The 72089-nt window shown below is 37.7% G+C and overlaps 1 protein-coding gene and 1 pseudogene across 8 annotated transcripts; one reads left to right on the top strand and one right to left on the bottom strand.

The window, feature by feature from the left end:
• Positions 1-21143: 21143 nt before the first annotated feature.
• On the bottom strand, positions 21144-48381 carry LOC129903692 (pre-mRNA-processing protein 40A-like). Of its 8 annotated transcripts, none has more exons than XM_055979239.1 (30): positions 48073-48381; positions 47506-47566; positions 44894-44953; positions 44519-44800; positions 44241-44402; positions 44056-44132; positions 39606-39675; positions 36730-36782; positions 36565-36622; positions 36167-36353; positions 36037-36067; positions 35890-35959; positions 35590-35688; positions 35362-35430; positions 35212-35289; positions 34941-35027; positions 34774-34808; positions 34522-34627; positions 33442-33522; positions 33254-33346; positions 33101-33154; positions 32886-33002; positions 32678-32776; positions 25225-25272; positions 25051-25143; positions 23858-23965; positions 23712-23762; positions 22844-22948; positions 21694-21981; positions 21144-21598 (listed from the first exon to the last, which is right to left on the bottom strand). In XM_055979239.1, the coding sequence occupies exons 2-30, from the start codon at positions 47536-47538 to the stop codon at positions 21569-21571; spliced, it is 2724 nt and encodes a 907-aa protein (XP_055835214.1). In that variant the 5' UTR covers positions 47539-47566; positions 48073-48381; the 3' UTR covers positions 21144-21568. The 8 variants fall into 8 exon arrangements, with proteins under 8 accessions (XP_055835214.1, XP_055835215.1, XP_055835208.1 ...); XM_055979240.1 differs by having other exon boundaries at positions 35890-35956; XM_055979233.1 differs by having other exon boundaries at positions 36037-36353.
• Positions 48382-66338: 17957 nt separating this feature from the next.
• On the top strand, positions 66339-66458 carry LOC129904760 (5S ribosomal RNA; annotated as a pseudogene).
• The last annotated feature ends 5631 nt before the right edge of the window (positions 66459-72089 follow it).

Below are 72089 nucleotides of genomic sequence, written 5' to 3'. Positions count from 1 at the left end.
CAGATCACCTTTATATTATTCTAGGTATCCTGGGGAAACAGAAACTATGTGCTAAGTTTTGAAAGTATGAATTATGGATATATTCAGCTACTTTTTTAGGGCATATGGTCTCAAAAAAAAGGGTGATGGTAGATCCCCAAAATATTGAGGCAGTTAAGAATTGAGTCCGGCCTAGCTCTGTGATAGAGATTAGGAGCTTTGTGGGTCTTGATAGTTACTACTGCAAGTTTGTCAAGAACTTTTCTCTTCTATTGCTATGAATATGGCTAGACTGACCAAAACGAGGTACCCATTGTATGGTCTGACAAGTACGAGAAAAGCTTTCAAAACCTCAATACACTCTTGACCACTGCTCTTATCTTAAAATTATTGGTGAAAGGTAAGGACTTTATTGTTTATTGTGATGTTTCACATTCGGGTTTGGGTGATGTATTGATGTAGGATAGGAATGTCATAGCATATGGTTTGAGGAAATTGAATCTTCGTGATAAGAACAACCCAAAACACGATTTGGAGTTGGCAGTGGTAGTGTTTTACCTTAAGATCTTGCGGTACTACCTCTATGGTGTCAAGTCACAGATTATTGCAATCTACAGCATGTGTTTACTCAGAAGGATTTGAATTTCAGGTAGAGTATATAGATGTAGTTTCTCAAGGATAATGATGTAACAATTTAGTACCATCCGGGTAAGATCAATATGGTGGCAGGTGCATTGAACTAAAAAGTTTAGCATGGGAAGTTTGGCTTGTTTAGGGGTGTTTAAGTGTGATATTCCAGGCGTTTTAAGGTTGAAATATGATATAATAAGGTTAAGCATTCAAAAAATGGTTTTGGTAGATTTTTAGGTCAAGTATCCCGGAAGATAAATTTTTCAAAAAATTGCACTTCTAGAAGGGAACGTGACAGGTCTGCGTCGCAGACCTGCTCCCGCACAGTTCATTTTATCTTCCTAATCAAAATCTAGATAAATTCTCATTAGCTCAAAATTGTCCTATCAGAGACCATCTCCGAGTCGCAGACTTGGGGTAGTTTTCTCATCCGATTTCAGTTTTTAAGTAGGGGTACTTTAGACTTTTTCCTAATTGTTAGTTAATAAATCTGAATATTTTTAGAAATTAATTCGACCCTATAAACTATTCTAAACCCCTATTCTCATTCATTCTTTCACAATTCATCTATTTCAAATAATTCTCTTTCTACAAAAGTTCTCAAATCACAATTGAAGACATTCAAGCAATTCTCTCAAGATCTTCATCAACTACTCAAATTTTTTCAACTTTCTCCTAGATTCTCATTCATTCAAGGTATGTAGGCATTCATCAAAGGGTACCTTCTACCCATGGAGGCCAACAAATTCTCATCTTTTTCAATCAATTCAAGTATGTATTTTTATGGGTTTGATGATCTTAATTTAATTACATGAATTATAATTTAAATTATAATTATGAACCTATTTCAATATGAATCGATGATTATTGCATGGAATTGAAGAGTTTTCTATGAATTCCCTACATTTTTCTTTAGGGTTCATGACATGGATGATGGGTATTTTCAATTATACTTCCAATTGATATTATTTTCATGAATAATGTATGGGTGGATATGAATTGTATCAATATGTATGCTTTCAATTCAATTTCATGATTTCTAAGTCAATAAATTTTAAATCTATGGTTTTACCTTATTTTCAAGTATAAGTCAAGGTCAGGGAATTTCAAGTGTTTAAGCAAGTTTAATGAAAGTGTGACTTAATATCCTTACAAGGTGACTTGAGACCCTAAATAAAAGGGTTACTTAAGACCTAAATGAAAGTGTGACTCAAGATCCTTAAAGTTGACTTAAGACCTTAATGAAAGGGTGACTCAAGATCCGTAAAGGTGACTTGAGACCTTAAAGAAAGGGTTTCTTGAGATACTTAATAAGCTATTCTTATGAACAAGTTTTATGAATTATGATTTATGAAAATCTTATGATTTCTGACAAGTATGATTTTTGATAATGATATGTATTCCATGGGATGGTGACTAAGAACCGAGAGGACTTTGAGGTGGGGGCTCGACAAAAGAGGTCCTTAGTAGCAACCTCTAGTCCCTTAACTATGTTGCCACCATTATTGCCAATATGGCCTAGCTAGTGGATCCACATAGCATGATGACCCATTTAGCGAGGTAGAGTCTACCTTGAAAAGTAGATTCCCCTTTTTTCATTGTATGGGGAGACACTGAGATTCCATGTTATAGCTCGCATGGTCTTATTATCGGTTATGGTTATATCCCATATATGTATGGTCCCTTATGATGTTTTACATGACTACTCATATCCTTTACTTTTATATGATAATCTTATGGTCCATTATGCATTGACTCTTCTCATGTTTACTTATGATTTTACTATCTCTTTTAACAAGCTACTTGAAATGTTCCATTGCAAAACATGGTTTTATTATGCATTACATTACCTACACACTTAGTACATTCAAACATACTGACGTATACTTTATTGCCTACATTATATCATAATGTAGGGACGGACGCTCCATCCTCTTCTCTTGGCTAGTGGTGATCTAATGAAGATTGTGTGGTGAGTCCTTATGCTTTGAGGGTAAACAGAGTCTATCTTTCTTTTTTTTCATTCTTAGACTATATTGGTACAGTGAGACTATCCCATGTTATGTCATATATCTTCTTTGAGGGTGAGCTAGGAATATATTTTAGTCTCTGCCTATGTTAACTCATGTAGAGGCATGTTGGATATGTGTATGGAGTCTATGTTGTCTTTCTTCATTCTAGCTATGATATGTTCTTGAATTTCTTATGAGTTTTTGCTTATTATCATCTTATGTATGCTTATGATATGCTAAGAGGTTTGGATGTGCTTTCTTTATGAATCCTAATTGTCTTGTCACACATAAAGCTTAGCTAGGATTGTGACAGTAAGAGGCCCTTAGTTAGAGAGATTTATATTCTAGTATCTGTCACGACCCAACCCCGTAGGCTGCGACTAGGGTCCGACCGGGACCCCCATATACATATCAATCAGCTGTCGTCAAACTAAGTTATAGAAATGTAATGCATATACATCAAGTGTAGTCAAACTGGACTACAACAACACAATACGTACATAAGACCCAGCTGAACAAAACTAACATATATAACCCACATATACATGTCTGCAGACCTCTAAAAAGAATAATGATAACATATGGCAGGACAGGGCCCCCGCCATACCCCTGAATAAATAAAACGATGATACACATCAGTGGCTAGTGCCCAAAACTAGGCTCCGATATAATAGAGCCTCTTCCAGCTGAGCTAAGTAGGATCCTAAGCTGTTGGACTCCCAAAACCCGTACCTGTACCTGCGGGCATGAAATGCAGCTCCCCGAAAAAAGGGGGGTCACTACGACATATGTACTGAGTATATAAGTATCACATAATACAACTGGAGGCATATCTGAAAAAGAGAAACAGGGGATAATATATCAAATCCGAAACCTGTACCTGTAACTGTACTCTGTGAATCAGGAAAGCATGCATGCTCAAGTCATACCATATAGCCAGCCCTTTCAGGGGTCCGGTGAATCATATCTATAGGACCATCATAGGTCCGATGCCATCTCCACCTTATTACATCACATCATCATATATCTATACACGTATCCTGGCCCTCTATTGAGGGACTCAATGAATAATGCAGTGAACTGTGCATGAGAACATATTCTCAGGGAAAGAAGTGTTACAATATACACGAGTAGAGTAGTGAGTAACTATATGCAATTTAAATCATTATTAGAGACTTGACCGTATAAGAAGATTAAAATTTTGTCGGAGGACTCGAGTAGTAGTGTAGTCATATCGAGTGACCTCTAAATGCCATTATGGGCAGTATCGATTATAATCTCGGGGCTCCTAGACATGTACTAAAGTAAAGCCAAATCGCTTATGGAACCAGAAACATTTGTTAACATATAGTCTATAAGACTTGGAGCCTGTAAATTTGTTATCTCTTTAGCATAGAGAAGTTTTCAGGGAAATAGTTCAATTATTATAAAAGTCCGATATTCAGATGTAAATAAGAGATGCTAAGAATTGAGTTACCACGGAACTCATATCATGTTTAACCTACAACTAAGACATGCCAGAAGAAGAAAGAGAATAAACTATATATAGTCTGTACTTTCCTTTATGTGGATATTTCGTACCCGTCCCATTCTAGGGCTCGGTGAACAACCATGGAATCATAACCTCATTTTCATTCCAAGTACATATCCATAGAAAGGAGAGATAGCTTTTCATAAACTACACTTTAACAAGTAGAAGCCTTAACAAGCAATACTCAATCTTTATAGGGGTTCCATTATCAAACAATGGATGGGGATTAGGAGGCATACTTGGAGTTATGGGAGTGGAATTATTCCCACATTTCATCCACAAACCACCTAAGGCTATGACATGCCAACAGGAAAGAAAGATAGCTTTACGCACTATGTCAACAACATGCCAAGAGAAAGCTTCACATACCTTGTCTGATTTATTCCTTATCCTGTTCGCCTCGTCGTCCTTTAAACCTATCCAACATAGAAGTAATATGAATATCAACCCTTCTTAACTTTCCAACATCTTAGGTTACACCTTAGTATTAATGGAATCTATTTCCGTAGTCGTTTCCTCGACTAATTCTTTAGTTTGTTAAGGCGTTAGCGAAAATTGGGCAGTACCTCCCCTATAATGTTCCCTATCTAAATTTCCAATTAGGTACCTAATACCTACATCCAACCAACAACAACAACCTGCGGCAATACACACCAACAATATGCAATATAAACTCCAAATGATTCATTCAAAAAGATGATATCAAATAGGGCATCTAGTTTTTATTCTATAACCCCTTTCATTATACGAAACTAGGGGTCGTGTGGCTGCAACCAGCAGAATCCACACCCCTTTTAGAATGCATTTAGTCCCTACAATAATACATTACACCCCTACATCAACAACTCACTCAAAACTATCAAAACGTGAATTCTGGACAGCTTACTGTTTTACCTTGTGGCTTAGTTTCGAAGGGGTAATGGAGGGAAACAGGATTTACATCCTTCATGAAAGTTATATACATGTGTCTTAGGGTCGCATATAATTTCGAATCACCCCTACATATATTCTGTACAAAACGATATGCCCAAAATACCAACAGCAGTCCGTGTAAGATTTCCAAAACCAAAAATCTGGGCAGTACCTCCTCTACACTTCATCATCCTTTTTTGAGAAGATAAAAGCAAAACTGGATTTTAAAGTCTAAATTAAAGTTATAGAACTATGAAATAACTTTCCAAAACATATTTAATCACCCGAAACAAAGCTATACACAAGAAGTTATACCAATATTACTAACAACTGTCCCCTCCAAAAACGGGTTTGTTAACTAGTTCTTAACGTTTTCTCTCTTTGTTCTTTCAACTTTCTCTTATTCTTTCCAAGTGTAAATCTGAAGAATTAAGTCCATAAACATAATAATATACATATATACATCCCCACGTGATTAAGGTACACCGTAGGTAAGTAATTCATGGAGAGAAACTTGGAAACTTACCTTAACTTCTCCAAAACGTGGCTGCCTTTCTCCTTTCTCTTCTTCACATTTCTCTTCTAAGTTCTTGGATGATTTTTGGATATGTAATGAATTACTTAGTCATAATACACACATATATAGGTTGTCTTAGGAGGTGACACGTGTCATCCTCTAAGGGTGACACGTGTCCGACCCTTATTGGACCACCTAACTATGCAACCACTTAGGGGCTGCCACATGGAAGTGGGGTCCACCCCCACCCCCAAGCAGGCAGGTGGGTCACCTCCTTGCTTGAGGTTCTACCATGTGTCACTCTCTTATTGGCTTCCTCGTTTCATCTTGTTCCCTTCCCCGTGGGTTCGTAATCTCGTCCTATTTTAAGAGCCTACGTAATCCATGCTATGCAAGCTTAGTATGTCCTTAAGTAGCTCAAGTGTATACGACTTCTAAATTAGTAGCTTACGTAGGTAAATCAAGTCCTACGACTTATTTCTTGGCCTCCAATTCCTTCCGGATTCTTATGACTCTATTTCCAACCTTCTCTACATAAGGTATCATATTCTCCCCTCCTTAGAGTCGTTTGATAGTGTCGTAATGTATCCGGCTCAAATGATAATTTCTAAGGAACTTATGAAACATTCTGAGTTTTAAAAGCGTGGGGTGTAACAGTATCCAAGTTCATCCACTTGGGCATCTTAGAGAAGGGTGGGGCGTTGGCCAGTATTGAGGTCAAACCCACATTTATTGAGGACATCAAGGCTAAATAGTTTGAGGATGAGAAGTTGAATAAGATTTGAAACAAGGTGGTGACTGGAGAGGCCCCGGACACCACTTTTGATACGTGTGGAGTACTTACTTTCAGAGGACGGATTTTTGTTCCTCAGCTTGATGACTTGATCTAGAATGTGCATACAGAGTCCCGTGGTTTGCAGTATTTGATTCATCTAAGGGTAACCAAGATGTATCGATATTTGAGGCAACTTTATTGGTGGTCTAGAATGAACAGGGACATATCAAAGTATGTATACAAGTGTTTGCATTATCAGCAGGTGATGTATGAGCACCAAAGGTCTGTAGATTTGCTTTAAAGGATGCCCATTCCTGATTAAAAGTGGGAAATGATAGCCATCGATTTTATGGTAGGTCTCCCTAAGAATTTTGGGAAGTATGATTCAATTTGGGTCATCGTGGATCGATTGACTCATCCAACTCACTTAATTTCAGTCTGAGTGGATCAAAGTGCACATTAGTTGGCTAAGATATATGTCAAAGAGATAGTAAGACTGCACGAGGTGCCTCTTTCTATCATTTCAGACAGAGGTAATTCAAGATTCTAGGAAACTTGCATGAAGAGTTGTCCATTCAACTCACTTTCAGCATAGCCTTTCCTCCTTAGATGGATGGACAGTCAAAACAAATAATTTAGGTGTTGGAATACGTGCTAAGTGTCACAGCCCAACCCCGTAGGCTGTGACTAGTGCCTAAATTAGACACTCGTACGTACCCTTAGCCCAAATTAGCATATTAGAGGAATAAATAAATATGGAAGTCACATAAAGTCACTAAACAGATATAGTACACAGAAGCCAGTAAGACCGTCATGGAATACAAAAACCCAGATTATATACAGAACCCATAACAAAGATCTACAGACCTCTACAGAATGATAGCCTAGTAATAGGATGGGATAGGGCCTTGTTGTACCCCTGACCAACACGTACAAATATATACAACAGAAAAGTTAGTACCAAAATATCGGCTCCGGATAAAGGACCACTGCCGAACAGCAGAGTGGATGTCCTAAGAAAGTGGGTCAGCAAATCGAGCGTATGTACCTGTGGGCATTTAACGCAGCCCCCGAAAATAGAGGGTTCAGTACAGAAAATGTACCGAATATGTAATGCATAAACTGTAATAAATGAAGCCATAACCCGAACAGCCTATGCAAAAAATGAGCGAAATGTCCAAAATATCAAAATATTTATCATAAATATAGATAATACATGCAGGAAAATATATGCCATAGCCGGTCCCATTATGAGACTCGGTGAACAAAATATGGTCGCCACCCCATCATTGGCGCCATCGCACAACATACTCCAGAATAGGGAATATCTCTGCAGCAGACCATATCATATCAAATAGTCATATCATATCATATCACCAGATATCAGCATGTATGTACATGGCAAAATATAAATCGCAACCCATGTACCTGTCATATCTGCGCCCTCACGTCGGGGCACAGCAAACAATATAGAGAAGTACGCTTGATAACATATCTTGGTTGGGGCTTAGTGGAGGAAGCCTTGAGACATCCACGAGTGGAGTAGTGAGAAACTAAATGCAATATGAAATACAAAATATTTACAGAGACTCGATAGCATAACTTTGGTGACAAATCATATACGAAACATTGAACAATAATCATAGTGCATGTCTTTCCAATGTCACGATGGTCTATGTCAAAATAGTTTTTCTGAATTCATTTCAATATTTCAAAATATATTATGGGGCTCAATGGAATAATTAAAATAACTTTCTTTAAATATTTAGAAGAGTAGCATAGAGTTTTCTTTGAATTCTATCCAACACAAGTCAAATGAAATAACAAAGAAAAGTTCGGGAATAGTGGGCCCACCTCGGGCCAAATAAGGTGGCATACACAAATTACATGTGTTAAACTTCATGACGTTACTTATAAGAGTTTTAAGGTAGTCGGGTCCTATTTGTGCAAGTTCTAGATGTTTAGACAATATTTTCAAAGTATTCATAACTATTTAATTCAATTCTACTAAATGGAAATGGGGTAAATTTAGGTGTCGATTCCGAAGAGTAGAGTCATCCCCGAGGCTCGTATCCAAACCTATTACACCTAGGATATGCCAAAAGAAGGAAAGGTAAAGCTTTACATACCTTATTGTCCTTTTACGCTTGTCCAAATTCAAATCTCATTTCCTCCAAAACCTACAATTGGCCACATTTATCAAATACTAATTATAAGGCATTAAGAATTCAATCTTAACAAATACTTGTCTACAGAAATTTGGGCAGCATCTCCCCTATACATATAACATTCTCGAGATTTCAACTCAACCAAAATGTCAACAACCATACCAACAATAATACCAATAACGTCAACAATCAATTTGAAATGCATCGTAACATAAGTTATTTTTTTTCTAAATAGTGCAACAACTTCCAATCCAACTTTGAATTTTCAAATCAATATTAACATTTTTATGCTCCTATATTAATTTAAGATCATTCAAGCATAGGCCAAGAATATTTCAAGCAATCTAAACAATATTCACCGATTCTATATTTCACCCGAAATCTCTATATATGCAACAAAACTATCACGACGCATTTTTTACTTTCAAATTCATAATCAATAACAACAATTCACACTTTAACAACTTCATTTCCATAATATCATAAAATCATGCTAAAATGACATAATTCCCTACAATCCATTTCAAGGTCGACTTTATAAGAATCACAACAACCCAACTAACATACTAAACAAAATTAATTCATTTCCACCTCATCACCATACACCACATTTCCAACTTCAATCAAATTCATTCAACTTCCATTTCCAATATAAAATCCACAATAACTACTACTAGAACACCACATAAAATTTAATTTATCTTGCCCATACCATAACACATATATACTGCCATATACATATATGCACCCCCACCATACAAACTTCCATATTTCCATAAATTCTACCCATTTCTACATACTACAACGTAAATAAGCCTTCATAACATATTAAAACGGGATTAATTCTTACCTTTTTCTCCTAACTTCTTCGCTTGACCAAGGTGCTAAATTGATGAAACAAACGCCCTATCTTCCAAAATAACTACACCACATTATAGAGGACCCTTGAATTAGTCGAAATATTGAAGAAAATAACTTTTGGGACAAGATTTCAAAGACCAAAAGTTTCATAGGCTTGACCGATTTTCTCTCTTTTTTGTTTCTCTTCTTTCTTTTGTTCTTCTCCCTTCTCAACTTGTCTTGAAAGTTCTGTGGAACTTTATGATTTAAATGGCCTTTTTATTAATTCATCACATGGATGAATTACTTGGGCTTGGGTTGTTTTTTTTGGACCATGGCCACTCCTTATAGTTGGGCCTCTCTTGTCTTTTTTATCTCCAAAAATTCCAAGCCCAATCATTTTGTCCATATCTTTTTTTTGGGTAATTCATGAACTAAGTTTTTTTTTAAAAAAATCCCATTTTTCCCCTTGGCCTTTTCCAATATTTCCGCATCCAAAATTTCATAACCACTTATGTAAAATTCCTATTTTGTCCTCAACCTTTTCTAATATTTCCACATTCAAAAATTTCATAACCAACTTATTTATCAAACAAGATCAAAACATAGCATTATCCTTAACTTGTTACAATTATTCCAAAATGTCCAAATGTGCAAAATACAGGTTATGATATCCTCCCCCCTTTAGAACATTCGTCCTCGAATGTCAAACTGATCCTATAGGGTTTATGAATATCTTAGGGAGGAGTTTCTTTTTATGGCTATTTCACATAATTTATTGATTAACCAACATAGGTAAATAAGGAATTTAGGTTACTTGTGGGTGCAGAAAATAACTGAGGATACTTCTTCTTTATTTCTTCCCTTGCCTCCCAAGTCGTTTCTTCTCGGTGATTATTGCGCCATAATACTTTAACATAGGGCACATCTTTGGTACGCAATCTCCTTAACTGACGATCTAAGATAGCCACCGGCTGTTTCTTGTAGGACAGCTCTTCAGTCACCTGAATGTCCTGCATGGGAAATACTCTAAAAGGGTCACCAATGAATTTGCGAAGCATAGACACGTGAAATATCAGATGTACTGCTTCTAAACCAGCTGGCAAGTCCAACTCATAGGCAACCTTTCCTACTTTACGGAGGATATGATAAGGTCCGATATTCCTCAGACTGAGCTTCTCTTTTCTGTCGAATCTCATGACTCCCTTCATAGGTGATACTTTCAAGAATACCCAGTAACCCACTTGGAAGTCTAAAGGTCGACGCCGATTATCTGCATACACTTTCTGTCGACTTTGAGCTGCCAATAATCATAAGCTTGTCCTTATCAACTGCCTGCTAAATCAGATCCGGGCTAATTAACTTATTTTCTGCCATATCAAACCAGCCAATAGGTGACCTGCATTTTCTATCATACAATGCCTCATACGGTTCCATCTAGATGCCAATGATAGATGTTATTATAAGCAAATTCAACAAGTGGTAGATGATCATCCCAGCTACCTCTGAAGTCAATAACACAGGCCCACAGCATATCTTCCAGCGTCTGAATAGTGCATTTGGCCTGCCCATCAGACTGAGGATGGAATGTTATACTAAGGCTCACTTGGGTCCCCAATCCTTCCTAAAAAGATCTCCAGAAACTAGCTGTAAAATGGGCATCTCTGTCGGTGATAATGGATACCAAAACTCCGTTGAGCTTTACTATCTCCTTAATATACAACCTGGCGTAATCCTTAGCAGAATAAATGATCCAAACTGGGAGGAAATGGGCCGATTTAGTCAACCTATCAATAATAACCTATATCGAATCATACTTCCATGGAGTGCGCGGTAAACCTGTAATAAAATCCATATTAATGATCTCCCACTTCCACATCGGTATTTCTATCTCCTATAATAATCCACTTGGTTTCTAGTGTTCAACCTTGACCTATTGACAATTTGGACATTGGGCAACGAACTCTACAACATCTCTTTTCATACCATTCCACCAGTATAAACATCTAAGGTCATGGTACATCTATGTTGTCCCCGGATGAATAAAATATCGGGCATAATGTGCCTCGCCCATAACCCGTCGCCGTAGCCCAATAACGTTAGGTACACATAACTTGCCCCTGTGTAATAATACCCCATCAGATGTAATCCTGAACGGGGTCTTTTCTCTCTCAAGACCTGTGTCTCGGTACCGTGCCAAAATAGAATCTTCGTATTGATGTCGCTTTATTTCTTCTATAATAGAGGATTCAGCAAATTCTCAGACCGAAACCCTAATACCTCCATATTCGGCCAAGCGAACTCCAAGACTGGCTAGCTGACCAATTTCACGAACTATTTTTTTTCCTAGTGGAACATCTGCCAAGCTACCCAAGGACATACGACTGAGTGCATCTGCCACGACATTGGCCTTTCTAGGATGATATAAAATATCGACATCATAATCTTTTAGGAACTCCAGCCATCTCTTCTTCCACAAATTCAATTTTTTCTGCTTAAAAATATACTGGAGACTCTTGTGATTTGTATAGATATCCACATGAACTCCATATAAATAGTTCCTCCATATCTTTAGAGCGTGAATCACTATTGCCAGTTCCAAATCATGAGTGGGATAATTTCTTTCATGCTTTTTAAGTTGTCGGGAAGCGTAAGCTATAACTTTGTCGTGTTGCATTAAGACACAACCGATTCCCATGCCTGAAGCATCACAATAGATAATATACCCATATGGTCCCTCGAGAAGAGTTAAAATTGGTGTTGTAGTCAACTTCTCTTTCAATAACTGAAAGCTTCGTTCACAGGCATCAGTCCACTAGAATTTGGCTCCCTTCTAAGTTAATCTTATCAATGGTGCAGACATTGAAGCAAATTTCTCTAGAAATCTCCTGTAATATCCTGCTAATCCTAGAAAGTTGCGTACCTCTGTGGGTGTCGTCGGCCTAGGCTAGTTCTTTATGGCCTGGATCTTCTGCGTATCTACCCGAATACCATCAGCCCCGACAATATGTCCCAGAAATCTCACCGAAGTCAACCATAATTCACATTTACAAAATTTAGCATATGGTTTCTGGTGTCGGAGTACCGCAAGTATCGCTCTTAGATGATTTGCATGCTCTTCTTCTGATCAGGAATAAATCAGAATATCATCAATAAACATAATCACAAATATATCCAAGAATGGTCTGAATACCGCCGGAGCATTCGTCAGCCCAAAAGACATCACTCTGAACTCATAATGGCCATATCGAGTCTAGAATACTATCTTCAGAATATCTAATTCTCTTACTCGCACCTGATGATAACCTGATCGCAAGTCTATTTTTGAGAAACACTTGGCACCCTACAACTTATCAAACAAATCATCAATCTTGGGGAGGGGGTATTTATTCTTTATAGTTACCTTATTCAGCTGCCTGTAATCAATACACATCTGTAGCGACCCATCTTTTTTCTTCATAAATAATATCAGGGCTCCCCAAGGCAAAGTGTTGGGTCTGATAAAGCCTTTTTCCAGTAAGTCTTTTAACTGCTCCTTCAGTTCTTTTAATTCTGCAGGTGCCATTTTGTACGGAGGAATAAATATCGACTGGGTATCCGACAGCACATCTATAGTAAAGTCTATCTCCCGCTCGGGAGGAAGGACTGGAAGCTCATCTAGAAATACATTTGGAATTCATTAACTACTAGAACTGACTAGAGGGTTGGCACTTCTTCCTTCAAGTTCTGTACGCAAACTAGGTGACAAATATAGCCTTTTCTGATCATCTTTCTCGCCTTAAGGTATGAAATAAACTTACCTCTCAACGATGCTGTATTACCTACCCATTCCATCACTGGTTCACCCAAAAATTGGAAATTAACTACTTTCCGTTGATAGTCAACATTAGCATAACAGGAAGATAGCCAATCCATACCCATAATCACATCAAATTCAGTCATCTCCAGCTCTATTAGGTCTGCCTTAGTGCAATAATCACATATAATTACCGAGCAATTTTTATATATTTGTTTTGGTATAATAGAAACCCCTATCGGAGTAGCTACCTCGAATAGTTCTATCGATTTGGGTTTTATCCCAGTTTTATCAGTAATCAATGGAGAATTATATGATAATGTAGAGCCTAGATCTATCAATGCATATACAATTTGGGAAAAGATCAACAATGTACCTGTGATCACGTCTAGAGATGCCTCCTGCTCTTGCTGGGTGACCAACGCATAAGTGCGGTTCAAAGAACCACTAGAACCAGAGATCGCACCACGGCCTCTACCATAGCCTGCTGGTGTAGACGCTCCCTGCCCCATGGGGCACATAGCTACTGAAGAAGACGATGACCCAGCAGCTGATCCGGTAGGTCGAGCTGCACTGCTCGAATTACCCTTATACGGGTAATCTCTCATTGCATGTCCCTGACATCCACAAGAAAAACAAACCCCTATAGCTCGGTAGCACTATCCTAAATTGTATCTGCCATAATAATAACATTGAGGCTTGGGTGGCCTCATCTGACCAGAGCCTCTGTTTGGCTGTGAATTGAAAGCCCTGGAGCTCGGACCTGCTCCCAAATGTCTGGTGCCACTCGGTCTCCGGCCCGAGAACTGCGAAGGTATACTCCGTGCTGGCTGGGTGGGCTATCTGCTACCCTACTGCTGGGATGGCCTATTTCGGAACTCTCCAGAACCCAGATGATTTGTCCCTCTTGGGATGACTCCTGCCAAAATCTCAATCGGACTGGTGTCCTCTATGTGTGTCCTCCATGCTCTAAGCATGTGCCTATACATGGGCGATGTCCATCCCTGGCTGGGCAGCCATCACTAAACAACTATCAACCAGATATCGATCAAGGCCCATCACATATTTGTGCATCCTGTTAGTCATGCAGCTACCAAAGCAGGTGCATATCAGGCCAATAAGTCGAACTCCATACTATACTCACGAACACTGCGGCCTCGTTGCCTCAACAGTAAAAATCTATCCGCTTTGGCTCTCCGCATCTCAAGAGGTAGGAAATGACTGAGAAAAGCCTCTATAATCTCATCCCATACCACTGGAGAAGCAACTCTGCCTCTAGACAACTCCCAAGACTCATACCAGTTAGCAGCTACCTCGTGCAGTCTATACGAGGCCAACTCAATTGACTCCATCGCAGAAGCCTTAATCAGACATAATGTAGGCTGCATCTCCCTAATAAACTCCTGGGGATCCTCCTCAGTCTTTGTCCCAAAGAACTCTAGAGGATTATAGGTTAGAAACTCACGAGCCCTCAAACTATCTGTCCTGTGTACCTGATCTCCGCCTAAACTGCGTTTGTACTCCTGACCTACCACTAATCTGGTCAATAGCTGGACCGCATCTCGTATAGACATATCCTCATCTCCTAGCTATGGATCTAGAGGCTCGGGTATTGGGGCTCCAAAAACTGGTGGTGAAGACACCCTCTGATCTGTAGCTGGGGTTTCCCTAATCTCCTCTGATACCGGCGGTGTCGCAGACCTGGCTGTCAAGGGTACAGTCTCCAGCTCATGCTGAGGTCGGGCCCTGGTAACTCCGTGGGCCTGACTAGCCTCATCGGGCGCTGCTGATTTTTGCTTCTGGCTAGCCGTCGCTCTCTTCGGAGGCATCACTGGAATATAACAATTCATTTCATTAGGGAAAAATCATCCTAATAATACAGCTTTATCGCACGATCTAAGATAAGAAAGAAAGATGACATCCTAAATATCCTGTAGCCTCTTATTTACTAGACGCGGTCTGTAGACATTCCGAGGACCAAACTGCTCTAATACCACTTTTGTCACGATCCAACCCCTTAGGCCATGACTAGTGCCCAAATTGGACACCCGTACATACCCTTATCCCAAATTAGCATATTAGTGGAAAAAACAAATATGGAAGTCACATAAAGTCTATAAACATATATAGTACACGGAAGCCAGTAAGGCCATCACGAAATACAAAAACCCAGATCATATATAGAACCTACAACAAATATCTACAGACCTCTACAGAACGATAGCCTAGTCATAGGATGGGACAGGGCCCCGTCTTACCCCTGACCAACACATACAAATATATACAATAGAAAAGTTAGTACCAAAATATGGGCTCTGGATAAAGAAGCACTGCCAAATAGCAGAGTGGATGTCCTAAGCAAGTGGGTCAGCAAATCAAGCGTTTGTACCTGCGGGCATGTAACGCAGCCCTCGAAGACAAGGGGTCAGTACGGAAAATATACCGAATATGTAAAGCATGAACTGTAATAAATGAAGCCATAACCCGAACAGCCTGTACAGAAAATGAGCGAAATATCCAGAATATTAAAATATTTATCATAAACACAGATAATGCATGTAGGAAAACATATTCCATAGCCGGCATCATTATGGGACTCGATGAACAAAATATGGTCGCCACTCCGTCACTGGCGCCACCACACAACATACTCCAGAATAGGGAATATCTCCATAACAGACCATATCATATCAAATAGTCATATCATATCATATCACCAGATATCAACATGTGTGTATATGGCACAACATACACCACAACCTATGTACCTGTCATACCTTCCTCCTCACGTCGGGGCACGACAAATAATGTAGAGAAGTACGCTTGATAATATATCCTGGACCGGGCTCAGTGGAGGAAGCATTGAGGCATCCATGAGTGGAGTAGTGAGAAACTAAATGCAATATGAAATACAAAATATTTACAGAGACTCGATAGCATAACTCCGGTGACAAATCATATACAAAAAATTGAGCAATAATCATAGTGCATGTCTTTCCAATGTCACGATGGTCTATGTCAAAATACTCTTTCTGAATTCAATTCCATATTTCAAAATATATTATGGGGCTCAATGGAATAATTAAAATAACTGTCGTTTAATATTTAGAAGAGTAGCAAAGAGTTTCCTTTGAATTCTACCCAACATAAGTCAAATGGAATAACAAAGAAAAGTTTGGAAATAGTGGGCCCACCTCGGGCCAAATGAGGTGGCGTACACAAATTACGTGTGTTAAACTTCATGACGTTACTTATAAGAGTTTTAAGGTAGTCGGGTCCTATTTGTGCAAGTTCTAGATGTTTAGATAATTTTTCCAAACTATTCATAACTATTTAATTCAATTCTACTGAATGGAAATGGGGCAAATTTAGGCATCGATTTCGAAGAGTAGACTCATCCACGAGGCACGTATCCAAACCTATTACACCTAGGACATGCCAAGAGAAGGAAAGGTAAAGTTTTACATACCTTATTGGCCTTTTACGCTTGTCCAAAGTCAAATCCCATTTTCTCCAAAACCTACAATTGGACACATTTACCAAATACTAATTATAAGGCTTTAAAAATTCAATCTTAATCAATACTTGTCTACAGAAATTTGGGCAGCATCTCCCCTATACATATAACATCCCCAAAATTTCAACTCGGCCAAAATATCAACAATCATACCAACAACAATATCAATAACGTCAACAATCAATTTGAAACGCATCATAACATAAGTTGTCTTTTTTCTAAATAGTGCAACAACTTCCAATCCAACTTTGCATTTTCAAATCAATATTAACATTTTTATGCTCTTATATTAATTTAAGATAATTCAAGCAAATCCTGAAGTGGATGCAACCTTCCATTGGGACTTACTTGGTATGACAAGACTAAAAAGGGCAAAGATGAAAAGAATTTTCCCACCCCATGCGAGATAGAAGGTTCATATACTTGTTCTTCTTCAATTTAGCTATGTATGGTACGTAGCATAGTTGAATAGGACTAGTGTAGGTTACTTTCTTGTTTTCTCATGGAAGGGGAGAGTCTCCCTCATTTATGCTTTCTTAGTCGATTTGTATCGGGAGGAGTCCTCTCATAGGTTTACTGCTTTCTAGTTATAGTTAGTCTCCTTTTTGTATCGGGGATGAGTTAGCCGACCTTAATAGGTTAGCCGACTTATGAACCACCATAGGATCGGAGGTAAGGTTTATGTCCCCCTCCTTGTATTTTTACTTTATTTATTTATGTTAAGGCTTGGGGGTGATGCTCAACCCCTGACTGTGCACGAGAGGTGGGAGCCTCGTGTAGGGTCTGTTCCCATAAAAAAAAAAAGATAATTCAAGCATAGGCCAAGAATATTCCAAGCAATCTAGACAATATTCACTGATTCCATATTTCATCCGAAATCTCTATATATGCAACAAAACTATCACGACGCATTTTCTACTTTCAAATTCATAATCAACAACAACAACAATCCACACTTTAACAACTTCATTTCCATAATATCATAAAATCATGCTAAAATGACATAATTCCCTACAATCCATTTCAAGGCCGACTTAAACTATTCAACCTTCATTTACATTATAAGAATCACAACAACCCAACTAACATACTAAACAAAATTAATTCATTTCTGTCTCACCACCCTACACCACATTTCCAACTTCAAACAAATTCATTCAACTTTCATTTCCAATATAAAATCCACAATAACTACTATTAGAACACCACATAAAATTTAATTCATCTTGCCCATACCATAACACATATATACGACCATATACATATATGCACCTCCACCAAGCAAACTTCCATATTTCCATAAATTTTACCCATTTCTACATACTACAATGTAAACAAGTCTTCATAACATATTAAAAAGGGATTAATTCTTACCTTTTCCTCCTAACTTCTTCACTTGACCAAGGTGTTAAATTGATTAAACAAGTGCCCTATCTTCCGAAATAACTACACCACATTATAGAGGACCCTTGAATTAGTGGAAATACTAGAAGAAAATAATTTTTGGGACAAGATTTCAAAGACCAAAATTTCTGTAGGCTTGGCCGATTTTCTCTCTTTTTTTTCTCTTCTTTCTTTTGTTCTTCTCCCTTTTCAACTTGTCTAGAAAGTTCCATGGAACTTTATGATTTAAATGGCCCTTTTATTAATTCATCACATGGATGAATTACTTGGGCTTGGGTTATTTTATTTTTTTTGGACCATAGTCACTCTTTGTAGTTGGGCCTCTCTTGTCTTTTTTTTCTCCAAAAATTCCAAGCCCAATCATTTAGTCCATATATCTTCTTTTTTTGGGTAATTCATGAACTAAGTTTTTTTATAAAAAAATCCATTTTTTCCCTTGGCCTTTTTCAATATTTTCACATCCAAAATTTCATAACCACTTATGTGAAATTCTAATTTTGCCCTTAACCTTTTCTAATATTTCCACATTCAAAATTTTTATAACCAACTTATGTATCAAACAAGATCAAAACATAGCATTATCCTTAACTTGTTACAATTATTCCAAAATGTCCAAATGTGAAAAATACGGGTTATAACACTAAGATCATGCGTGATTAACTTTGGTGGCCATTGGGATCAGTTCTTACCCTTGTGCGAGTTCTCTTAAAAGAATATTCATCACTCCAGCATTGATATGGAACCATTTGAGGCATTTTATGGAAAGATATGTAGATCTCTCATAGAATGGTTTGAGACATGTGATGTGAAGCCTTTAGGCATTGATCTGGTAAGGGGTATTCAAACCAAGCTTTTGGCAACCCAAAGCAGGGAAAAGGAGTATGTGGATCGCAAGGTAAGGGACATGATATTTCAGGTTATTGAACAGGTTCTATTAAAGGTCACCTATGAAACGAGCCATGAGGTTTGGTAAAAAGGGTAAGCTTAATCTTGGTTATATTGGCCCATTTGAGGTTCTTAATAGTCCGAGGTTGTGGCTTACAAATTAACCTTGCCTCCTAGTTTGTCTGGAGTCCATCCATTATTTCATGTATCCATGCTAAAGAGGTACCATGGGGACGTGGATAACATTATCAGGTGGGACTCGATATTGTTATACAAGGATCTTCAGTATAAAGATGAGCCGGTTACAATTCTTGATCAGGTTGTTTGAAAATTGAGGACTAAAGAGATCATATCAATGAAGATTCAATGGAAGCATCGTAAAGTTGAGGAAGACAATTGGGAAATCGAGAAGGACATGCCGGACAAGTTCCCTCACTTGTTTGAGGATTCAGGTACTACCTTATTTTTTACTTAGCTTAGTTTTTTCTTGTTTGATCACTCGAAGACGAGTGATGGGTAAATTGGTATCTATTATAATAATCCTTTCGATTGTTATGGGTAGACCAATGGTGAAAGAAATTGGGTAATAAAACCTTTGGAGTAGTGACTTGAAAATTTCAAGCTAGTCTAGTCTCAGACGAAATCTGAGTAAGATGAGGTCTAGAAAAATCCAGAAAAGGATTGGGGTTAATTTTTAAGCTTGGATTGGATTTTCTATTAGCTAAGACGTAAGGAGTCTGTAGGACTTTTCGAAATTTAATTCGAGTAAGTATAACTCCCGATATCAAACTTAGCAGGAAGGAATTAATTTAGAACGTCAAGGTTCGAGGGTGTGTTACAAAATGGGGACTTTTGGGAGGATTTCTGAGTTTCTTTCCCATGAAAGACACTATAAATTGTGGGATCCCTCTATGGCGATGCCTCTATAGAGGGATGGAAGCCGCTATAGCGGGGTTAGTATGTAGAAAAATCTAAAAATCACTCAATATTCTGCAAACTCATTTTTGGGAAGTGCAGAGGCGGCCTAGGGAATTTTTCATCTATTTTCCGTTGTTTTATTTGATAAGTGTAAGTTAATTACTCCCCTAACTTGTAATTCGATTCTTAAGCCTTAGAATCTATGATGGTTAATCTAAGGGGAGGGTTTTGACTTGATTTAATGGTGGAAAAGCTCTGTTTTGGATAGAATGATCATGAAATTGGTTTAGGATTAGGATTGAATTATAATTTGGGCTTAATTAGGCCATTGTTCATTGATTATGCTTTTTGTATTTGTTTTACATCAAGAACAAGCCAGGATTCATAACAAGGGTAAGGCTTAGGTTTAATAGAGCTTCCAAGGCTTTATTCGAGGTAGGTGATGGTTGTTTGTTTTCAATGTTAAATGTTAAATGTTTTATAGTATTACTTGTGAAATACATGTTGGGGAAATCATAAGGGATGAATGTGAAATGACATCATGTTGATAATCTTATGTAAGGAACCTATTTAAATTACTTGCGGTTTCAAATGTGGTTGTTTAATTGTGATTGTAATTGTACATTTTTTTTGTGATTGTTGGTTAACTCGGGTACCATACTTGGTACGAAAATACTAACGGTGGCTCAGGTACCACGCCTGATACGAAAATACTAACGATTGGCTCGGGTTTCACTCTTGATATACGAAATATCATTAGTTGGTTGGGGTTCCACGTTGATACAGGTTTGACATGTTTTCTTTTGTATGTTTATTGGTTCCTTGAGTGAACCAGGTTTGCTTGTTATCATGTGGGACATGCTTCATGTTCTTGTTAAATCAAGATTTGTGACTAGGAGTCTATTTATGTTGATGACTTGTTGATATATGGGTTGACTTGTCTTATTGTAATAGCAATCATACTGCAGAATAAGACACCTATGAATGCCAATATGAGCATAAAGGTACAAGGACATGAACAACTCCTGTCTTTAATATGGCAATTACCGAAGGTGTAAGCTAGAAGGGAAGAAACTGCAAGTGCTCCTACAATACCAGAATCGCATTGCCCAAGTCAGATGGTCTTGCTCAGCCATTGTATATGTGACTCCTTAACTTTCAACTAAGAAAAGTGAACAAAATTATATGACATTAAAACTAATGTTGAGAGGTCTGACAGCTTCCTAAAGATTCATTTATTTGTCAATGTCCATGGCATATAGCTAACTTCTGTTGCATCACTGCGTTGAATTTTTTAACTAGTCAAATATTAGTTCAGTCAATGTATAAATCAGTACCTTCCAAATTATATCCCCAGCAAAAATAATGCTACCAGAACATCTGACTATAAAATATCTAAACCAAAGGATGAGAAGACTGAATTGACTTTGCTGCAACTAGTTGCCAAACAACATTAAGTACTTTTCTGTTTATTTTCTTTAGGGGGGTCGGGGGGAGGGGATAGTAAACCGCGCTACATTATATATACACAATGAAAAGCACATTTGAGAAGTCATTTCGAAAAAAAAGCTACTGAACTTCTCCATCCTCACCAAATTCCCATTCTTTGTGATCCTCATAGTCACCATCTCTATGAGAATCACTCCGATGATCTCGTTTTTGTTTCTTATGCTGGCCCTTCGAATTAGCTTCCAAACTCCGCGTGCTGGTCCATCTGTTACATCAAAGCTCTATACATTAGAAAGATTCAGAGTTACCAAAAGGAACAATGTGTCTAATCTTCAGATATTTTCAATGATGATATCAGACCTGTTTCAGTTTCTTATAATCACTGTCATGTCTGTAAGAACTTCTTGAATGATCTTTCTCATTTTCATCGTCATCAAAGGAACTCATATGGCGCTTCCGATGTTTCTTATCTCTGTCACTTCCTGACCTTTTGATCTCCTCGAAACTGTATGTCTCAGCCTTGTCACTGTCTATACCGTCTTTCTTGGTTCTTGCTCTCTCTTTCCTGCTCTTATCCCCTCTGTCTTTATCCCTTCTATGTCTTTCCTTCTTCTTTTCTCTATCTTTCCTTTCCTTCTCTTTTCTTGCCTGCAGATTAAAACTTTATATTTCAGAGCCAGTGAACTTCAACTGAATACAGACTTTTTTGTTTTTATTTTTAGCTATTCGTTGAGAACAGTGGCTTTCCATGCTCACCAACAAATGTCTCTTTCGGGAATGATGGGAATTTGGAACCTTCACAGGATTCAAGAAAGGAATCGAGTGTGACAGATAGCGCCAAACCCAAAGGTCTTAACCATCATATTAACCTAATTCGGAAACTATAAATTATATTCACTGTTGATACCTCATATTTACCATATTGCCTCACACCATCAGCTATATTAATTTTCCATTTAGTAACTATAGCAAGCCCAAAATCTTACTGTCATATTTAACATTATTGCCTCACACCATCAGCTATAATAATATTCCCTTTAATAACTATAGCAAGCCCAAACATCTTCGAAAATAATGTATTTGCAAATCAAAATAGTCTCATACTCAATACAACCAAGAAACATGAAAGCTTCATTAATTTATACTCATAGGTTGTGAAAAGAAAAATTAAGAGCGAAAACTCTTGGTGCCTGTTTGGAAGGCCAACTTGTAATTGGATTTAGCTGTAATTACACAGTTTGGCATGTTTGTTCAGCAGGGAATTCACATGAAGTGGCTAGAATATCCATGCCCAACCAGTTAAAGATTGCAGCCCCATAAAAGTAGTTTCAGCCACCATAAGTTCGCCTTCACAGAGAGTTCCATAAAATCTTATGGTTCAACAAAGGTGAGTCTAAGCTTCAAGAAAGAAAATAGAAGACAAACCATATCAACCACAATCACACCCATGCCACATCTACTACCCCCACCCCAAAGTAGCAGGAGAAATAAGGGTCTGTAGTTCAAGTACCTTATCCTCTTGACGCTTCCAGTCCTTCTCTTTTGCCTTTTCTTTTAGTTCATTAACAAATTTGTCAAATATTTCCAGCAGCAAGCTCTCGTCGCCCATTATTCTGTAAAATAATAACAGCAAAGAAATCCAAATTCAATGTTACTACATAATGAGAATTGTGAGATTATGAATAAAAAAGTAAATAGCAAGAGCACTTCATTTATAGCAAAAGAGGCTAGACAAAGGAAAACTAAAGATTTAGTATCATACTTCATCAGAAGGTTGAAACAATCACAAATATCTGAAATCAAAAAACTAGCAACTGCTAGCTAGAGCTCTTAAACACTCAGCGGTCGTTGGGTTGGGAACAAGTTATCCCAGGTATCCCAGGATAAGTTATCCCACCATGTATATGGGATAACTTATCCCGTCACTATGGTATAAATGGTGGGATAAGTTATCCAAAACTGGCAACCAAACAAGACTCCAAAATTTTATCCCAAGACTATTTTTTTATCCCAGGACTATTTTTTTTTATCCCTCACACCAAACGACCCCTCAGTGTTGGAACAACTAATAATTGATATCAACCTATTTCTTGAGTGATAAGTTAACATTAGAAGTGACTTAGCGAAACGGTAATTCATGTGTATACTACAAATATAAAAGACACCACCTACTTAAACGTTGAGGAATATAATCACCAAATTATTCATCACATCTATTATTCTAAGGTACTTTCTAGAAGTGTGTGAATTACTCAGTTTAGAATATTGAAGGAACTATTATTCCTCTTCTTGAAAATAATATCAATATCCAAAGATGTGACCTTTGCAGCCATGATTACTTATTCTAGATCAATAAAAACAAAAGTAGGTCCTTTCCTATCTCCGAAGAAGGATTTGCAGTCCTCCCATTTTGATGATGCAGTAATTTCCTGCAACCACAGCAAAACATAAATTATGGTTTAAAGGAAAACATCATGGGATCCCATCCATTGCAATGTGAGAGATTGTAAACTGTTTAATATACCTTTGATGCATGAAGAAGTTCATAGAACTCATCTGCTAGACGTTTACGCCTTTTAGCTTCTTTTTCTTCTCTCTCCCTGGCCCTTTCCAGTAACTCTTCAAAGACAAACTATGCAGATGAAATATGTACATTCAATACTCAATGACCCGGAAAGCCCAAAAGCGTAAAACATAAAGTTTAGAAAGGAAGCATGGTAGAAGATTCAGTATAATCCATGTTTAGAAAAGCAATGTAGAAAATTCAGCACAATCCATGTATGTGTCCCCTCATTCCTCCGTTTGGAAGGCAAGGGGGTATAATGTAAAAGTACTATTACCAACTTTTTGGAGCAACTCCTCACATAATAATCTTTGATAAAATGCCTTACAGAAGTTTTGAGATATTGAAAGTATACTAAAAGCCTAGGAGAACCCAACCAACTGTCTAAGCATAATTCTTCGACAAGGTACCCCTTGCAATTTACATTTCCCACGTACATAGCTCATACGCCATGAACATAAATAACCTCCAAAAGACAAATGATATTTGAAGAATGAGAGAATATCCTCATTACAAAAATAGAAAATGATTTTCATATCCAGTTATGCTTTTTAACCACTTTCATAGAGAAACTCTTATCCACTAACTGTAAAAACAGAAAACTACAAGGCAAATTGTTTTGAATTAAGCAACTTAAGATATGTGCTGTAGGTGTAATATTAAGCACCGCCATCCAGGAAATAAATAAACTAACTAGGGGGAAATGATACCAAAAATGAAGAACGGGAAGCAAAAGCTAACACCAAATATTTGATCAATGTGGTCCTAGTCTTTTTGCTTGAAGGTTTCAGGTTTACTTGCTAAACCGACACAGAAGTCTTATATAAACTCTATTACAAGAAGATCCAAAACTTTATATGGTATGGGTTATGGTTGATACTAAAGGAAAATGCCACTAGCAACAGATGACTACCTAGGAGTTGCCAATTTAGCTTTCACAAACTAACCAACCTCCAATGAAACATAACATGGAAGTTCTACTTATGCTTTAGCACTCAGTCCACTCAGCTTACACAGCACCTGTCTCAAAGACACAAAAAGGGGACAAGTATATAGAAATCCATTTAGTGAATGGTGTTCTTTAATTTCACACAACATTCAATTCTAACAAGGGTCGATGTGAAACAGTATACAGTTCTTAGCCATAATTAGACCTTTAAGTTGGTATCTGATATTGGTGGAGAGCTAATATACTTTGCAATTGCATCCTTAAAATCGTCAAGCGTCCAGGTTGATGTCAGTCCAATCTGAAAGCAGAAACGGCTCAGCAAAAATATTCGGTACTAGCCAAAGCACAAAAGAGGCTAAAAATGAAGAGTGATGATTACCTCGGTCATCCTAACTGCATCTCTAATTCGTGACTTGTCATCATGATACTGAAGCAACATACAACACAAATTCGCAATGTTGTATCAGTAACAAAAATAGGCTATTAAATGTATCCTTGTCCATGCATTTTGAGTTACCATGAAGTCTATTAATTACAGGCAGGGTGATGGGGATGAAATTTCTTTCATGAATACCAACATTTCTCCATTTGTTCAAAGTGAATCATCTACAATATCACAAGGCAGTTGACACATAAACACGATTGCATTGATCAGGTTAAACTGAAGGAAAATCAAGTAACACTCTTTGGATAATAGCAAAAAAAAATTGGAGAGTATCTCTGTTAATAAGAATCATTTATGCACACAAACATTAAAGATAGATGGTAGCATCTTTACCTTAAAAGGGGAAAAAAAGGATGCATCCCACCACAAGATCCCAACACAAGAGAACAATACCAAATTCAATCATTGAAAGAGAGTATGAACAGCTTCATTACTATGCTAGGATACAGAAACTCCCTCTTTCATCAAGCAAAGAGATAAATGCTAATAACAAATGAGCATTCAACTTCAGTTCTTTTTGGAAGGGGCAGCGGATGAAACAATCTATTGTTTAGTCAATCGCAAGAGTCTATTACAGCCAAAAAAAGTCATAGTGAGGGAGATGCAACTTTGTACTTTACTTCAGAGAAGCAGAGATGCTCTCAGGCACTTTTTCCGAGGCTAATTTTTTCGAAGCCTTACTTTCATTTCATTTCAAATACCTCTTCAGGGGGGCATTCTGGCACCAAGTTTATTTAGTCCAGTTAAGAGGGTTGGCAACAAAATATAGTTTGTGTTGGATTTTAAGTCGCACGATATCATCGGAAGTGAAACCAAAGCTGGAGTGTGGTACGAATGGACAGAACGTGGTCGAAACTTGATCAAAAGAAATACTTATATCCAGAAGACAATGGTGTCTGTATGACACTTTAAAGGAGGCCTCGAAAGTTAAAGGAAACTACATGAAAACATGAAAGTTTCGTGATCACTTCTCAGAGTTCTTCTGCTCGAGAAACTATAACAAACAAGGACGTAATATAACCATTATCGGCATTCAAGGAAGGAGAACGTCAGTTATCATTGTCCCTGAAATGGCATTTAAAACGGGTTGGCTAGATTGAAAGAATCATTAGTTACGAAAGACAGAAGACAGCTAATACACAGGCAGGTCTTTTTAGCTCAGCTACTGTCAGAAAAAAGAAATGGACATCCATAGAAATGAATGAAGCTATGGTACAAGAAAAAGGAGGTATTATATGCATCTCTGGACGACCAGTGAGGCTCAAAATGAACTTCCATGCAGGAGCATGGTTGGCAGTCTTCCCAAGGGAATGTATGATTCTTACACTATTGATGCCTTAGACATTCTAAAGGATACCATAATGATGGGATATAGACCTATTGATACTCCTATAGATCTGAATGCTAAACTCTTGCCAGTAAAGGGTGAGCCAATCAATGATCCCAGAAGATATAGGCAGTTGGTTGGTAAGTTGAATTATCTCACGGTGATTAGACTTGACATTTCTTTTCCTGCGAGTGTGGTAAGTCAATTTATGGATTCTTCCTGTGATAGTCATTGCAATGCAATTGTCCGCATTCTGCAATTTATAAAATCAGCTCCAGGTAAAAGGACTACTCTATGAGGATCAAGGCCATGAGCAGATTGTTAAATATATAGACGATGATGAGCCAGGATCATCTTCCGATAGACGTTCTACATCTAGATATTGTGTGTTAGTTGGAGATAATTTGGTGTCCAGGAAGAGTAAGAAACAGAGTGTGGTTGCTCAATCTAGTGCGGAAGCAGAATATCGAGCAATGGTATAGACGATGATGGGTCAGGATCATCTTCCAATAGATGTTCTACATCTAGAGTGTGTTAGTTGGAAGTAATTTGGGGTCCTGGAAGAGTAAGAAACAGAGTGTGGTTGCTCAATCTAGTGCAGAATACTGAGCAATGGTTGTAGCAACTTGTGAGCTAGTATGGATTAAAATGTTGCTTACAAAACTAAGACGAGAAATCTGCCATATGGGAACTTGTGAGTGATAACCAAGAAGCCTTTCATATCGCATCAAATCCGATATTTCACCAGAGGACTAAGCACATTGAGATTGACGGTTGTCAAAATATAGTGTTAGTTGGAAGTAATTTGGTGTCTTGGAAGAGTAAGAAACAGAGTGTGGTTGCTCAATCTAGTGCAGAATACTGAGCAATGGTTGTAGCAACTTGTGAGCTAGTATGGATTAAAATGTTGCTTACAAAACTAAGACGAGAAATCTGCCATATGGGAACTTGTGAGTGATAAACAAGAAGCCTTTCATATCACATCAAATCCGATATTTCACCAGAGGACTAAGCACATTGAGATTGACGGTTGTCAAATAAAAGACACTCTCCGGAAATATTGTTACAAAATTTGTTAAGTCGAGTGATCAGCTTGTAGATATTCTCATCAAGTCCCTCCTCATAGTAGTTACATCTGTAATAAGCTCGGTACATATGACTTGTATGAACCAACTTGAGGAGTAGGAATAGGAATAGGATTTATATATAGTATCTTACATGGAACAAGATTGAAATGTAGTGTCTATAAATAGCGCTCAGTGTAATAATGTAGATACACAATTCAATAATATTTTTTCTCGATAAGATTCATTCCTTAACATGGTTATAGAGCTAGGCTCATCTTAATTCTTTGCTCACTGGTGTTAGGCCCCCACATTATTTTGTCCATGTTCCAGTTAACAAGGTCTAGGCATGTGTGGGAGTGTTCAGAGTCCCACGTTGGATATAGGATGGGCAATTGGTCTCCTTATGTGGATTTGGAGAATTGTCACCCTGAGGGCTAGATTCTGGGATTGAATTAGTCTCAAGATCCATTCTTTAATAGGCATTTATTCCCTTTGGGACTAGGAAAGTAGTTTTGTAAGCCTTTAGAGGAGACTATCATGTGTTTATTTGCACCAGAATCAACAATCCAAAAATTAAGGTGAGCAGTAAAGGCAATATGATTGTGCATAATCAAATGTGGCAGCCGAAGATGAGTCAAGTTTGGTGAGGAGTTGGTGAAGATGTTAAATTGCATCTAAAGATAAAGTTTCTCCTAAAGTCGTTTCATTAGATGTCTCCACATTTTACATAATATTAGCCAAGACCTCTTTATGCACCTACACGCTCTCACTCACAACCTCTTGTTAGTCAAGACTTGGTGAAGATATTGAATTTCATCTGAAGACAGTTTCTCTCAAAGTTGTTTCGCTGGATGCCTCCACATTTTCCGTAATATAGCCAAGACCTCTTTACGGACCTGAACAGTTCCCCCGCGACCTCTTATTGGCCTTTCATGTAGTTCCCTACATGTTTCCGTCCTATGCATTGGCTTTCACAATAATCACAATGCAAGTAATATTTATCAGAAGTGCACATTTGATTTTCATGAGAGACAGTTAACCCAGACTTATCATTGGAGCCTGACAAAGCATGACACATTGTCGGTGCTCTTCCTCTTGAAGATAAGAGTATGTGTCCACAAGAGAAGGAAAAGGAGATTTGCCAAGAACTTGAACCCAAATCTAATCATTCTCTTGGTTCAAACCGGCCAGAAAATCATAGACGCTTTCCTTTTCAACCAACTGTTGAAAGATAACTGCTTATCAATACACTTCACTTGGACATCCTGGTAATACTCAATCTAGTGCCATAACCTAAACTAAGAATAATAATCAGTAATAGTCAACTCACATTGCATAGTGGCATGAATTTTATTCAAATCTCAAAGATCTGGGCATCATTGCCCAAACGAGAATAAGTGCACTTAGTAGAATACCATATCTTTTTAGCAGTATCAAGCAATAAATTGATTATAGCTTCGAGGATGCATAGTACTCAAAAGTCATGTCATAACAAGGAATTATCAAAATCACATTGACCATTGTTAGCATTAGTCAGAGCAAGTGCTTTCTTTCTTTCTTTTTTTTTCTAGATCAAGTAGCAAGTGTTTTCTTTCCTCTAGAAATATAACCAAGTAAGTTTCAACATTTCATGAAAAACAAGCAAGATATGACCATGCAAAGTACGTACCAGCCCTATCCAATTGCACAACATCGATTTGTGAGACAATTCTTATCTACTATATTTGTGTCAAGTTATTTCCGCTCTACCATTAATTGTCATTCCTGCACCCATATCCGATGGTTTGAGAACAACACATTCAGAAACAGAGTTATGGCATTTCAAGGATTATAATATGGTTTTATTGATTCTGTTAGAATAAGATTGTATATAGCGTCCTACATGAAAAAGGATTGTAGTGTATAGTCTATAAATAGGGCTCAGTGTAATAAGAAAGTTTACACAACCAATAACATTTTTTTTATTGGATGTCCCCGAAGGGACACAACCAATAATATGTTTCTCATGCCTTTATTTCTCACATGGTATCATCGCTTTGGTAAGAAATATTCGAGATAGAAAACTAAATCAAATAGTTGTCGTGCTTCAGTTTTCAACAACTACTAAGGCTTTTTTGAATCACTCTCTTTTGGGAGGGTCTTCTGCGAATCTAAGACCACCACAAGGTAGAGAAAACTCCGAATCCATGATTGTCTGTACCTATCCCAAATAAGTAGACATATCCAATTCAAGTTTCACTAAGTTCATCATTCGAGATATTAGATGATAAAAACGAGGTATGTCGACTCATTAGGGTATAAAGGGCGAGCTTTTTCCTAAATTGAATAACATGCCTTAAGTGGATGAATCAAGAGAATCAACTTGGAATCAATAAATCGTCATAGGAGACTACATAATTGAGGGTCAATCTTCTACCACTGTGTTTAGGTCGTTTATCTACAGCCTTTCACATTAAGTGATCTTGAACAACTTGACCCCTGCAACACAACTCAACCAAGGAAAGCCCAAGCTAAGTAGTTGGAACTTTCCACTAAGAGTTATAAAGTAAACATAGGACTTGAATTACTTCCACTTCCATGTGTTTGGAGCCAAAAATATCAAATCCAAAAGACATGGTTGGATTGAAGAGAGTTCCAATTTCTATTCAAAGTTTTAGCAAATAACCACAAATAATATCATATATGCCTGAAAAAGTTGTCGAAAAGGGTCTAACAAGCTGATGGTTGTCTTGAAGGTCAGAAAAGGTCTCCAATAAACTAACAGGAGTGGCCGAATTAGGGTTCCAGTAGTCGGAATCTTCAACTAAATGACATAGGAGCCTTTGAATTCTCGAACGACCCTAAGGAACAACGATCTGCTTCAGAAGTTGGCTGGAAAAGGTCTCACGCACCTGGTGCGTGTAACAAACGCATCGCGAAAAATGCAGGCTTTGTCGGAGCGGACGGCAATTCTGACAAAGCGATTTTTTGGAGTTTTAAGAGGGGTATCATTGCTACTCACGTAATCTTTGTCGGTAACTTATGTTAGCCGATGTCACGTTTTTTGAGTCTCAACCTTACTTTACATTGCCTTCTGATTATCCTGATATTTCTAAGGTCTTACCTAGACCAACTTTTGAGGAATCTATTGTTACTTGTACATCTCCAGCCATAGTGTCTCCACTCCTAACCTATCATCATCGTCCCATCCAACATCAAGCCTAGATGATTCACGCCATGTGTCAAATCCACACCTACTGCAGACTTGTCCCCCTCCTAGTCAATTGATTGCACTTTGAAAAGGTATATGATCCACTCATACTACTAGCCCCTCATTATACCTTTTTAAGTTATTATTGTATGTCATCAACCCATTATGCCTTTGTATCATCTTCGTCATGTATTTACATCCCTAAATCTATCGGTGAAGCACTTTCTCATCCTGGATGGAGACAAGTATCATTGACGAGATATCTTCTTCACATGCGAGTGGTATTTAAGAGCTTTTTCCTCTTCCTTCAGGTATATCTATCGTTGGTTGTTCGGTCTATGCAATCAACGTTGGTGAGGAAGCCAATTTGATCGGCTTAGGGCTCGTCTTGTTCCCAATGGATATACTCAGATATTTGGGCTTGATTACAGTGATACTCCCTCCCATGACTAAAATAGCATGTCCGTCTTTTTCCATCCATGGTTGTTTGTCAGTGACCTCTTCATCATTTGGACATTAAGAATGTTTTTTTCCCGTAGTAACCTTCAAGAAGAAGTTTATATGGAGCAACCACATGATTTTGTTGCTCTGGGAGAATCTAGTAGCCTTGTATGTCAATTTGCCAGTCACTCTACAGTCTAAAATGGTCTCCTTGAACAATGTTTGGCAAGTTCAGCATGATAATTCAAGAGTATAGCATGACTTCTACTGAAGCTAATCGCTCTGTGTTTTATCGGCATTATGCTCCAAATCTGTGTATTTATTTGGTGGTTTATGTTGATAATATCATTATCACCAACAATGATCAGGATGTTATCACTGATTTAAAGCAACATTTCTTTCAACATTTCCGAATTTAAGACCTCGACAAACTGAAGTAGTTTTAAGGTATAGAAATTGATCGGTCCAGATCAGGTACTATTAGTATGTCTTGGACATTTTTGAAGGAGATGGATCTGAATGCTAAACTCTTACCATGACATAGGAACCACTCAGTGATCCCAGAGATATAGGCGTTTGGTTGGCAAGTTGAATTGTCATACAGTGACTAGACCTAAACATTTCTTATCCTGGGAATATTGTAAGCTAGTTTATGGATTCTTCTTGCGATACTCATTGGGATGTAGTTATCTGCATTCTGCGATATAGAAAGTCCGCTTCAGGCAAAGGATGACCCTTCGAAGATCAAGATCATGAGCAGATCGTTGGATATACAGATGTTGATTGTGCAGATCACATTCTAATAGACATTCTCATTCTACATCTTGATATTGTGTTTTAGTTAGAGGTAACTTGGTGTCTCGGAATAGTAAGAAATGGAATGTGGTTGTTTGATCTAGTGTAGAAGTACAATATCGTGCAATGTGGCAACTTGTGAGTTAGTTTGAATCAAACAGTTGCTCAAATTATTAAAATTTGGAGAAGTCAGTTAGATGAACTTGTGTGTGACAGCCAAGCGGCCCTCATATTGCATCAAATTCATATTTCATGAGAGGACTAAGCACATTGAGATTGTCATTTTATCAAAGAAAAGATACTTTCAGAAGATACTTTCACCATATTTGAGAAGAAAAGTGATAAGTTTGCAGATATTTCCACCAAGTCTCTCACTGATCCTCAACTTAGTTACATTAGTAACAAGCTCAGTAAGTATGACATATATGCACAATCTTGAGGGGAAGTGTCAGAATAGGATTGTGTATAGTGTTTTATAAAAAGGATTTAGTGTATAGTCTATAAATAGGGCTCAGTGAAATAATGTAGTTTACACAATTCAATACTCCTATTAGCAACCTATATTACCTGTTTCTCCAGCTCATCCATAACATCTGCAAATAAGTCCTTCGCTGTTGACCCTGAAGTATTTGATGAGACAGACAGATATGCAGCTATATCTTTGATCTGCAAGCACAAAATAAAGAACGAAATTCTTGGATGTGAAATTCAAAAAGACAAAAAGGAAAATCATGAAGGTAATCACTATCACTGAAACTAAGATAGAACAACTGACTTTGACGCAATAATCACGCCAGTTAGTTTTTGCATTAAGTATTCCCACAGCAACATGCTCTTCCATCAGTTTTCGGAACTCATCACGATTTTTACGTTCTGCTTTCCTCAATTCTTCCTATTTGAATCCATGGTGTATGCCCAGTAAGAAAGAGATAAATCAAAGTCTCCAAAGATAAATTTAATTTTAACCGCTGAGTCTGATTAACAATATACCATCCGCAGTTTCCTTTGCTCCTCCTCTTCCCTCTCTAAATCACGTATATATTCCTAATACAGAAATGGTTGCAACATAACTTCAAGGCTGGGGCATACAAATGAGATGTTTGAAAAAAGTTATTTATAATGTATTAGAAAAATGAGAACTACCTGGAAAATCTCCAAGCGATCAATTTTCTCAAGGTGGGGGCATCTTTCATCAGCTTCTAAGCGGTCCTGAACTTTCCGCCACTGGCTACTGGCCTGAACAAAAATCAGTCAGCAACAATGAAAGTTCTGCCTCCTGGAAATAGAAAAACATAACATGGGAACTGATGCTGATTCCCCTGAACTAATACCTTAATAAAGTCACAGGATTTTAAAAATTCTAAATACTCCACTCTACTGCGCTTCTGCTCTTCCAATGCCCTTGCACGCTCCTAATAAAAATCCAGTACAAAGTAATAAAATAAAATTTCTCTTTAAAACAGACCATATCTAAAAAAGAGACTGGAACTACAGTTGCATGAAAGTATTAAAAAGCCTCTTCTATTTTAGGGGGCGGAGGGAGGAGAGGAAGAAGCATATTATAGGTTCAAATTTCAAACAAAATTACATGAAAGACAAAAGAGTGAAGACAAGAAACTGTGTGTAGAAATACCAATAAAGTCGGTTAAAATTGAAATTCAATGGTGAACATATTTAAATGCTGTCCCCCTTGAGAAACCATTAAAAATGTATTCAAAGAACACTAGATTTTAAGTTGACAATTTACAGCACTTCTTGTTTCTGCTCTCTAAACAAAAAACAAATGAACAAACTAAAAGACAGCCGGACCCTTCGGGGTGTCCCAGTGGTTTGGGCTTGGGACTTCCATGTTGGAGGTCTCAAGTTTGAAACCCCTTGCCAGCGAAAGCAAGGGGTTCTGTGTGGTTTGCGAGCTATTGCATAGGACCGGGGGTTTTACCCTGTGCGCACCCAAAGAGTAGCGGCTGCGGGTTTCCTTGTCATAAAAAAAAAACTAAAAGACATCCAACAGAGGGAATGGAATGAATATTGTAAATGAAGTGCACCATGGGCCTAACTCAACTTCGAAAGCAAGGTTAGGTGATGAAGATTGTCCAAGATCATATAAGGTAACTATAGCCCAAACACCTTACCGATGTGGGATTCTAATACATCAATCGCACAGCAAGACTGGACATCTGGAGCATCAGGAAACCTAGGCGGGTAATATCTAATAGTCTAGCATCAGGATAGATCTGCCTTTAATACCATGTTTAAAAAGTTGGACCTTGTGTCTATTTCAAACTGAAAGGCTAACTCAATTAGTGAGAAGCCAAAGATCATACATAAGGAAACTACAGCCCGCACACTTAACCAACGTGAGAGTCTAACAGATACAAGCATATGAGAAAGTTCATTGAAAGGAGCTTCACCTTTTTCTCAAGTTCCTCCACATAATCTTCAAAAAGGTCCTCACGGTCTTTAGCTCGCTCAACAGCTTTAAAACGTTCATCATGTTCGAATATGGAGATTGCCTTACTGTATAATCAATAGCAGATGGTTAGTGGACCAAATGGAACTTACACAAATAATGGAGAAACTTCAAGGTACAAAAGATATACAAACAATGACCAAGAGTAGAAAACAAGAAGCAGATAACTTAGCATTACAAATGAAAGACAAACCTCCATCTTGAGGATGCTAACAGCTCCTTGCAATCCTGTAAGATTGAGAATAACAGAGATTGTTGTGAAAAATATCGATTTTTCTCTTGAACAAGTGGAATATACCAGCCTCTTACACATTATGATATATCAAATGAAAGACACTCGCAAAAGAAAATTCCACTTACTTCTAACATTATCCTGAAATCCTCCCGAGCTTTCTTCTGTTTAATACGTCTCTCTTCAGCTTCCAGTTTTTTCCTTTGGCTCAGATACTGGAACAGAACACAAAACTTACATAATAGCTATAGACCTTATTCTTTTTGGAATGCAGTATGCTGAAATATTGAAGCAGCAATTAACTCATTCCAGATATTTGTTATGTAGCCAAAATAGCAAACTGGAAAGGGAAATTTTCCATCAACTCCATCATCATTGAATGCCTACTCGGAGAGATACCTCATTAAAAGCTTGCTTCCGCTCACCAAGGGATTTTAGAGCACCATATCTTCGGTCATTAATTATTGCCCTCATGGCCTGACAAATACAATTCATGTCAGATGATCTTCCTCGATTGTTCAGTAGGCACAAAACAAGCAAGTTAAAAACCTGATCCCATGTGCAGTCAGACCCAATATTAGCAGATTCCAAAAGAGTTTTGAATGCACTTTTTGCCTCCTAAATTTAGCAGCCAAGAGTTGAAACAATGTAAAAAGGATATCATAACAAGCAAAACAAGCAATAAGCCGTGGCAATAAATCAGATACTTGAAATAGGAGTGAGAGAAATTTTAAGAACATACATTAAAAGGGACAAAAAAACAATAATCAAATATACCACTTTGCTCTCATAAACTAATGGTCCCAGCTCGACTGTTTTCTCTTCTGATGGAGTAGCACTTCCTATTTCAGTCATTGCAGCATCTTGCTTAACTTCCTGCATTTCAGGCACAACATCAAGCACACAGTACAAAAGAGAACCTCATTGGAGCATAATCTTTACCTGTTAGCAGTTGACTAACAACTGCACTACAGAAGTGTTGGATCAACATCCAGCATAACAGCAAAGAAAAGCTTTCTTGGTTTTTAACCGCTAGTAATTAAATAATCACAAAAGTGTTTCATAAGGACAATGTACCTCCCTATTCTCCGGAGAAACTCCATCCTCATATGCTACTGCATCTTGAGCTGAAGTAGTCTCAGAACTACTGCAGAAATTGAAATCCAAATATGATAACAATACAAGCCAGAGGCAAATTTAGAACATATAAATCTGAAAGCATACACTGGTATCGCCGCAGAATTTCCCAAGGTTACTGCTATTCCAATTTTCTCAGAATTAGCAACAGCTGGCGAAGCAGGTTCTGAAGAATTCTGCATTTCGACTGCGTCAATCGTCGGAGAAGAAACCTTACCAGATAAACTTGATGATTCTGAAGCCACAATAGTTGGTAAGTTGGCAACTGGTGACACAGAAATTGGGCTTGACATAGCTCCTTGTGCCGAGACAAATGAACCATCTGCACCCGGGGATGATGTTTTAACACTAGAAATGGATCCAAAATCAGAGGCGTGTGTAATAGTGTCCTTTTCACGAGCAAACTGTGAATGTATAAATAATTAGATTTTATGAGAAATAGAGTATCCAAGAAAACAGAATACTGCCCCTTCTTATAATGCTAGCAACTGTGAATGCATAAATAAATAGATTTAGTGAGAAATAGAGCATCCAAGAAAACAGAATATTGGCCCTTCTTATCATGCCATTTAAAGCAAGGAACAAACCCATATTGGATTTAAAATCTAACATTACCTTGACTTCATCAGGCATTTTCCATTTTGACTTTCTTGTAACCTTGTTGTAGTAATACCTGCAGAAAATAATCAAAGCAATCAGCATTATGCATATATAACACACAAAAGTACCCACTGTAGAAGAACATTGGAAAGAGGATTAGAAAATAAATAAGTTACACACTTTCTTCCCTCAGGACTTGTAACTTCTCTCCAGTCAGTTGATGCATCCGCCCTCTGTCCCCAATGATAACAGCATGAAAGCAGGTCAAGTATAAAACTGAACATAAACAGTATCTCAGGAGTAGAAATCAGTAACTTCCAGCAGTACAATCCTGGATGGAAGTGTTAGAATATTAATCTGTATAATGTCCCACATGGAAAAGGATTACCATGTCCTGTGTAGAATATAACTATAAACATGGCTCAGTGTAATAACGTAGATACACATCTTAATAATACTTTCCGGGGCTTTTTTTAACAGTAACAAATTTTTCCGGTGCTTTCTCACATGGTATCTGTTCCTTGGTGAGAAAATATATCTGTGCAAATACCAGCTTCATTCGGGAAGAAAATTTCAGTCACTGTGCAATTTTCCAATGACCTACGCAGTTGTCCGCATCAATACCACTTTCTACCAGTGTTCTCGAAAAACTAATAATGCCACAAGATTCAGAAAGCTCTGGCGACCAAATCCCAAAAAGCAGTTCCGGCAGAACCCCATCCACATTCCCTCCGGAGCTCCAACGCCGATGATATGTCGCGTGTGAGGCCTGTTCTAATCACTTTTTGAGCTGTTTTTCTCCTTGTGGGGTCCCCCAGTCATTCCGAGCCAAACCCTTCCTTTTTTGCAGATTTCGATCACCGGGCCCTAATCCGGCCAAACAGATTCATCCATTGCAGACATGTTATTCAATTTTAAAAAAGGCCCGCACTTCATACATTAATGACATATCTAATTATTATGATGTGTTATCTCGAGTGACAAACTTAAAGAAACAGAAATTGGATATGTTAACTTACTTGGGACAGTACAAGCAGTCGGGGAAAGTGTTGTCAAAGGCGCACTTTAAGCGCGATTAAGCCCTGAAGCGAGGCTCAAAACATGTTTAGCGTTGCGCCTCGCTTTATGTGTGCTTCAGTGTGGTCATCAAGGTTCTAAGACAAACTTTTCCTTGCCAATGAGCCTCTTTTGAAGAAGTGACACTATACAATTGATATTTCACTTTATTGTACCTTTTTTTCAATTCCTTTGGTCATATATTTGTCATTCATGTTTATAATTATAGGTCTTGGACTAAACATACATATTTGTAGCTTTTCTCCCTTTTCGCCTTTTTTCATTAAAGACCACATTTTATTTGTGCTCTGCGCTTAAAGCCACAATGGACCTTAGAGCTTTTTTGCGCTTTTCGCCTTTGATAACACTGGTCGGGGAGAAATTTGAAAAATTGATGTTAGTTACTACTAGTGTTGAAAAACAACAGGAGCAACAACAGGCGATGTTTCTAGTTCTTACACTTGTTGGACTTCTGAATGTCTTTAATTCGGTGTGTGACCAGATTTTGACCAGTCCCACTATCCCTACAATTTATGAACCATTCTCTCGATTACTTCACCTTGGCGTGTCACCCATTCACACAGTGGTCTCATCACCAATTGTTGACTCCTCCGTTCTCGCATCTCAAATAACAGAAAATCGAACACCTCGTCTATGGAGAATCAACGACGAAGAGGTCATTTTGGAAGATTTCAACCTAAGTGTAGTTATTGTAATAGGCTTGGACACACAACGTGAAGTATGCTATTCTCTGCAGTGCCGACTACCCAAGAATGCTCATGTTGCTTAGATGTCAGTAATCAAGGGTTTTATTTATCTGATGAGGAATATGATGAGTTTCCTCAATATCCGCAAGTAAGTTGACATCACCACAAGTGGCATCGGTTGCTCAGTCTAACATTTATATTGCTAGTAAGTTTTTTGCTTGTATTTCACGGTCTAATACCCTTGGACATTGGATCAAGGACTCGAGCGCTTGTGATCACATTTCTAGTAATAAATCACTTTTGTCAAATATTTATTTATTCACAGTCTCTACCTATTGTTACTTTATCCAATGGGATCCCAACAAAAGCAAAAGGTATTGGACAAGTTAATACCCTATCCTTTGTCACTCTAAACTATGTTCTTTCATATTACTAGTTGTCATTTTAATCTTGCATCTGTCAGTCGTTTGACTCTGCCTTAAATGTCATAATATTTCTCGATGATTCTTTTGTTATGAAGGACTACAAGACAGACGATTGGTGCAAGGCATGAATCACAAGGCTTCTACTACCTTACCTCTACTAATTGTCTAATTCCTTCACAATATGTCCAATTACAGATCCTCGAAACTTAATTCACAAATGTTTGGGACATCCGAGGTTATTCAAGGAAATGGTGAGATTGATGATGATGTTATACCGGGTAACTTTGGCCATCAAGGATTCAAGGCTTGTACAGATGGTAAGAAATCACTTAATGTCTTTATCTCTACTGGAAATTAAACCTGAGACATCATGGTGCTCAGTCCACTTCATTGACACTAGGTCACACTCTTGGGTGCAACCAGCCAAATTATTCTTCTGCAAACCAGAATGAGAAGTGTGAACCTGAATCTTACATCAAGTTTCCTCTCTCCATCTCGCTACAACATTACATTAATCAAAAAGAAGAAAAATCATCTACGAAAAGATGAAGCAAATATAACCATGCCATGTATATACTTACACATCTTTTAGAACAATGGTGTTAAATATAAAATCTTTTAGAACTATATTGGAAATAAAACGTAAATTCAAATCCCAAATGAAGACTACATAGTATAGTAAGCTCAAAGAGATCTACTCTCTCACCAAACTTTAGACAGAAATCACAAATGTTAGAAAAAGTGGTTCTACAAAGCTTCATACAAAAAGAATTGGGTAAAGCTTTTTTATGGATAAGTACAAGAAACTGGACAAAACTAACCATAATTATCTGCAAAAAACTAAAATCTAAATGACAAGTGACCTCACCTCCATTTCTGTCATCAGCTCTAGAGGTTTCTCCCAGCTAGAGATTCTGGTCCTTCTATTATAATAGTATCTAAAAATCAATTCAAGAATTGAAAGAAAGTTATTAATTAGCTGAAGTAATAAAGCCAAAGGAAATATAATATATTAGCGACCATCATTGGCCTGGTGATCATCAAAAGATGTTGAAATTAGCAATACCTACTAGCATGAAGCCACATGTAAAAGATGAATGATGGTAGAGAAATAGGGTAAAAATGAAGTTATTTGATAGAGGTGTATCAAGTTCTTCTGATCAACAGTCAGGTAGAACTTGGTAGCGGTGAATGGCAGCCCATGAGATATCTTTGACAAAGAAGAGAACTGAAACAGAGGGGGCTATCATCTCCAGTGCTAGTGGAAGCAGAATGATGAACAAAGCACAAGAGGTGGATACTTGAGGGACTTCTTGACAGTGATGGGGGCCAACTCACCCACCACTTGTTCATAAACAAGACATTAGAGTTTGTGATGCAGACATTAACCTATTGGAAAACTTGAGACATGTTTCTTATGCCGTCTGAAGATTAACCTCACAAAGCCTGAGATCATCTGAGGGAGCATGCAATGGAGGATATCAATTTGGAGCTCTACCCAATATATACCTTGGTGTGCCTGTGCCATCTGACAAGGACCAAACAAGGTGAAATCTGAAGATTGAATGAGTAGAAAAGCTATTTGTTGGAAGGGAGGAAAGAATACTTTGTCAACCATTCTTACATGCTTCATGTCACCGCCACAAGCGTTGGTTAGTATAACGTGTAAATTAGAGAGACTTCAAAGGAACTTGTGGGTGTCAACAAACAGGCTAGGAAGCTTCACTTAATTAGATGGGAGACAGTTACAGCACTAATGAAATGGGAAGGCCTCACAGATAGATCTTTGTGTTTTCAATAAGATGCTGCTATGAAAATGGATATAGAGATTTGAGATTGAGGAACATGGTCAACGAAGGAGACTGATTGCAGAAAAACATGGAATGGTGGAAGAGGATCAAGGGGATCTAAAACATCTTTTCCTTTTGAATGTTGTCTGCGGAGGAATATTATATAGGAAAGGACGAGTTCAGCGGACAAATCACATTTAGGTTGGTATGGAACTAGTGACAAATATTGGGACACAAATGGTGTGAAAAGAGTGTTTTGAGGCTCATATTCCCAAACATCTATAAAAAGAAATGAAAGAATATGCAGGGATGCATGAGGGGGATACATTGGGACTCAAAAGTATAGGAGGAACACCTTCAAATTAGGAACATAGTTAAACCTAAAAGCCTAGTTGAAAGTTGAAATGCTCTACAAGGTCAACGCATCTCTTGTCAAACAAGACTCGTGGAGATGGGGTTGGGAGCAACAGGAGGTTCCCAGTTAAGTCGTATTACCTGTTACCATAAGCTTTTGGTTAGAAAATAACCAACCTCCACGTACCTATCAGTTTGGATCGCTGGAACAACAAGAAAGGTGTGTTTTTGGCTTTGTTGGCAGCAAGAGTAGTGATCTTGACAGGGGAAAATAGAAAAGAGGACTACATACTTCCATTGGTGTTTTATATATAAAAATTCATGCAAAGACATATCATCTCTTTGTGCATTGTCAGGTAGCATCTTATTTTGCGGTGGTGGACTTTGAAATGGTTCAGCTTGCAATGGAGGATGTCAAGCACAGTGAAGGAGGCACTACTGAGTTGTGCTTTCATAGAAGGAAGAGAAGACAAAGGGTGTAAGATGTTGATCCACCAACTCTTATGTCGTTCCTTTGGAGGGGCAGAAATATGAAAGTTTTTTAACGGATAGAAAGTGATTTCACATATTTGAAGAATAGCGCACCCAAGGGTGTGGCCTAGTGGCCAATAAAGTGGTTGAGAGTCATGAGGTCTTAGGTTCAAATCCCAACGGAGACAAAAAAAAACACTAGGTGATTCTTCCCATCTGTCCTAGCATTGATGGACAGAGTTACCTGGTACTTGTTGCTGATGGAAGGTAATAGGTATCCGTGAAATAAGTCGAGGTGCGCGAAATCTTGCCCAGACACCACGGTCATCAAAGAAAAAAAATTTAAAGAATAGCCTCTTATTTCTAAATTTTTTTGGTGCACCCACAAGACTCCAATTTGTATAGAGATTAGGTGTATCTAAGGAGAATCATATCGTTCTACGGATTTTCTACTTTTTGGTATACAACTTGAATTCCGGAGATGTTATCATTAGTAAAATTATTTTACCTTGAAAAAAACATAGTAAAAAGTGCCCCTATAAGAGCATTCAGGCATAAGACAATTGTAGTACGCATTCTACCAAACACTACTGATTCGTCAAAGTTACACTACAGCAAGGCCAGTGTTTTGAGAAGCGAGAAGCGGAAAAAAGCGACGGGGGCTCGCTTCACAGAAGCGAGAAGCGTGAAGCGAAGCGCATGCTTTTTTCAGAAAAAGCGCTATTTAGTATAAAAATATAAAATATAAAATATAAAATATGCATAGATAAATAATCAAGAACTCAAAAGACTTAGATTAAAAAGTAACTAGATAGTCAATAATCCTCATAAGTAACAACATATAAAGCAAATGCATAACCAAATCACAAAGAGAGCAAAATCCTATTCTTCAACAAGATCCTCAAACTTTTGAAGTGCCATCAACAAGGGTTCTACTTCTACTTGGTCCTCATCTTCTTCCTCATCGGAGGACTCATCAACAAGAGTTCTACTTCTATTTGATTTTGAACATGAACTTGAACCTGTAGCTACTCTTTTTTCCTTGCCCCTTAAAGTACTCCCCCTAAAACCATAAATATTCTCCTCCACACCACTAGCCGTAGCAACTTCACCATAAGTGACTGGCCTGCTGCAGCAGTGTTTTAAGTCAAAAATTGGCCATGAAAGTGGTCTATGGGCTCCACTTTTTGATAAATTCCCTTTATGCAGTTAATTAAACATCCAATAACCATTCTCCACTTCATATCACCAGCCCACTAGCCTTATAAAACAGCTGCAGCAGTATTAAAAAAAAATAAAGCAGCTGCAGTGGGTAATAAAGCAGCCCTTGTTTTGTGTAATAAAGCAGCCCTTGTTTTGTGTAATAAAATCACTATAAAAAATTCAACCAAATTTTTCAGCTCAACAAATTAATTAATATTATATGATAAAATGATTTATGAGAAAGAAAATCATGATACAGATAGAAAAAAACAGAGCATAGCTTAACAAAACAGAGGTCACTGAGAACCCAAATCAAAAATAAAAGGGCCAAAACATACCAGCAGCTGCGCAGAACTGCACTGCTGGCTGGATAGAAACAGAAAAAGAAGATGAGAAGAAGTGATGAAGAGAAAAAGAGAAGAACATCACAGCGGCAGAAGCTGAATAGAAATAAAAATAGAAAGAGAAAGAGAAGAAGAGAAGAAGAGAAGAAGAAGAGAAGAAAATCTAACCTGGTTGAAGTTTGAACTGACGAAGTCTCGAAGAAGTCACAGCAGCGAATAATTAATTGTAAGTTTACAGATTTGTTCTTTTAAAATAAACCCTAGTGCCGCTTTTAACAAATAAGCGCGCTTTTTTCTCGCTTCAACATGAAGCGCGCTTCTCGCTTCTTCCATGAAGCGCACGCTTTTCTGTTTTCGCTTCGCTTCACGGTATTGAAGCGCTAGTGCCTCGCCTCGCTTCGCTTCACGCTTAAAGCGAGCGCTTTAGCGCTTTTTCACAACACTGAGCAAGGCCATGGAATAAGATGTTAAATATGAGAGATATCAGTTGGGGTATGCTAGGCAATGTGAAGAACAATATTTGGAGTCACGGCAGGATCACAAGAAGATTTAGAGACAGAGCTTGGAAAGTGATGTCTAGCAATAATGTGGACAATTTGGAGAGAAATTGAAGTCTTAAAGAGGGACAAAGTGCAGGCTTGTTGTGAACTTGCCTGACGAGCATTCATCTGAGCTAAGTAGCACATTTAATATTTGGGTGGATGGCACATGCCAAGGCGATCTAAAAAGCATGATGAAAGCTCTAAACTCGCATCTTCAGCTTCTATTAGAGGGATATATATTTCCTGGGTACTTATACACCCCCACTTTCTGTCTAGCTGCCCAGATTGAATTCCTAAGGGAACAACTGAACTATTAGCCAATGGTCTAATGACTCTCAATTATACGTGTTCTTGGGAATTGAACGTCTTATTCTTATGAGTAATCTATGTGAATATAATCCAAAAGCAAGGTTTCCGAAAAGCCAAACTCGGCATGCTCTTTTTTTTCATCTGGAGCTCTCAAAGTGGTTTAAAAGATTGGATCTGAGGGAATCTTAATTTGTTTACAAAAACTTGCACCATCATAGAATACAAATGTTGACTCTCTCAGTCAACACACACGCATTAACCTTAGCATGTTACTTTGTGACAAGTTAAAAAGGGGAATCACATACTTTTTCCCATTTCGAGAAGTATGCTCAATCCAATCTGACGGAGTATTCTCAACAGAGTCAACCCTGTAATTTGCTTCCTGAAACCCAAAAAATAAAGAACCTGTCACCTTCAACTTACAGATCCTATAAAAGATCTCAACAATATTTAAGCACAATGGGTACAATAAAACACATTGAATTCTCACTGGAACAACCAACGGAGGTGCTAGTTCTCCAGTATTCTGCATAGTTGTCGCAGAATTCACATTATGATTACTTGTTGGCATCCAGGGTTGTACCCCTGATGGAAACCGGTGATCATGTATCTGTGTCTGATACTGGGAGCTTGAAGAATCTACATTTACCTGCTATTAACCACAAGATGAAGACGGTAAAACACAAATGATGAATTTCATCAATATGATGAATGGAACATCGAAAACTGACATAACAATAACCACAAAAGATCTTCTCCAGGTCTTACATTATATGAAGAAGATAGAGGCAAACTTGGACCACCAGAACCAGGCATGTGGTTATTTGATATCAGAGGGTTTCGCTGAAAATCATGAGGAATAGGTGGTCCCTGTGGCATACCATGCCCTCCTACTACAGGTCTACCAGCAACCTGTTGCATAGGTTGAGGAAACTGGATTTGTGAAGGTTGAGGAGGCATCACAACATTTGCATGTCCAAGTGGATGAAATTGTTGAGACGACCCGGAAATATACGGCTGTGCCTGCTGGAGTGGAAGCATAGGCTGGAACTGCCAAAAATGTGGGGGAAAATAGTTATCATAGCGATTCTAGAACTCAAAATCCATTTATCCCCCCCCCCCCCCCAGCCTCCACAACTTTACCTGCAGCGACATGGATGGAATAGCACTCTGAGGAGGACCAGCCAGAGGAGGTATAGGAGGCTTCTCAACCAATATCCATGCAAGGAAGAACAGATGAAATCAGAAATATAGCTACTTTCCAATCATATTTAGTTGATTTTCTAATCAATGCAGCAATGTTGAAAACTTGTATCCATGCACAACTCCCGAAATTAATTTGAAGGACAAGACCAGAATTTGGAAGCCAAACCAAATAGTAACACGAAAACCTTTTCTTCATGACTTCATCTAATCAATGCAAAGCTTGAAATGAGAATAAAGAGATATAGCAAATAGATGATCTATCGTTAGATGAGAACAGACAAAATGATACGCATCTTTACATTAGGCTTGTGTTCAACAGCTTCTGAAGGCCTAAGTATCTTTTCTTTTCGGGTGTAAAGAATCACATCTTCTTAACGCAAACTTTTTGTCAAACTAGACAAAACCATAAAATATATTAGTGGGACTTCAGCTAAGCTAGTTAATATGCAACTCGATAGTAGTTTATTAAGTTGGAGTTGTTATTCTACAAAGGTGGGATTACTTTATGATAGATATTTGATGTATTATCATCCCACCCTACCCACTATCTAGCGAACACCTATCCAAGCCAACTATTACCTTATACTCCACGGAGTCTAAAATCTAAATCATCCCTTAAGGGCTCTGATTGTCCTTCCCAGGTAATTGAGGAGACTGAATCTTTTCACTTATGCCAAAACCTTCGAAAACAACCTAACATGACAATCGGTTAGGAAAAAAAGTAACACTCTGAGTAGGCATTTGGACATGAATTGATATATATATATATATATATATATATTTGAAATTAAATTTAAAAGAAAGGTATTTGAAAGTTGAAGTTGTGTTTGAAAATGGAAACATAATTGAAGTTATGTCAGTGAAACTTTAAAAAAATTGAGAAACTCCTAAAACCTGGTTTTCAAACTTTAGATTCCATATTTCAAGTTTGAAGTTGAAATAATGGGTAAGTTTGATAAATAAACACTGTTTGAAATAAATTCCAAACATTTTTTCAAAATTTAGAAACAAAATCTAAAATGCTACTAAGAATATATGAAATCATCCACCTCACTCTCGTCTAACTTAGAAAATGTATCAACCTCTGCACTAAAAAGGGATGGAACAGGAAAGCATCATCAGCTGGAAGAAGAAATGAAAAAAAAGCGCAATCACATATTCCATTTTAAAAAGGACAAATAGTAACTTAAGGAGAAACATACAACAATTGGAATAGGAGCCACTGTCACTAGACCTTGAGCTCTAGTTATCTTCATTCACATAAGTTTAATCAAAGTTGTTAGGTTCTGAAGATGAGTGCCATAACTATCCTCTCCAAGGCAACGATTTTAGATTACCTATTCACCCTCCTCATCCTCTCCTTAGTGCGGTCAACAAGACTCCAACCAAGTAATCTTTTGACTAGCCATTTTAGGAGGAACATGCATCACCCACTTACTCTTAACAAGGATAAAGACCAAGATACATTTTAACTATCAAACTCAGAAAAAGTAAAGCAACAACCCAAAGCAAACAACATGAAAAAAGATGGAGCAATTTTCAATCAGAAAGCCTCTGAGAGTTCAACTCCAGAGCTTGGATCCAACATGTATCAATTCAGAGGTGCCCCCTAAAGGCGAAGCATCAAGAAGAAAGCAGAAACAAAACAGATCAACCTATATTAGTCCTCCATGAAGCTATCCTCGACTTTCTATGCTCGCAAAGTCACTACTAAGAGCACTATATTTTAACTACTATCGGTATCTGATATAGAATATGACTTGAGAATGACAGGGACAGAACTCACTTTAGCAAAAAATACAATCCAGGCAAAAGAATGTTGACAGTAAGAGATTAAGAACAAAAGGGCACGTCTCAGCAGGTTCCACATCAGTTTTCAGATCATTCTTACTCTAAATATCCATCGCCAAAGCAAACATAGGAGACTGCCAAACCACATCACCTCTTTGCTCTCTTAAAGGCTATCATAGCAACGACATACAGAGCAATGAATTTTTTTTCCGGCTCAAATTTATTCCTATTTCACTTTCAACTGTAAACGCATGTGAGATACAACAAATTGGCATAATACTCACGAAGACTTTACAAGTACGTACTTCCTATTATGTATATTGTCTAGGCATATATAAGCATAATGAAAGACTACCGATAGAACAGGCATAAGATTCAGACAAAATTATTGAACATGATTAAGCCTAGAACAGTTGCTCACCTAATAGATCTCAAACAAATTAGTGAAAGCCTGTAATTTTTGCTATTATGACAACACACATATGAATGACAGTGATTGCATAATCATTACACTTCCATTCAGAGAACTACTATGTCTTCAAAGAAGCCTTTTTTGATAAAGTAATGGATTCATTGATATGAGGAAACTTTCAGTATACCTGTACAAAAAGAATGTACCTTAGTTTCTACTTACCCAGATTTCATGAGATACCAAAGTATTTGATGTATAAATACCAGGGAAAGCATGAAATTTTTTTAATAAAAATGATGTTTTCTAACTATAATAAAAGGGGAAAACATTCTTCTGGAAGGCATACCTGCATGCCAGTGAAATGTGAATTATTAGCCATGGCAGGATGGCCAAAATCAGAAACAATCCTGGTAAACATAAGTGATTTCACATCAGAATACTTGTGTAATACACTGAAACAAGAGGGCTAAAGAAACATATATAAGAACATGCCAAATATAAACTTTCATATTATACAACCATTGAACTAACAATGGAAACTACAGTGCAGAAGTACATAGCATATAGAAGTTTTCTGAATAACTGTTTCCCAGAATGTGCCAAAAGTGTCTCAAGACAAAATTTAGATGCATTCAATCAAACATGAAAAGATAAAAGCTCATTTTCATTACATTGACACACATATGATACATATATGCATATAGTAATACAAACAAGTTACAATTCAAAAACCTAACACAAGTTCCTCTATGGAGGTAGTACCAAGATTTTGTAGGTATGGGTGAATTAAACTTCAAGAGATTTCAAAAATGAGTTCTTAAAGTACTAGAAATTCATTAAAATGGTAGGAAAACTAGGTCTTGGTGCAACTAATATTGTTAAAGAAGAATCAATCCAGGAAAAAGAAATTTACCAATGAATAGCTCAAGATTTTTTAGAAAAAAAATCCCACTTCTTAATCAACCAGCCGTCAACTCTAAACCCTAAGAAAAGGCATGAACCCCAAAGTTGTGTTATTAATTTCAACCAAGGCAATCCAAACATGATCTGGGTCGCAAAAATTTAACATTCTGCAATTCAACAGAGAGAGAACAATTTCATTTAATTTCTGATGACTTAGCTAAATATATGAACCCGGAGTAGGACAAAAAGGGAAAAAAAGTGTCAAGTGACTATTCGAGTAGCCGTTTGGAGGGATCTATTAGAGGTTTGAGATAAACACTATGGATAGTTTGACAGCTAATTAGAGTTATGCCTGTTGTATCAGAAATATAGTAATAAGAGTTTGTTAATGATTAATTAGTTATGCAGTTATTAATGCATTTGTTCGCGCTTCGTAAATACAAATTAAGTTATGATTCTGAAATTGCCTACTTGAAAAAATTGCAAAAGAGATATTCTCAAGCTATAATTTCAATTTGAAAGTGTTGATAAAAAAAGGAAACCATAAAAGTTGATGTAAAAGTTGTTAGTTAATTGATAACTAATTATTATAGCTTCATACTAAATTTAATGATTATTGAAATAACTCTCCAAAAGACAATTCTTCCTTTGATGTGGAAAAATTAAAGAAAACATTTTCTTATTTTCATCAATAATAAATTTAATACACATTAATCAAATATTCACATTTAATGTGATAGAAAGGGAAAAGGAAAAAAATGACTTTTTGTTATTCTTATAATTGACACTCCATTTACGTTTGTTAGAAAGAAAAATAGTTTATGTATATCGCCTTTTTTTTAACAGTCATAATATAAATTTGTTGTTCAGAATATTAAATGATGGACTTTCAAGTTTTTCACAATACTTAAGAGAGTTGGAAAAAAAATAGTTTTAAATAAATAAATATATGTTATAGTGACCCTCATGATCATTTGCTCGCTTTTATGTGTTTTTATTGTTTTGCTCCTTTTTCATAGATTTCGTGTAGTGTTTGTGACTTCCTGGGGTGGGTGGCTTAGTTTCTGAGATGTCCGGGAGAATTTTTGGGTGAGTTTTCCAAGTTTGAAGCTTTATGTTGAAAAAATTAACTAAGTCAATATTATTGGTAAACATGCTCGGATGAGATTTTCGTCAGCATTGTTAGCTCGAAAAAATTTATTTTGGTCTAGTAAAACCTTTGGTTTGAGTTTTGAGGAGGTTGATTTGATTTTGGGGCACTTGGTTGTTTCTTTATTTTTATTTGTTTAAGTTGAAGTGTTGACCTCGGTAAACATTTTGTCAGGACGATCTCTGAAGATTGTTTTGTCGATTTCGTTAAGTCTGAAACATTGTTTATGGCTAGATCGCATGTTTGGTATGTGTCTAATACTGGAGTGCATAGTGAACCCCGCCTTGATTTTTTAATAGTGAGCAATAACCTAGGCGAGTTAAGATTATTTCAATGTTAGTGTGCCTCTCCTGAACTAGTGATTCAGACATAATTTCCGCCTACGTGAGTATATTCGTAGCAGAAATCATGTTTGGCACCACCTAAAAATTTTCCTCCCCAGCCATTAATCATGACCGCTAGGATGAAGGATGTAGCGCCATAGCAGGCCACCTGGCCTCCATAGAAAATTCCCTATGGGGCATAGGCTGCCATAGTGGGCCACTTGCTTTTCATCCCCACTGCCCAATTGTCTCCATGACAGATCATTCATTCACTGAAGCAAATTCGCTCGTGGAATCCATCTCTACATAGTAGGCACTGGCGGTGAGTTTGTCGGTGTCACGATCCAAGCCTAGGGCCTAGATGTGACACGGTGATCAAGAATTCGAAGGATCCCAACCAAGCCATCTTAGCATACATCGCATACATAAGGTAAAGAACATAACAAAATAAGCGGTACAATCAACTCAAAAGTGCAAGTCTAAGGAATAGAAATACACAACCCAATGTCCAAAATGGACCTACATCAATTCAAATGTCTGAACATGTCTCTATACTAGACTTTGATGGGGGTTTAGCACAAGCTTCTAGCTTACCCACAACACAAGAGAAGTCAAAGTAGAAACATGAAAGAAAGTCATTGTCCTCGATCAATGAGGACTCACATACTTTTTGAGAACTAAGTAACTCTAGCCACGAATAGGATGGTCGTCGTCCACTCCTACATTATGAGACAATGTGGGAAAAATATGTGTTAGTACATAGAAGGTACTAAGTATGTGAGATATGCATGAACAAGTAAAGGAACGTGAGCAATATGACATAAGATGCATGACCAACATAACGAGCATGAATTAACTTTAACCTCAATAGTTATATGTGGATCAACTAGCTAGTCCATAAGGCAACCTACGTGGGTAGCATAGTTTGGAACTTTAGATTGCTACTCGGATTCCCTTGGGTAACTAACTATGTTACCAGACCGAACCCCACCTAGAAGTCCTCTCGATGCTTAGTCAATATCCAAACGGAATTCATTAAAACATGATCATAAATATTATAGGAAAAGATAGTAACTACCTATCAATCCATCTTTATAAAACATAATAAGAGTATCTCATTAACCTTAGTAATTCATACAAATCCAGAAACTTCGATGAGAATTGTCCTTATCACCATCTTTAATATGATTGTGTGAAAATTTACTTATCACGCCATAATAACTATCTTGGATCATAATTGATCATCTTCATACTTTCATCATTAAATCATGAATCTTAACTTGATTCATAAAAGCTTTTCTTTTGAAATCATAGAACTCCGTAATCATAATTCATATAAACTAATCATTGAACTTTTAAAATCATAATTGAAATAGCTTAATGCATTGGCATTCATAATTCAACTTGAAATCATGCAATTCATATAGAAACATATTTAGAATAATCATTGATAACAATTAAAAATGAAATTGAAACATCCCAATACAATTCATCGAAACTAGGGCTCATAGATAATTTGAAAATTGAAGAAAACTTTGAGAAAACCTTGTGACTCCATGGGTGAAAGGAACCCATGATCAATCCCCACATATCTTGGTGAAATCTACTCAAAATTGAAGAAGAAACTTGATGAACTTGAAACCCTAGCTTGAAAATTGAAGAAAAACTTGAGAGGATTTGTGATCTTGCCTTAGGAGAATTTTGAAAAATAATTTAGAATAGAGAGAATTTCAAAGGGTTGGGTAGTTATAGGCTTGAACTTGGCCATAATTGTGTCTTGATAAATTGAACCAAACTTTAGAAAAATACAAGATTTCCCTTCATTAAACTCGAATTTTAACCTACTAATCCACCTCTACGATTCATCCTCAAGTCTATGACTCGTAGACTTGAGTCGTCGTGCAAGCCTGAGGAACTTCTGAAAATAAGGGCCTCTGATGTTGCATCTACGAGTTGTAGTTACGACTTTTCATCATGACTACAAATCATCAACTCAAATCATCCTACAGATCTGAGAAGACCATGATTTGGGTGTCTCGAATCTTTTCTTACAAGTTGTTATTACGACTCGTAAACTTACTTACGACTCGTCAAAGTCATTTGTTCTGCAGGTTTCAAAAACCTGCAATTAAGAGCCTGTGAAGTTTTGAAATGGGTCATCCTTACAACTCTTCAACAAGACTATGACTTGTCCTGTTGAGTCGTAGGAACTCTTTCAGAGGTTTGTCCTGAACAAGTTCAAGGACTCCCTCTATGACTCGTTTCTACGAGTCGAAGGAACCTTTATGAATCGTAGAGTGAGTCGTAGTCTGGAATCCAGTCAACATTTTGAGAAATTCCTCCTTGGTTCCAACTTTTCGACTTCTGGAGTCTTATAATTTCTCTTCCTTGGGAACTTTTTTCCTTGAATAAGACTCAATTAGCGTAAGAAAGACATGGAAAGAGGACTAGCAACCCAACATGAATATAGTGACACCTTAAAATGCATAGAACATGAAAATTTCAAACTTAACAGAAAACATGGTTTAAATCAACTTTTATGAATATGCATGCATATGAATGACATAGGAGGAACTGATTATGTATTGGGTCAATCGATTTGAATAAGAACAACTTACTACCTTAGGCTTGAGTAGAGAAAAAAAGGTACGGGTATCATTTCATCATATCCGCCTCCGCTTCCCAAGTAGCACTTTCTACTTGTTGATTACTCCCCCAAGTAGCACTTTCTACTTGTTGTTCCTTAGCTTCTCAACTTGCCAGTCTAAGATTTCCACCAGAACATCTTCATAAGTCAAATTATCTTCTACACTTACATCTTCCAATGGCACAATAGAGTTTGGGTCACCCACGAACTTTCTCAACATAGACAAATAAAATACTGGGTGAACCATAGCTAACTCAAGCGGCAAATCTAACTTATAAGCTACCTTACCCATACATCTCAATATTTTATAAGGTCCAATATATCTAGGACTCAATTTGCCTTTCGTACCATAACTTATTGCACCCTTTATGGGTGAAACATTCAAATAGACTCAATCATCCACATCAAATTCAAGCTCTCTTATTCTAATGTCTGAATAGGACTTTTGACGACTTTGAGCTGTCTTCAATCTCTCCCTTATGAGTCTCACCTTCTCCATAGCATTTATTACCAATTTTGGACCAATCAAGCCATTTCGCCTACTTCAAACTATCCCACCAGGGAACTACATCTTCTCCTATACAACTCTTCAAAAGGAGCCATTTGGATGTTAGAGTAATAACTATTATTGTAGGCAAACTCAATTAATAGCGAATGCTCGTCCCAACTTCCTTTAAAATCGATCACACATGCCCTCAACATATCCTTTAGAGTTGGAATCATTCTTTCAGCTTGACCATCGATTTGAGGATGGAAAGAAGTACTTAACTTAACCTTTGTACCAAGTCCCTTTTGAAACGACTTCCAAAAGTGCGAAGTGAATTGAGTACCTCAATCCGATATAATGGACAAGGACCAACTCTAGAACATATAATTTAGCATAGTCTTTGTCACTGTAAGGAGTCCTAACCGGTAGAAAATGAGCCAACTTAGTCATTCGATCCACAACAACCCAAGTGGAATCAGATTGCTTCTTAGTACGAGGTAAACCCGTTACAAAATCCATATTCACATCTTCCCTCTTCCAAGTAAGAATTTCAATATCTTGAGCTAAACCTCTCAATTTTTGATGATCAACTTTAACTTGTTGGCAATTTGGATACTTATCCACAAACTCTATTATATCCTTCTTCATATCATTACACCAATACACCTCCCTTAAATCATGATACATCTTGGTGGATCTCGGGTGAATTGAATACCGAGAACTATGGCCTCATTCATTATCAACTCTCTTAACCCATCAACATTTGGTACGCACAACTGACCTTGATAGAGAATAACACCATCTCCCTCTTGGGAGAAAGCCTCAATGGCTTTTTCAGCAACCGACTTCTTTGATTCAACTAACACTGGATCACTATCTTGCTTATCCTTGACATCCGCTACAAGAGATGATTTCAAACCATTTTGAATACGGATACCTCCATCCTTGGAATTGACCAACTGGACACTAATCTAGCCAATCTATGCACATCCTTAACCAACTTCTTCTTACCCTTTTCAACATGGGTAACACTATTCATATGCAATCTATGAAGTGCATCGGTAACCACATTAGCTTAACTGGATGGTACAATATACTCATGTCACAGTCCTTCAACAATTCAAGCCATTTTCTTTGCCGAAGGTTCAAGTCTTCTTACTTAAACACATATTGTAGACTCTTGTGGTTGGTGACCACATCCACATGGACACCATAAAGATAGTGTCTCCAAATCTTCAAAGAAAACACAACCACCGCTAATTCCAAGTCATGAGTCGGATAATTCTTGTCATGTACCTTAAGTTATCTTGAAGCATAGGCTATCACCTTACCATTTTGCATAAAAAAACAACCAAGACCAACCCTTGAAGCATCACGATGCATAATAAAACCATCAGACCCTTTCAGTAGGGTCAAAATAGGAGTTGTAGTAAGACGATCTTTCAACTCTTGAAAACTCTTCTTACAAGCTTCTAACCATTGGAACTTCACTTTTTTTGTGTCAACTTAGTCAAAGGTGACAAGATAGATGAAAACCCTTCTACAAATCTTCTATAATATCCAACTAGGCCCAAGAAACTTCTAATATCCGAAGGGGACAACGGTCTAGGCCAATTCTTAACCGCCTTAATTTTATTAGGATCAACCATAATCACTTCACCGCATACAATAGGACCAAGAAAAGCCACTTCCCTTAACCAAAACTCACATTTATTGAACTTGGCAAACAATTGCTTGTCCCTTAGAGTTTGCAACATAATCCTTAAGTGATTGGCATGCTCCTACTCATTCCAAGAGTAAACCAATAAATCATCAATAAACACAATTAAAAATATGTCCAAATATTTTTTAAATATCCTATTCATCAAGTCCATCAATGCCGCAGGGGCATTAGTCAAACCAAATGACATAACTAAGAACTCATAATGGCCATACCTTATTTGAAATGCCTTCTTGGAAATATCACACTCCCTCACCCTTAGTTGGTGATAACCGAAACAGAGGTCAATCTTAGAGAAGTAACTTGCTCCTTGTAATTGGTCAAGTAAATAATCTATTCTCGGAATTGGGTATTTATTCTTGATGGTTACTTTGTTCAATTATCGGTAGTCAATGCACATACATAGTGAACCATCTTTCTTTCTTATAAACAAAATGGGAGCACTCCATGGGGATATACTTGGTCTAATGAAACCTTTGTCTAACAAGTCTTTCAATTGATCCTTTAACTCTTTTAGTTCTGCCGGAGCCATGCGATAAGGAGGGATAGAAATGGGTTGAGTATGGAAAAAAGGTCTATACCAAAGTCTATTTCCCTTTTGGAAAGAACACTGGGTAGATCATTGAGAAATACATCCGAAAACTTATTAACAATAGGGACCGGCTCTAGAGTAGGGGCTTCAGAATTAGTATCCCTATCCCTCACAAGATGGTAGATGCAATCCTTGAAAATAATTTTTCAAGCTTTAAGACACGAAAGGAATTGATCTTTAAACATGGAATTACTACCCTTCTATTCTAGGATTGGCTCATTAGGAAATTGAAACTTAACCATTCGGGTTCTACAATCAATACAAGCATAGCATGCATATAGCCAAATCATACCAAGTATAACATCAAAATCGGCATCTCAAGCACAACTAGATCACATAGAGTAATTTTATAGAAAATTGAAATCGGACAACTTCTATAGACCCTCTTAGCCACAACCGACTCACCTATGGGAGTATAAATGGAAAAAAGGCTTTAACAATATTTTGGGGTTAATATCAAACCTCATGGCCACATAAGGAGTAACGAAAGATAAATATGCACCCGTATCAAGCAAAGCGTAAACATTATAGTGAAAGACCCATAACATACCAACAATAACATCGGGAGTCTCATCCACCTCTTGCCTACCATGAAGAGCATAAAACTATTTATTGCGTTGGCGATCCTTCGGTTCCACTTGAGTACCTTATGAAACTTGGCCTCTATGAGCAACTTGGCTTTTAGGACGACCATATTTAACCTTGCACTCCTTAGCATGATGACCCGTCTTACCACATCGATTGCACACATTCAAACCTGCTAGACACTCCTGCTTGTGATTCTTTCCATATTTCTTGCATGGAGGAGGGGTAACTTGGCCAATAGGAAAACCTCCTTGGGGCTTAGGGTTGGCACCCTATTCTTGTCAAACCTTGGAGTAGTAGCATTTGAATATCCTTGTCCAGAATACCATTGGTGAAAATGAGGTCGTCCACCACTTTTGAACTTAATAAAAGAGGAATCGCCACTATCGGTCCTTGCCCTCTTAGACTTTCTAGTTTTCTCCTTTAACTTCTCACTCTCTATTTTCTTCGCATAGGTCATAAGTCTAGAGATTTCCATCTCTTGAATCAACATCGCCGTCTTACACTCCTTAGAAACCAAATCCGACATACCCAACACAAACTTGCTCATACGAGCTCTTGGGTCGGCAACCATGAATGGAGCATATTTTGGCAATTGAGTAAACTCAAGGGAATACTCTCTCACACTCATACTACCTTACTTAAGATTGATGAACTCTTGTGTTTTTGTCCTTTCTCAACTCCAATGGGAAAAAATGATCAAAAAACACTCCTTTGAATTCATTCTTAGTCACGGGATCCGCCTTTCTAGGTCTCTCACTCTTCTATTGGTCAAACCAAATTCAAGCAACACATTTTAATTGATAAGTAGCCAACTCCGCCTTTTCAACCGGGCTAATACCCATAATCTCCATGATCTTGTAAATGCTATCAACAAACTCTTGTGGATCCTCATCTATATTAGAACCCCAAAACTTTGGAGGATTCATCTTCATGAAGTCACGAACTTTTGTCTCTATCGTACCCATATTTGGGTTCACGGGAGCAACCACCTCACGATTGGCTTATGCCATAATGGCTTGAGCAAGCACTTGGAAGGCCGCTCGGAATTCGGCATTGGAGACTTGGTCATTTAAGGGATTATTCGGAGCTTGTTGCTCCTCTTCAACTATATTCCTTTGAGCAGGGTATCTTCGTGGAGACATTTTCTAAAAATTGCAAAGAACAAGCATTAGAAGGAAAGACTTAGAGTTCCACTCTACCACACAACATAGATCATGAAAGAACTGAGCTTTTACTAAGATGTTTCATAGCCTCCTATTTATAGATGTGGCGTGCTTCACACCGATGAATAAGAATTTACTAAACGCGACATGTTAGACTCCCTAGGATACTCCTAAACCTTGTTCTCTGATATCAAATTTATCACGGCATAAGCCTAGGGCCTAGATGTGATACGACGATCGGGAAATCGAAGGATCCCAACCAAGTCATCTTAGCATACGTCGCATATATAAGGTAAAGAATATAACTAAATAAGTGGAAGAATCAACTCAAAAGTGCAAGTATAAGGAATAGAAATACACAACCCAATGTCCAAAATGGACTTACATCAATTCAAACGTCTAAAACTCCCTCTATACTAGACTTTGATGGGGGCTTAGGACAAGCTTCTAGCTCACCCAAAGCATAAGAGAAGTCAAAGTAGCAATATGAAAGAAAGTCATTATCCTCGATGAATGAGGACTCACTAACTTTTGGAGAACTAAGTAACTCTAGCCACGAATAGAATGGTCATCGTCCGCTCCTACATTATGAGATAATATAGGTAAAATATGCGTTAGTACATAAAAAGTACTAAGTATGTGAGATATGCATGAACAAGTAAAGGAACGTGAGCAATATGACATAAGATGCATGACCAATATAATGAGCATGAATTAACTTAAAGCATTTGAAATATCATGTAAAATATGGTCAAGGATCATAAACTTCATAATAAAAAATTCATCTTTGCATATAACTTGAATGTTGGATAAGACCTTTAACCGATATCTTAAGACCATGAGCGCTATAACATGAAATCCGATGTAACTCCCATATTGAGAAGAGAGAGGGTACTTGCCAAGGTAGACTCCATAAAAAACAACTTTAACCTTAATAGCTATATGTGGATCCACTAGCTAGGCCATAAGACAACCTACGTAGGCAACATAGTTTGGGACTTTAGGTTGGTACTAGGATTCCCTTAGGTAACTAACTACATTACATGATCAAACTCCACCTAGAAGTCCTCTTAGTGATTAGTTAATATTCAAATGGAATTCATTAAAACATGATCATAAATATTATAGGAAAATATAGTAACTACCTATCAATCCATCTTTATAAAATATAATAAGAGTAGCTCATTAACCTTAGTGATTCATAAGAATCCATAAACTTCGGTGAGAATTGTCCTTATCACCATCTTTAACATGATTATGTGAGAATTGTACTTATCACACCACAATAACTATCTTAGATCATAATTGATCATATTCATACTTTCATCATTAAATTATAAATCTCAACTTCATTCATAAAAGCTTTTCTTTTGAAATCATAGAACTTCATAATCATAATTTATAAACTAATCTTTGAACTTTTAAAATCATATTTGAAATAGATTAATTCATGGGAATTAATAATTCAATTTGAAATCATGCAATTCATATAAAAACATACTTAGAATAATCATCGATAACAATTAAAAATGAAATTGAAATAGCTCAATGCAATTCATCAAACAAGGGTTGATAGATAATTTGAAAATTGAAGGAAACTTTGAGAAAACCTTGAGACTCATGGGTGAAAGGAACCAATGGAACAATCCCCACATACCTTGGTGAAATCTACTCAAAATTGAAGAAGAACCTTGAAGAACTTGAAACCCTAGCTTAAAAATTAAAGAAGAACTTGAGAGAATTTGTGATCTTGCCTTAGGATAATTTTGAAGACTGGTTTAGAATAGAGACAAATTCAAAGGGTTGGGTAGTTATAGGCTTGAACTTAGCCATAATTGTGTCTAGATATATTAAATCAAACTTTGGGATAAGACACAATTTCCCTTCATCAAGTTCAGATTTTTAATGTACGAATCCACCTCTACGATACATCCTCAAGTCTACAACTCATAGACTTGAGTCTTTGTGCAGTCCTAATGAACTTCGGATAATAGAGGCCTATGATATTTCATCTATGAGTCATAGTTATGACTTGTTGTCATGACTACGAGTTGTCAACTCGACTCGTCCTGCAGGTCTGAGAAGACTCTGATTTTGAAGTTTTTGATCTTTCTCGCGAGTTATTTTATGACTCGTAAACTTACTTATGACTCATCGAAGTCATTCGTCCTACAGGTGTCAAAAACCTACAATTAAGAGCCTCTGATGTTTTGAAATGGGTCATCCTTACGACTCGTCAACAAGATGATAAATTATCTTATTGACTCGTAGGAACTCTTTCAGAGGTTTGTCCTGACCAAATTCAAGGACTCCCTCTACGACTTATTTCTACGAGTCTTAGGAACCTTTACGAATTGTAGAGTGAGTCGTCTTTTCAATTTTCAGGGTCTTACACCCAGTTTTCCCCTATGTCAAAATACCTCCAAAGATGCATAAAAAATAGTATTGGTACTTAGGTGAAAGAAATTGGTATAAAAAAATCAAAGATCTACAAAAGAAGGTCATCATTCAAGATGTCACTAATAACATTTGTAAACACAAAAAGAACAAAAAAGAGAAATGTCTAAATGTAGCAGAAAGTAAGGAGATGTCCAACAAGAGCCCATGTAGGGGCAAAATAACCAATACAGTACAAAAGTTGTAAATAGGTGAGGGGGAGGGTGGTCTGGGATAGGGAGTACTATGCCCAAGGCCTAATTATCTACTTTCCTCCCTGAGCTAGAAGCATTAGATCCCTCCTTCTCTAACCCACTCAAGAATAAAAATTCTTGAGCATCAGCGGTCCTAACTCAAGGCATCTTCTCCTCTGAGGCTAAGAAATCGAGCATAATCTTCATGGCAGTCACATCCATATCAACAACTAATCTTGGGAGAGCCATTTCTTTTTTCCTCCTCCATGTCCTTTTAGAGCTCTATGTTAGCCAGAGCCAAGGAGGTACAAGCACTCTAAAGGTCCAATAGGTCTACTGAACTGATAGGGGTGGACTCTGGGGGCTGGGTGGATATTTGGGTGAGAAGGATATTCTTCACGAGATCCATATACGACTCTAAAAGACCCAAAAGCCTTGTCGGTCATAGGGGGATAGATTCGAACTCTCCATAAATTTGGATCTTGGTGCGATCTCTCTCTCTCTAAACCCACTTTTATTTTTTTCTTTTACCTCTCATTACACCATTCACTTTGAAGGAGTCAAATGTTGGATCATATGAAATTGAGGTATCCCCCTTCTCTATTGGTTCCCTTTCCCTCCAACGTTGTTATCAATGAAGATTGGAAGGGATCCTAAAACTGGCCAAAGAAACTCCCCACTTAGCCATGATCTGCTCTTTTACATTCAATTCCACCAAGTCTAGGATGTATTCCATCACTAGGGCTCGGTGGTAGGCCGCATCGGATAAATTCCTGGAGGGATGAATTTATTAGAAGACCAACTTCAACCACTTACGATAATTAGTGAGGAAGTTGTCGCTCTTATACTGTCCCTCAAGTAAAACCAATGGTGGAGTCTACCTTATCCTCTCCCACTAGCATCCGCACCAATCAATGACTGATATTTTTTTCCTTGGCTAAGAAAAGCTCATTAGAGAGAATAGGCACTCAGGACTTGGTTGATGAATTTCGCACCAAACTTCACTACTACCTCCCGTATAATAATGGTGGGTCATCTCTCACCCTACACAATAGTAGAGAGCTGGTATGCCCAAACTTACACTTTAATTAAGAAGTATAACTGGGTCGTTGTCAAATATAGAATTCAACTAGGATAGGGTCAAACTCACATAAAATATAGAAGAAATAAGTCTACTAGCACTTAAACTTAGTTGTAGTCAACAAAATAAAACAAACTTAAGATTCTAAATAATATGAGATGGTAACTAGGTTTGTTTCCCCATGACATGTAACTCAGTAGTCATTCGGTATTGGTGATATCATATCAGCGTGTCACATACAAAATCTAGCAAGTTATGTATATTTAAACAACACTAGTCCTATTAAATGTATTTCACCCATCACCTCCTGGTCTCAGAGTGTATTATAAACTAACCCTTGCTTTTGATCTCAGAAAACTATCCCCTCCCGTGCTTAAGTTCTTAGACAAAGGTTATGTTTCGAATATCTATTGTATTTTTGTTTTTCTAATAAATACCCCTTTCTCGAGCAAGTAATTAATAAAGATGAGTTTTAATGCATGCACTCGTTAAAATGAAAACAAGAATAAGAAAACTATAATTTTGTGCTAAACACTTAATGACAATCACCTATACATTTGCCTACTTCATTGTTGTGTCATGGTTCCCACAACCATAGTTATACATTTTCGCACCTCATATTCACAAGGAATGAATCAAGAATTAATATTGAATTTATAAAAGAATACTTACAGTTATAGAAAAGTAAACCTCAAATCACAAGATGAAAAACAAATCAAGAACGAACAAAAGACTAGATTGTGTTTGAATCTTGAAAAATAACCAAAGTGTGCTCTCAAAATGTTCACAATATGCCAAAAGTCAGAATAAAACATGTAACGCTCAAAATAAAATGAATTTGGGTATTTATAGAAGTACAAAACCTACTCCTAAATCAACTAGAAAAACTTAAGCTGGCAAAGTTCATGCCAAGGCACTATGGCCGTATTGACCTTTACGTCTCATGGTCATGTCCCATGGTGTTTGACTTGGCTCCACCACTGTGTGTCCTTTACTTCTTCACGGGAAATCACCACATCTTGTAGTCCTGACTATGTCCTATACTGGGTATGTGATACTTCCTTTGGACAATTTCAATCTTCCATCAGCAGGTCCTTCACGAGCTTTGGTAATAACCCACGGTGGACTACACGGCCCGTGAAAGGGGCTCATGGAGTTCACTTTAGCCAAAATTCCATCAAATTCAGGATTTCATTATATCAACATCATTCCATCCACCACAACTCGTACAAGGCACCACGGTCCGTGGTGGCTCTCATAGTCCCTAATCTACATCACTTCTCAGTGACAATGCCTTAACTCCTCAAAAATCATCCAAACTCATGCGCAACTTAGTTTTCCTACTAAATGAACAAAACACACATCATATCTACAAAAACATGCTTGCAACACACACTAATCCACCGTTCTGAGCATCAAAAGTGTCGTAAATACTCAGCACATCAACATCCTCAACTTAGAACCATTATTTGTCCTCAAGCAATGACGCAAAACAAAATAACACGATGCACAAACACAAACAACTATAAGAAGATATATGTCATGACCCAACCCCATAGGCCGCGACTGGGGTCCGACCTGGACCCTCCGTATATATATTTATAAGCCATGGTCATATCGAATTATAAACATGCAATGCATATAAATCAAGTGTAGTCAAACCGGACTACAATGACACGATACGTACATGAAAACCCCTATGAGTCATAACATTTTGTATGTCTGTAGCCTCTTTCATTCGTATCATAATATGAAAGGACATGCTAGCCGATAAGGCTGCCACAACATAATAACATATATCATACATCATGTAGACCCAGCTAAATCAAACTGACATACACAACCCATATATACATATCTACAGACCTCTAAAAATATTAACAACAACATATGGTGGGACAAGGCCTCTGCCGTACCCCTAAATAGACAAAATAATTCTATACATTAATGGTCAGTATCAAAACTAGGCTCCGATACAATGGAGCCTCCTCCAGCTAAGCTAAGCGGAATCCTAAGCTGAGGACTCCCAAAACCTGTACCTATACCTGCGGGCATAAAATACAGCCCCCCGAAGAAAGAAGGTCAGTACGATATATGTACTGAGTATGTAAAACATAACATAATACAACTGGAAGTATATCTGAGATAAAGGAACAGGGGATAAGATATCAAATTAGAAACTTGTACCTGTACTTTGTGAATTACAAAAACATGCATGTTCGAATCATATCATATAGCCGGCCCTTTCTAGGGTCCGGTGAATCACCTCTATAAAAACATCATGGCCCCAATGCCATCACCACCTTATTATAACACATCATATATATATATATATATATATATATATATATATATATATATATACATACGTATCTCGACCCTCTAGTGAGGGGCTCGGTGGACAATGTAGTGAATTATGCACGATTACTATTCCTAGCCCAGAACTCGGTGAAAGAAGTGCTACAGTATACACGAGTAGAGTAGTGAGTAACCATATGCAATTTAAATTATTATCAGAGACTTGACAAAATAAGACAATTAAGCTTTTGTTTGAGGAACTGAGTAATGGTGTAGTCATCTCGAGTGTCCTCTAAATGCCATTATGGGCTGCCTCAAAAGTAATCTCGAGGACCCTAAACATGTATCAACATAGGGCCAAATTATTTATGGAATCAAAACACTTAATCTCGTATAGTATTTAAGACTTGGGGCCTGTACATTTGGTACCTCTTTAACATATAGAAGTTTCTAGGAAAATAGTTCACTACTATCAGAGTTCGATATTCAAAAGTAAATAGGAGATGTTAAGAATGGAGTTACTCCAGATCTCACATCATACTTAACTTACCACTAAGACATGCCAGAAAAGAAAGAGGGTAAACTCTATATAGTCTATACTTTTCTTCAGGTGGTCATTATGTACACATCTCGTACCCAGCCCATTCTGGGGCTCGGTGAACAACTATGACATCATAATCTCATTTTTATACCAAGTACATATCAAGAGAAAGGAAAGATAGTTTCCCATACACTACTCTTTAGCACGTAGAAGCCTTAACATGCAATGCCAAATTTCCAATCATACCCCTAATAACTATAGAAAACCAACAACAACAACCTGTAACATATATACAAGCAATTCACACCAACATTACACAATACAAACCCCAAACAACTCACTCAAAACTATCAAAACGTGAATTTTGGACAGCTTACTATCTTACATTGTCGCTTCGTTCCGAAGGAGTAATTGAGGGAAACAGGATTTATGTCCTCCATGAAAGTTATAGACATATGTATTAAGGTCGCATATAATTTTGAATCACACCTACATCAATTCCGTACAAAATGATATGCCCAAAATACCAACAGCAGTCCGTGTAAAATTTCTAAAACCAAAACCTGGGCAGTACCTCCTCTATACTTCATCACCCTTTTTCAAGAATATAAATGCAAAATAGGATTTTAAAGGCTAAATTAAAGTTATATACCTATGAAATACCTTTCTAAAACATATTGAATCACTCGAAATAAAGCTGTACACAATAAGTTATACTAATATTACTTACAACAGTCCCTTCCAAAAATGAGTTTGTTAACTATTTCTTAACATTTTCTCTCTTTGTTCTTTCAACTTCCTCTCAAGTTCCAAACTGAAGAATTAATTCCGTAGACATCGTAAGATATATATATATATATCTCCATGTAGTTGAGGAATATCGTATATAATTAATTTATGGAGGAAAATTGGAAAACTCACCTTGAACTTTTCAAACCATGGCTGCCTCTTTCTCTCACGTTTTCTCTCTTATTCTTGGCTTAGTGTTGGATGAATAATAAAGTACTTAGTCACATATTACATATATATAGGGTGGCTTTGGAGGTGACATATGTCATCCCTATAGGGTGACACGTGTCCAGCCCCTATTGGGCCACGTATTCATACTGCCAATTGGGGGCTGCTACGTGGCGGTAGGGTCTACCTCCCCCAAGCAGGTGGGTCACCTACTTTACCCCAAGTAGGTGGGTCACCTGTTTGCTTGAGGTACTGCCACGTGTCACTCCCTCATTGGCTGCCACATGTCTTTTTTTCCCCTTCCTTGTGGGTTCGTAATCTTGTCTTATTTTAAGAGCCTATGTAATCCGTGCTACGCAAGCTTGGTACGTACTCAAATAGCTCAAGTGTATAATACTTCTAAATTAGTAGCTTACGTAGGTAAATCGAGTCCTACGACTTATTTCTTGGCCTCCAACTCTTTCCGGACTCTCCTGACTCTATTTCCAACCTTCTCTACTACGGAGTATCACATTCTCCCCTCCTTGGAGTTGTTTGCTAGTGTCTGGACAGTGGGTATCTCCTGGCCACTTTCAATAAGACTAGGAACACATTTCGAGGTTCAAAAGTACGGGGTGTAACATCCTTCCCCCCTTTAGAACAATCATCCCCGAATGTTAAAATTTTCCTTAGAACTTTATATAGAGTATAGGGAGATTCCTTTCTATTATGATAACACCCACTTCCCTCTAAATAGTTATTATACGAGTTCTAGGAGTTGGGGCTACCTATAGATATCGGAAATAGGTACGAATACTTGTGTTCCATGTCCTCTTCAATTTCTTAGGTCATCCTCTTTTCTAGTTTTGGTCTTGCCACAATATATTGACAGAAGGCACGTCTTTAGTCTACGATCTTCTGGTTTGCCGATCTAAGATGGAGATAGGTTGTTCCTCATAGGATTCCATTTTCTGGACATCATCTATCGAACATACTCTAGGTGGCTCGTCAGTACCCTTGTAAAGCATCCTTATCTGATGGATTGGGCGTATAGTTCCCAAATAAGGTGGTAAGCTCAACTCACCGACCACCTTACCCACCTTACTAGCAACTTGATACAGTCTAATATATTTTGGGTTAAGTTTCCTTTTCTAGGTGACCCTATTATGAACATCCAATCATCAAATTGAACTCTGTATGTCGATGTCGATTATCTGTATATCATTTTTGCTGACTCTGGGCTTTTAGTCAATAGCTTGCTTAATCATGTCGAGGCCTTTTTAGCTTAGTCTTTCTAACATCGACCCATCCAATAAGGGACTTACACGTCTTGCTCTACCAGTCTTGTACGAGGCCATTGGGATACTGAAGTAGTAATTATTATTGTAGGTAACTTGATAATGATGGATAATTATCCTAGCTACCTTTGAAGTTAACAACACCAGCTCATGACATATCTTCTAGCGTTTAAATGGTATGCTTTAGCCCATTCATCAAGTTTGAGGGTAAAGTAGTGTACGAAGACTTATGTGTCTTCCCAATTTCTTTGCAGATTAATTCTCGGTGGTTAATTGTAACTTGGGCTCCTTCATCTGGGATAAGAGCTATGGGGACTCCGTAAGGTCGTACCACTCTTTTACCCTATAATTTTACACTTTCTCGGCTGAGTAAGTAGCCTTTGATCGAAGGAGGAGGGGCTAATATCATTAATCCACGAGTAACATTCCCTCCAAAGTCATCTAGCGCTGGAGTGCGAAGTGAGTCTTGTAGCCCTGGTTATATTGTGGGATTTTCGACCTCGCGTATTACTTCTTGTCTTCCGTAAATTAGATCAACTAGTATCCTTACCTTTTGGTTTTTTTTTTCCGCCCTAAGTGTTGGCTGCCAAGTGGTGTCAAAATTCTCTCTCCCATTGGCCCGTATAGCCATTCTATGGTTTGCCTCTCATTAACTAGTACTATGTTGAAGAGCTGTGGCATTCGAGTGCATCGTCAGTTAGCAATTAGCTAATCCTTCTTATCTTGCTTAAATCCTTTTAACAATACCCTCAACGTAATTTATAGTACTCTAGAAACATAATCTTATGTCATTTCTCCGCCGCTAGTTCAAATTCTTTCATCTCGCGCGACCACACCCACACTATCGCACTAAATTCCACCAGAATTTAGAAGTTAAGCGTGCTTGGGAGAGAGAAATACTGGGATGGGTGACCTCCTTGGGAAGTCCTCATGTCGCGTTTCATGGCAATCCTTGCAATAATGTGTGGGGCACTCAACTTACCCTAAAATTTATCTTAGCGTCGTCTCACTCGTCTTTATGTGTTGCCTTGCCCTTTCCTCTGTTATCTTGCAACCAGCATAGGGGTAGATCTTTAGTTCCCCTACGACCATGTCCCTTTTTGGTCATTTTGGTTTAACTCCTCCTATTGTATTCCCCCATTTTTGTACGCACCCATTCATTGGGGTTGGCTACTGAGTAGCGCTAAAGTTCATTCATATAGTGACCTTTAGAGCCACTTTGAATTCCATCTATCCTTAGTTGGTATAGTCCCGAAGAATTTGGCATATAAGCTCGCCATCCTATAGTAACCAGCTAGTTCTGCCCGTCTTACTTAAACCCTTTTACACTTTCCTTACCCCAGCTGGTAACACTTTATTGTTGTTATCTCGTGTCTTCCTTTACCTTTACAAAACTGTGAGAAGGTGCTCAACTTAACCTGAGAAATATCCTAGCGTCATCTCGCTAGGTCTCACCTTGTCACACTTCTTTTCTTTCCCCTATTCACTTTGTGTTCTTGTCATTTCCTACCACAGGAGGCTTTCTATTCTTTTGTCCTTGGTTATACATCTATCGTAACATCATTTGCGACCAACTCTATAGCTAACATTTTGGCTTTTGGTCTAGCATGCTGTCATTATCTTTTGTAGTGCCCCTTGAGTTATTCGATATCCTTTTATTGCTATATTCTTTTTCTTTTATACGTACCCACCTTCTAGTGTTATGTTATTCCAGGTCTGTTTGGAAACTTCTTAACACTATCCTGCATAGCATGCTAACTTCTATCCAATTATTGACGACTTCTAGATCCTTCTAACTTGGTTCAACAAAGGATCTTATTGAAGTTTAAGCATCCATCTTGAACATGTTGCCACATCAATTGCCTTTATCTTACCCTTTGCAGTTTTCTAACTTGCTTCCCTCCTTTAGAGGGTACTTATACCCTTATCCGCTTATATTTTGCTCTATGTCCAGTCTCCTTCCCCAATGTACTTGGTACTGTATCAGGTTCCCATCTTTCTGCATTTTTTTTGCCAACCTGATTATCCAGGTATGGAATCTTAGCTAAATCATGAAACGATGAGAACCTTTTCATACATAGTGTGACACCTCATCTATTAATCTATACTTGAGTAATGGGACCTATGGGACTACTCTCTAAGGCCACATTCTACTTATCTTCATCAAAAATTATTTAGTACTTGTAGTCGTTTCAATTTCAATTAGGCAGTACTAGTATTCCGACGATAACTATTCTACGTTTTCTTGAAGTAGTGGCTTTGTCCCCACCCTATATCCTTTGTTCCTTGAGATGAATGGAAGCTGCGCCTTTTATTCCTTGGGGTGAATGTAGGTTATACCAATTATTCCTTAAGTTTGCCATCCTCGTCCCTTAAGGGTTCCACTATTTTCAGGGCGACATGGTGTACCCGCGTCATTCCTTTATATCTTAAGCTCCATACTCTTGTTGTGTACTCAACGCTGGCTTTTAACTTAGTCAACGTATACTAAGTGCGCCTTACTAGTGGTCCTACTTTATCGTTGTATAATTGGATCACACCATTCAATTCATACTTACATATCCCCTTTTTAGTTTGTACTCACATTCAGTTCCTGACATCTCTTTGAGGTGCTTCTGTCCGAAGCTCTTTTCCCAATTAGTCGGTGGAGGACTATCAACTTTTATAGTAAACCATTTTTCAACCATTGTTGGAAGAAACTAGAATCTCTTAAACATCACAGTACTTTTGTTAATACTTGACCTACCTGGTCTCATTCCGAGTTTATCCTCGAGTTATGAAAAACTTATCTAATTTACAATTAGGAGTTGGGGGCTTGGTACTTTTCAAGAAAAGTGAACTCAATTGCTGGACATTTTATCCTTTACCCGGAGTTTTTCTTTCCTTTCCTACAACACAAATACGGCTGGAGATACCGTGATCTGAACTATCCTGCTCAGATAGGCTTTTGTTTCTCTGAAATAAAACTCTCCCAGTAGGAATGGTGCCCCTTGTCGATGACATGAAGAGTACCTCCTACAGATTTAATTAAACACAATAGGGGTACTTGGTATCCACTTCCAGGACATTTTATAAAGCTATGTTTCATTCCTTTTTCTTGTCCTGGGAAAATTTTGGCAGAGTTTCCTCTATATTTCTTACTTATCCCAAACCTGCACGCAGAAAATACCAACAATGCCTCACAGGGCCAACACGTATATATATTCATATTATATCACAGCCACACAGGGCTTTTAATATCATCTCATATCGTAGCCATACAAGGCTTTCAACGTTAACAATAGTATGAAAGTAATGGACTTACTTCATATGTCTAATTTCAAACTGCATCTGTTGCACTTTCTGTCTGCTTTCCTTTCAGGTTTCAACTATACATTTAAATCACATGTCAATACCTTATCCAACAGATATCTTTTGGGCCTTTACTTTACTTACATATGTGCTTCATAACTTCCCATATAATCACTTACTTCCTTCTGTTGATGTTGTCCTTCTGTTAAGATCCAAGGTTAGTATAAGAAATTTTCCTATGACTCGGAAATATAGCAGGATCTCATATATAAAAGAAAGGTAACAACCTAAATGTCTTGTAGCCTCCTGTTTATAGATGTGGTGCGCAACACATCGATACATAAGATTCTACTAGACACAGTCTGCAGATAATCCAAGGACAAACTGCTCTGATACAACTTCTGTCACGACCCAATCCTGTAGGCCGCGATTGGGGTCCGACCTGGACCCCTCGTATACATATCTATCAGCCGTGGTCATATCGAATTATAAACATGCAATGCATATAAATCAAGTGTAGTCAAACTGGACTACAATGACACGATATGTACATGAGAACCCCCATGGGTCATAACATTTCGTATATCTGTAGCCTCTTTCATTCGTTTCATAATATGAAAAGGCATGCTAGCCGACAAGGCTGCCACAACATAATAACATATATCATACATCATGTAGACCCAGCTGAATCAAACTAACATATATAACCCACATATACATATCTGCAGACCTCTAAAAATATTAACGACAACATATGGCGGGACAGGACCCCCACCGTACCCTTGAATAGATAAAACAATTCTATACATTAATGGTCAGTATCAAAACTAGGCTCTGATATAATGGAGCCTCCTCTAGCTGAGCTGAGCGGAATCCTAAGCTAATGGACTCCCAAAACTTGTACCTGTACCTACGGGCATGAAATGCAGCCCCCCGAAGAAATGGGGTCAATACGATATATGTACTGAGTATGTAAAACATAACATAATACAACTGGAAGTATATCTGAGATAGAGGAACATGGGATAAGATATCAAATCAGAAACATGTACCTATACTTTGTGAATTACAAAAACATGCATGTTTGAATCATATCATATAGCCGGCCCTTTGGGGGGTTCGGTGAATCACCTCTGTCAAACCATCATGGCCCTAGTGCCATCACCACCTTATTACAACATATCATCATATATATATACATACGTATCCTGTCTCTATAGTAAAGGGCTCGGTGGACAATGTAGTGAATTATGCACGATTACTATTCTCGGCCCGAGACTCGGTGAAAAAAGTGCTACAGTATACACGAGTAGAGTAGTGAGTAACTATATGCAATTTAAATTATTATTAGAGACTTGACAAAATAAGACAATTAAGCTTTTGTTTGAGGACCCGAGTAACGGTGTAGTCATCTCAAGTGTCCTCTAAATGCCATTATGGGCTGCCTCAAAAGTAATCTCGGGGACCCTAGACATGTATCAACATAGGGCCAAATCATTTATGGAATCAAAACACTTAGTCTTGTATAGTCTTTAAGACTTGGGGCCTGTACATTTGGTACCTCTTTAACATATAGAAGTTTCCAGGGAAATAGTTCACTACTATAAGAGTTCGATATTCAAAAGTAAATAGGAGATGTTAGGAATGGAGTTACTCCGGAGCTCACATCATATTTAACTTACCACTAAGACATGCCAGAAAAGAAAGAGGGTAAACTCTATATAGTCTGTACTTTCCTTCAGGTGGTCATTATGTACACATCTCGTACCCAGCCCATCCTGGGGCTCTGTTAACAACTATGGCATCATAATCTCATTTTCATACCAAGTACATATCAAGAGAAAGGAAAGATAGTTTCCCATACACTTCTCTTTAGCATGTAGAAGCCTTAACAGGCAATGCTCAATTCTTGTAGGGGTGTCAACACCTAACTGGAGTTAGGGATTATGAAGCGTACCTAGAGTTATGGGAATGGAATTATCCCCACATTCCGCATACAATTCACTTAAGGCTAAGACTTGCCAAAAGGAAAGAAAGATAGCTGTACGTACTTATACCAAAACATGCCAAGAGAAAGCTTTACATACCTTTTATGAGTTACTCTTTATCCCATTCACCTCGTCGTCCTTTGGACCTATTCAACATGAAAGTAATGCGAATATCAACCACTCTGTACTTTCCAACACCTTCAGTTGCACCTTAGTATTCATGGAACCTATTTCCTTGTTCGTTTCTTCGACTAGTCCTTTAATTAGTTAAGGCGTTAACGAAAATTGGGCTGCACCTCCCCTATAACGTGACCTATCCAAATTTCCAATCACACCCCTAATAAATACATCCAACCAACAACAATAACCTGCAACATATATACAAGCAATTCACAAAACATTACACAATACAAACCCCAAATAACTCACTCAAAACTATCAAAACGTGAATTCTGGACAACTTACTATCTTGTATTGTCGCTTCATTTCGAAGAGGTAATTGAGGGAAACAGGATTTATGTCCTCAATGAAAGTTATAGACATGTGCCTTAGGGTGTCATACAATTTAGAATCACCCCTACATAAATTCCTTACAAAAAGATATGCCCGTGTAAGATTTCCAAAACCAAAACCTGGACAGTACCTCCTCTATACTGCATCACCCTTTTTCGAGAAGATAAAAGCAAAACTGGATTTTAAAGTATAAATGAAAGTTATAGAACTATGAAATACCTTTCAAAAACATATTGAATCACTCAAAACGAAGCTGTAAACAAGAATTGATACAATTAATACTAACAACATTCCCTTCCAAAAACGGGTTTGTTAACTAGTTCTTAACATTTTCTCTCTTTGTTCTTTCAACTTCCTCTCAAGTTCCAAGCTGAAGAATTAATTCTGTAGACATCGTAAGATACATATATACATCTTCATATGGTTGAGGAACACCGTAGATAATTAATTCACGGAGGAAAATTGGAAAACTCACCTTGAACTTTTCAAACCATGGCTGCCTCTTTCTCTCATGTTTTCTCTCTTATTCTTGGTTGAGTTTTGGATGAATAATGAAGTACTTAGTCACATATTACACATATATAGGGTGGATTTGGTGGTGACACGTGTCATCCCCATAGGATGACACATGTCCAGCCGCTATTGGGTCACGTATCTATGCTGCCAATCGAGGGCTGCCACGTGGCGGTGGGGTCCACCTCCCCCAAGCAGGTGGGTCACCTGTTTACTTAAGGTGCTGCCACGTGTCACTCCCTCATTGGCTGCCACATGTCTTTTTTTT

This window comes from Solanum dulcamara, chromosome 9, assembly GCF_947179165.1.
Source record: "Solanum dulcamara chromosome 9, daSolDulc1.2, whole genome shotgun sequence".
Classification (NCBI taxonomy): Eukaryota; Viridiplantae; Streptophyta; class Magnoliopsida; order Solanales; family Solanaceae; genus Solanum; species Solanum dulcamara.
The sequence above is the reverse complement of the archived record's forward strand: the minus strand, read 5'-3'. Positions and strand labels throughout refer to the sequence as shown.

Coding starts and splice junctions, on each gene's coding strand:
- LOC129903692 (XM_055979233.1), bottom strand. CDS start 47,538: ATGGCTAATAATTCACATTTCACTGGCATGCAG. Junction 44,801..44,893: donor TTCCATCCATGTCGCTGCAG/GTAAAGTTGTGG, acceptor CATTTTTGGCAG/TTCCAGCCTATGCTTCCACT. Junction 44,403..44,518: donor CTCTATCTTCTTCATATAAT/GTAAGACCTGGA, acceptor TGTGGTTAATAG/CAGGTAAATGTAGATTCTTC.